This window comes from Rhamphochromis sp. 'chilingali' (assembly GCF_963969265.1).
Source record: "Rhamphochromis sp. 'chilingali' genome assembly, chromosome: 7".
Lineage (NCBI taxonomy): Eukaryota > Metazoa > Chordata > Actinopteri > Cichliformes > Cichlidae > Rhamphochromis > Rhamphochromis sp. 'chilingali'.
In genome coordinates, this window is record NC_137934.1 from 2301248 (window position 1) to 2372910 (window position 71663).

Below are 71663 nucleotides of genomic sequence, written 5' to 3' on the forward strand. Positions count from 1 at the left end.
AAGCCACACAGTAACCCTGGCGGAATGCTAATGATACAGTGACCGCCAGGCTGAACATCTGTGCGAGATGAAATGCCCCAGAAGTGCCTCCCGTGGAGGTGTGAGGAGGTTAAGGCAGTCAGACGGCGGCCTGTGAGCAAACTATCACATTTGTCACACCTCTGTCTGCTTTTGTTTAGACTGCGAAGAGTAAGCACCAAATCATCACATTTAAAGAGAAGAAAAACAAGAAAAAAGAAGCAGAATTGACCTAATCAAACCATCTCTTCGTCTCTTATTACATTACCTGGGTCGTGAAAGGGCACCAGGGCAAAGTTATACAAAGGTCTCTTCGGTCTGCTCAGGGATGTCTCCAAAATCTTGGATGCGCCCTCTATCACTTGGACCAAGTCGTCGTACATGGAGCCGGTCACATCAAAGACGAACGCCAGGGTGGATGCGCCCTCCGGGATGTCCTCCTTTACGGCCCCCGTGTTTGCGTCTTGCCCTGCGGCCAGCGCCACTGAGAGGACGAGCGGAAGCCACATCAGTGATCCAGGAGTCTTCTCTGTCATTGTTTCACGATATTTTGTTTTCGCCATTGGGAAACTCAGAGTGAGTCTCGAGATAGAGGCAGAGACATCTGGCTCTCACCAAAAAGTTTTGAAAATTTATAAGAGTTGATCAAATTCCCAGCATCAGCGAAAGAAACACGGGAATCTCCCGGTGCAGCTTTCGAGCGCCTACTTTTTGGTTCTCCTGCAGTCTGTTGTTTCCTCTCAACGCTCAAGCTTAACTTCTGTTCCCAGCAGCTGTGGCAGCCCCTGTTCCCTCAGATCTGCAGAGTCAGAGCCCCTGTTCAGCTCTGTCATACAAAGACCACCTCTCAGCTGGCCAGAAAGTCTCCAAGGCGCAGACTACTTCCCATGCACAATAGCAGCGCTATGATTGGACAAGATGTTTTGGGTGAGTTCCTTTACTTCAGCAACGACACAAAAGTACCACAGTACGATTATTTCTTAAAAGCTGTCGTTATAATTCATTTTTGACAGATTCTTTTTAAATACCGGTGTAAGCTTTGACGCCGGGGCATGAACTGGACATGCCTGGGACGCTCACCTAAAGTGAAACGAGCTGAAATAAATGAAGGTCTGCAGTATTGGGGATTTTGAGCACTACTGCCATCTAGCGACTGCAACTTGGCTTTTACACAAATTTTGTGTTAACCCAGTTGTGTTAAAGGTTTTTAATAAAAGGCCCATTTAATTTAAAAAAAAATAGTAATAATAATAATTTAAAAAAAAAACCCTCATTGTCAGTATCAAAACTGAAGATCGTTTTGCATGGAAAGAAAATCAAATGTTTATCAGAAGTTTTTATTGTGACATTAACGGCAGAAAAATGACTGCAAAAGTAATTTTAATTTGCTCTTATTTAAGATGAGAAGAACTTTATTTATCCCGAGGGAAATTCTTTTGTCATAAACATGCTCAATGCAGCAAGAGGAAAAGTTAGTGCAGAAAAAATAAAATAGCATAATTATCAGCGCGAGTAATTATGACAAGTGACATGTTAGAATCAGAATCAGAAAGGGTTTTATTGCCAAATGTTGAGCAGGTTTACAACATTAGGAAATTGCTGCGGTGCTTCAGTGCAAACATACTGTCATAAATTACGCTAAAATAGACATGAAAATAAAAATAAGAATAAGAATTAAAAGTGCAATGAATAAAAGAGTAGCAGCATGTAATGGGGGAATGAAAAAAACATTCAACATACAGATGAGTAATAATATTGCACAATCTGTGGGAATAAAATGCATTCATATTAATCCTATAGGATTAATATAATAAAGTCACCTACAGAGTGATGAAGAGTTGTACAGTCTCATAGCCACTGGTAGGAAGGATTTCCTGTGGCGGTCAGTTCTGCATTTAGAGGCGATGAGTCTTTGTGCTCCGATGGCTCCTGGGATGAGAGGGATGGTCTATGATGCTGAGAAGCTATTTTAATATTCTCCTCTCAGACACCTCCACCAGGTTCTCCAGTCGGACACCCGGGACAGAACCAGCCAGCTTGTTCAGCATCAGCTGTCTTCACCCCACTGCCCCAGCACACAGCTGCAAAGAACACAGCACTCTCTACCACAGAGTGATAGAGCATGGTCAGCATTTTCCTACAAACATTGAAAGACCTGAGCCGCCTCAGTAGGAAAAGCTGGCTCTGCCCTTTTTTGAAGACAGCGTCTGTGTCCAGTTTACAGCCAGTGTGTACCCCCAGGTACCGTTAGTCCTCAACTACCTCCATGTCAGCCACTCTGATGAGTTCTTCATGTACATCTGAAAAAACAAGCCAGGACCCTTACTGCAAACTTTAATCAGTTTTGAGTGTTCACCAAGTTATAGTTATTATTATTATTATTATTATGAAGGAAGGCTCAGAGGAGGCTGGAGACAGTTACCATCATGGGCTCATCTGGTCAGGATGAGAATGAACAGTCATCAATCACTTGCAGGTTTCTCGTTTTATTGAATAATCAGCATTAAAGGAAAGACACGCATGAACTGCTAACTCTGAAAGGAAACAAAGTGTGATTTAAGTAAGTCAGTAAGTTAAAATAATGCATGAACTCTGGAGCCTCAAACAGAAACTCATCTCAGCTGCCGCCCCATGTGGGAGTGAAGAAAAAGAGAGCTGTAGGTGAGTGCGGTCCTTATATAACAGGTGACAGGTGAGTGCAATCAAGGGCAAGCCCCACACCCAATCAACGGTGAGGAAAAGAAACAAGGTGCATCTGGTGAGGTGAGTGTGCTGAAAGGTGAGTCTTTACAACACTTATTATTATTATTGGATTAAGATGCCAAACATCAGTTATTTACTTGCATTCTTAAACAGAAAATTAATTACTGAGTTGTCAGATAAGTCATGTAATGAATTTTAAGTTTTAAAAGGTTTTGGCAGATTTCAATAATGTTTGTGTTTTTTATGACAAGTGATCGAATAAATCTCTTAAGCAATAAATATCACACCTGTTTTCTTTCTAACATGTCAAATGTGTTTTGATGAATGTTTAGACAGTTTTGATTCATATCGAAATGAAACTAATTCATTTGTTTACTCTTGATGTTGAAGTTCTTGAGACTTTCAGATGGATCAAACTTCAGTTGGTGCACTCATGATATTACTATCTGGAAATAAAGACCTCTGAGAGTCTCCATTACAGGTTTACATTTCTGTTTCACCACTGCGATGCTCATAAGTTTTATTTTAGTTTCTAGCTTCAGTCCCAGGCCAACAACCTTTAAACCATTTTGCCCATTAAGGGCCAGAACTGTGTGAGATATCAGGTGTAAAAGGATCACAATGTCTTTAAAAGTGGAAACTTTTTTATCAATGGCAACAGTAAATGATTACCTTGTTTGGCCACTAGGTGGAGCTAGTCAGCCACAGACGTCCTGCCTTTTTTCTTTCTTTTTGCTTTTTTGTAAATTTAACCAAAAAAGGGGCGGGAGGGGGTGATTAGTACTGTAAACAGTGTCGCTGATTACAAACAACAGAACGTTTATAGCATATATCAAAAATAAATGTAGCTCTTAAAATGATGGGAGACATTAATCGCCTGTCTTTTCCAAGGATAATTTCACGAGGTCTTTAGCGGAGGATGTGGGTGGAAAGTTACACGGAAAAATTCAAATAAGAATCCAAACCTCTCTAACCAAGATTTGCTAAAACCATGTAGGAGGAGAGCAGCTGCCTGTGAGAATTTTGCATGGCAAACAAACAGGGAGGTTAAAGCTATTTGAAAATGCACTGGGTACAGAGAAATGTGTCTGCAAGGCAGTGATTATACAACACATTTCTCTGTATATATAAATCACATCTTAAAGGGGATCGTTAGCACATTCCAATTTCACAGCTTTCTAGCAATATGATCAACCTATCACAAAACAATCTGCAGAAGTAAACGTGTTGGCACACTGTGAATTTACACTCCTTCATTCCCTGGAAACAAGTGTATCTACTATTTAACACACAAGAGCTGTGTTGCAAGCACTGACATGTGCTATGACTTGCTTTTAAGGTAAACACCACATTAGGTTAGCTGATAGGGCCATGACAAACAGCTGAACGTTGTTTAAGTTCTGTAGAAGTCGATGCACTTGTTTCCACAATACAGTCCAGCGAGCAGAAGTTTACATGAACCTTTCTGACCTTGACACTGCAAAAGGGCAAATGTTTAAAAAGGATGTGGCAGTCAGTTAGAAAAGAATGAATCTTAATATTACAGATAAACATAAAACCTTTTAAGTAAAGTATAAGAACAAAAACTGTATTAATGCAAATCAGTGCTTAAAGGTTAAATTAGGTTCTGTACTGGCCATGGAGCAAATCACAGCACACAGACGGACCTCACCAATATACGAAATGACCTCAGACTAACTTATCTCTGTAATAAGGTTGCTGTCCTCATTTAACTTCACCTACGTATACACAGGAAATTCCTCATCACCTGTGGAGATCAGGTATCACCCACTCATCGTTTTTCTTGTGGGGTTCCACTGGGAAGCCGTCTGGGTCCCTCAATTTTCTCCTTATGCATGCTGCCACTTGGCAACCTTATCAGACAGCATGACATTTGTTTCCATAGTTACACAGATGCTACACAGCTATGTGTTTCTATAGAGCCGGATGACGTGGCTGCAAACCTTTTAAAACTTAAGACAAAATTTAAATTATTTTATTGGACCTTAAAATCAAACGAGATCTGTTCGTCCATAAGGTGGGGACACTAGCTGACAGAGTAAGAATTTATCAGAAAGAAAGTCCTGCTCCATCTCTGGAAATGCCAAGACACGACACGTCCCGAACCGTCGTGACTCTGAAAACTTCCATCGTGCATTTCCAGGAAGTTGAGTCTGTTCATTAAACATTGCGTCACTAATCCAGGTGACTTCTTCAAAAATGTTTCGGATGAACAGAATGAACTTCCTGGCATTTCCTTACCTGGATGATTAAACATGCATCAAGTCATTCATGTATGCATTATGCATTCGTTCCCAGTAGACTGGATTACTGCAGTGCCCTTTTTTGCTGGACTTCCCCCAAAAATCCTCATTACTGTGCAGCTTCTCTAGAATTCTGCTGCAGGGTTATGCTAACATGTTAGATACTGAATGCTCCACAGAGAGCCTCCCTTAAAAAAATCAGCAAAGCAAACCTTACTGAGAATTTCAAGAAGCTGTTAAAAGGACGCATTTTTAAGCTGATATTTGCTTCCACTCAACAATAAAACGACCATACAGCCGCACCTACTGAGCTCAACGACATTTAGCAATCAGGTAGATAGAAACCATAGCAGATCTTCTTCATCAGTGTTTACTAATGTATTATTTGTATGTTCCTGTGTGTTTCTATTTCCGCGAGGTTGGTTTGTTATTTAAATGTCTGCTTAATATTTAGGTGACCTTGTTTCTTATGTTTTTATGCCCGTGAAGCTTTTTGAAGCTCTATATGTGATGATGGGCTTTACAAAGAAAACTGAATTGAACTGAACTGTTTCTGTGATTGTTGTTTTAACGGTGACACAGCTGCACAGATTTACTTAATAAACACAACAGTGGAAGTAGGTCAGTTTGTACAACAACTGTCCCGAGCATACAGCCACCACAGCTCTGATCTAAATACAAAGAATTAATGATTTACTTTGTAAACCAGCAGGCATGGAGCCCGTGTTGTCATTGGACCAGTTACACGTCCTGCCTCACAGTCACGTCCCGTCTTTGGTGTGACTCACACCGGTTTTTGAGTTAAACATCACCTTGATAGCAAAAGCTTATTTTATTGTGTTGAACAGGGTTCAGCGCACAAGTGTAGAACATTTAAAAAAAGAAGAAGAAAAAAGCCAGCGGTACATTACAGCAAATACGTTTCTTTTATTGATACCCTCTCATCTTATGATTAAACATCTTCTGAAAACTGAAGCATTCCCTCCTTTGTCAGCCGTTGGTGGAAAAACAATACGTCACTTTCTTTTATCACTGTTTAAAATTTAACAGGACTCATTATGGCAACCAGTTTGTTTGTTTCAGGTTCTGTCAAGCGTTGGAGGTTTGGCAGGAGTACAGACGCCCGAGACAGATTTACCAAACGTGCCAAAGCCAAACAGTTCAATGGACTCCGAGTTAAAGTTGTGCAACTTCCTTTATAGTTTCACAAGAAATCTAAAGCTAACACACGCACTGACTTTATTCTACCGCTTTCAATTACTCTACCGGCACTTTCCAAATGATATAGCAGTGAGACCTGGGAAATGGCCTGTATTTGTATAGCGCTTTACCAGTCCCTAAGGACCCCAAAGCGCTTTTCACATCCAGTCATCCACCCATCCACACACTGGGGATGGCAGCTACATTGTAGCCACCCTGGGGCGCACTGACAGAGGCGAGGCTGCCGGACACTGGCGCCACCGGGCCCTCTGACCACCACCAGTAGGCAACGGGTGAAGTGTCTTGCCCAAGGACACAACGACCGAGACTGTCCAAGCCGGGGCTCGAACCGGCAACCTTCCGATTACAAGGTGAACTCCCAACTCTTGAGCCACGATCGGAAAGGAAGTGAGAAAAGTGCAGTCACCTTGTAGCTGCAGCGTTTTTGTACTGTGCTGTGTTGTTGTTTCCCACGATTATCTACAAAATCTTTTTTAAAATCTTGCTTTCTGTTTTCAGAATGATGCTGGGAAGAGATTTCTTATGACAAACAATGAGGTATGACTGGTTTGTAAATCTGCATACATGCAGGTAAGTGGAGAGTGCACACAATACCAATGTCACGTTTTCCTGGCTGAGAGCAGGCCTTTGGGGCATTACAAGACACAATGTTCTTCTATTACGAACAGTAAACAACTCCTCTTTTTACCACGAGCAGTCCTGCAAAATTAGAGTTTGTCGTCTTTTTACTTTAATAAATTTAAAACTGTAATAAATATTTTAACTACTACTTAAACTAAGATCACTGAACAAACTGAACAAATGTGAGCTTGTTGATTATATATTGGATGAAACAGAGTGTATAAAAGCAAGATACAGTCATGATGTTAACAGTAACACATGGAGTCCTTGTTAGTAACTTTCAAACTTCTGCTGAGCACTGAGGTAACGACAGGAAGTAAAAAAGCACAGTGCCAAGGCACGGTACAGTTTCTCTCTGATAACTAATACCTGCCTGCACTGCTAGAAGGTGCTAGAATGGATGACTATGATTGCATCAGTCAAAGCGAGTAAACGTTAGTTTAGATAATACTTTGGAAAAATTCAGCGCGCACAAACCAGCTGAGCCACTGTCTCTGCGCATGCTTGTGTCTGAATGCAGGCTGCCGGGACAAGTGTGACTTTAGCACACAAACATGTTCCGCATGACACATGCGCTCCATCATTCCAGTAAGCCAACCAGAAAGTCCGCCCTGAGGCCTGGTGCTCTGTCGCCCGACAGACCTAATCCCCGGGCTTACTCCCTCTCATCTCACTAAAGTCCCCCCTTTGTAGTGAACACAACTCATTTGGCCAATGAGGCTCACTGGTTTTGCGCGCACACACAACAACATACCCTTTGTAATCCGTCCCTATTCTCTCTTTTATCTCTTTTTCCCACTCTGGGTTCATCCCTTTCATAAACATACACTGTGTGCAGTATAGACATGGGTAACCATGCGAGTATAAGCATTTGGGAGCACAAACAATTGTCCTCATTCCCTCGTTCTAACCGCAGGCTACAGTGTGCAGTGATAAGAATATATCCTCCTCTTTCCTAGTTAGCTATTTTTTTTTAAAATTATAGTCAGTTCAAATCATGAGGAGAGATGAGACGCAATAAAGGAATTTAGCTGAAACGTTACGTTTAAAGGTACGGCAGACTTTACGCATGAGTACAAAAGACACTGATAGTTGTTTTTAAGACAGGCTGCACTGCATTGTTTCATCCGGGAAGTCAGGCAGTGCTGGAACAGACAAACAAGCAAAGAAGAAGTTTCTCCCTCTGTCAGATCTAACTGGATCCCATTTGTTCCCTGTTCAAGAATCTGGGCTCTGGCACTATTTGATCTGCGCATTCTTCCCTTACAAAAACCCCACATTAAAAGCTGGTTGCATAATTAAATGCTCGGCTTTGTTTTTCACAGGCCAGGAACTCAGCGACGCTTCGAGAACAGCGTGCGTACGTGTGTGCGTGCATGTGAATAAATGGGCGTGCCGGAAAGTGAAAGAGAGAGTACAACAACAACAAAAAGAAAGGAGAAAAAAAACAGACAAGGGCGAGAGAAGCGTGAGGAAGGAGCGCGCGAGCCGGGACAAGCTGTAACTTAGTAAGGTCAGGTGACTTCTTATTTACACTGGAAGATGTGCGCGTTTGTCCCAATTCACTGCGGCTCTCGCTGTGTTGTCATGGACACAAGATCGTGCCAATTGAAGACCCCAGAAAGGACCGGAAACAGGCCAAACAAGTTGCGACATTAAAAGAAGCCCTCCAATAATATGAAAAAAAGCGCAGTGGTACAGCTATAAACCTCAGTAGTTTTGCAGCTTTTTGCACAAGCTTGACATCATGAGTCACATTAAACAAAACTTTTTCTTTTTTTCTGTGAACCTCAACCACGTTTGTTGGAACTCGTGTCGTGCTGTTTGGAAACTGTTGCAAGGTGTTTTACCACATGACTAACATGACGGGAGATTTTACAGATTCTTATTGTACGCAAAATCTTTGCACAGCAGTACTGGAGCTGTTAGGAGGATATGAAACTGTGGATGTTAAAAGCTAATGTAACATTTAGGCCTTTGCAGTGTAGATTTGGGTCAGTCATATGACTTGTGGGATCTGAGTAATTGCCAATTCCTCTCTACTTCTCTGATAAATGGACCAGTCGACGGTCATCGTCTGCGCTAATCCGTTTCTGTCCTTTTTTTTTTTTGCTGAGCGTGAATGTTTACAACCTTTTTTGTGGAAGTGAAGACGCGGTGGGACAACAGTAACAAAACGTGTCATCAAAAAGAGGATTAAGTGTAAGCACTGCGTTAGAGACGCGGGGAGGAGGATGTGGGTGAAGAAATGAATGTCTTATGCAATGAAGACACAACGTCCATCATTCTCTTGATCACCAGTTGGTCTTTCCTCCCTTCTTCACGCGTGAACCTGTGCGCCGGTCATAGAAAAGACACAAGCAGGAATATTGTGAGAAAGAAGGCCTCATCTTTTCTCAGACGAGCATTTTCTCAAAACATTTCCCCGAACTTATTTTCTCGAAAGAATGTCTGCTATAACCGCAAAACGACTTTCTGACAATAAAGTCTTTCACGGCCCACGTATGCTTGACAGAAGGCGTCAATATTTGTGTCAGGCGTGCAGTGTTTTGTGCGAAGAGGGACGTTTTGTCTTCGCGCAGGGATGCGTCAGTCAAGAAGCAGAAAGTCTCACTTCCCATAGCCTTGAGGAAGCGGAATTGTGGATGTTTGCCTTATAAGAACACGGGACAAAATGCTCAGACTGCGTGTTTGAAACGCAGAAAAACACAAAACACGGACTGACGTGCAGCAACTGCACATCTTTTAGAGGCTTTGAGAAAAATCCAGATTTTAATGATCCAGTCATGTGAGTTTTCACTACATAGTTTCCTACTTCCTCTGAACAGAAGGATCCTCTGTGCTAAACAAAATGATGGTGACAGTTCATCGCGTCTCCCATTTTGCTGGTATTTGCATCAGTATTGTTATTTTTCAATGCCTCACCTATTATAACACACATGCACTGGGATCTTGGTCCCATAATTGCTTCACATCCAGCCTTTAGGCTGTCTTTAATGCATGTTCAACTACAGAGGAACTGGATCATTTCTAGGCAAAAAATACACAACTCATAATCACACACACAAACTCAGGACACATCTTCACCACTACATGCTGTTTTAAAAACAAATTTATGTTCCAGCCCTGCCTTCCTCTGTGGCACCAACAAAACTCACGTGGACAGGCTTCAGATTACTAATATAATTCACCATGGAAACACAAACACACCAAGTGAAGGCTTCTGAGGCAGATTTATCTGTGGGCAGAGGTGGTCACAAGGTCACTGCAGGTTTTCCTGTATGAGAGAAAGTGTGTGTGTGTGTTTGCTGTACGCGTGGTGTGAAGCAGGTGACCTTTTCTTGTTGCTTTCTAAATGAAGACATTTATTTAAGATATGTAATAGTCTGCAAAGCGCTGACAACAAAGCCACCTCGGTGACCTTGGTAATCAGTGAAAGACAAGCAGGCACTACAGAAATGTCTGAGCGTGTCGCACGTGTCCGAGGTTGTAAGACATGTGACACGAGAAACACTGAAGGTGTATTATGCCCATTTACATTTTGGGTATGTCTCCTCATTATAACACCATTATGGGTCAGGACATATTTGCCTTCCCCAAGGACATGATGTTTTCACAGTTTATCTGACTGCAGGATTATGCAAAACCATGACAATCTTCATGAAAGTCAGCTGAGAGGTGCAGCATGGACACAGGAAAAATCCACCGAATCATTCATTCGATTGAAGTTGAAGTTTTCTCAAATGAGGTATGAAAGACTCGAGCCCCCTCACAACCCTATATTGGATAAGTGGTTAAGGAAATGGATGGATTAAGGCGCCAGCCACACAGGCCTGGATACTGGTTGCTAAAATCCTGGCAACTCATAATCTTTGTAACCTCTAACAACCAACAAACAGCTGCGATTCAAATTTTTATTTCCTCGGTTTGGCATGAAGGAATATTTTCCCCAGTAAACAGTGAAGACCAAGGAGTCTCTGTGTGACTGGACTTAATTAAAATATGATGGTACCTGGACTCAGGACCCTGTTTTTTTTTTTTTTTGTTTTTTTTTTGGAAAGCACAACTAATTTTGCAGACGGCATTAGGAGGCTCTACGATAAGCAAACCTGCCAAGGGAGCTGCCTGCTGCAGTGCTGGCCAATGAAAATAATGCAATTTTAAGGCCTTTTTGTATCGGCTTAACTATTCAGACCCAGAAAAACATCTGTCTTTTATGTACAGTCTGTGCAAAACACACACTAACTGCATCGTTACTTCTGTGTGTACATCAAACTGAGCTATTATTACTACCTTATCTGTCAACAGCAGTTGCTTGAGTTGGCTGCTATAGTAACCGCTAACCAGGTTTGCAGTACATTTTGCAGCTTTGACCAAACAAACGTTTCTAACAGTCTAGATCTTTATCTTCTCCTCGCAGTGGAGCATTTCCTGCAGGCAATATTTTTACAGTGAAAGATATTTCGAGATGTTAATTATTTATTTGCTTATGAATAAATAAATAAATAATTAAGCTAACACTTATCTACTTAAATGTATATTATCTTTATTGTATAGTATCTGTATGTCATAGCTGTTTCCATTCCAGCTTTAAAGGTGAGCCGCTGTCTTAACATTTGAATGTGTGCAGTGCAGATTGTGTATCCACATGCTGGGTGAGGGCACAAGGCAGGAGCTTACCTGTCTCAATGTGAAATCCCTATCTCTTTATGTTTGTGTCATGTAATTTGCACAAATACCTAGTTTATTGGGTTAAATATTATTAAAACAGCCCACCCTGTACAGGAGGAGAGCTAGTGTAGTCAGAAGGAAAACTTCAGTTTTAGTTCAGTGAATGCAAGTGGTGACTTTATTTCTTCGATACTAACTAAAGTGGTCACAAAGGAAAAGCTAATGCTATTTAGTAAAACCCCCTATTATTGAACTAAAGAAGGCAACGACCTCAGGCGAAAAACTCGTCCTCAACCTTAAAGTGTTTTTATTTACAGTGTAATTTATTTAGCATGAAAAGAGCAAGGTCACACCTTTAGGAAGGATTCTAGGAAGTGGGTGACTGGAGTTTTGGGCAAAACACAAAGTCGTGGACAAAATACAAACGCTGTTCTTCACTTCTAATATGTGCGAATATGTGACATTGGCAACAATAAACAAAGAGCTGGGTCATAGTGTGGCACTGAAAGAGCTACATTACTAACACACCCGCACAAAGGGTCAGAGCTGATGTTAGGAAATGTAATGTTGAAATGTTTTGACAGAGGTTAAACTGGAAGCGGCAGCTTTTGTTTAGAAAGTGTTACAATTAAAACTTTTACATTATAATAATATTTTTTAGTAGTTATTTAAGCCAAAATGCTGTGATTATTCTCACCATGTTTTCAGTGTTGCTTTTTGTTGCTGTTGTATTTTCCATTTATTGCGTATTTATTACTCATTGGTTGGTTCATCTCTGCAGACTGTATAATGCATCGCGCCTGGGCAATAATAAAGATATCCCTTACACTTGATCCTTGATTACAATATTTGTATTATTATTTATTTTCACATTTAATGCTATCCACAGCAACTGTGATGAGTCAGTTCCCGACGTAAATATTATGGTCTGCCCTGGCAGAACGCGCCTGCTTGCATCTGCTGCTGGCGCCATAACAAAACAAATCACGTGCAGCAATGATAAAACATAACAACAAGGAAGGTGACAAGTAAATTTCCCACTACATGAGAACATTCTTTCCATGCGTAAGACAAACGCAAACACACCACCGCCACCGGCGCCTCTTGTTGTGTGTGGGCCGGATGAATTACATGAAAGATCAACGGTACTTTTTACCTATAAATAGTCAGGAACTGGCTTCCAAGAAAATGCTGAAAGCTCGAGATGATAAAGCTCTAAATGCAGACTGTGTCTCTACTTTAACGTACACATTAGTGGATGCCAGAAAGAGAAGGAGGAGCACACAGCCATGCATTAGCACCGCAGTCTCGCTCCATTACTTTACCCATTCGAGCCCGCGCTCTGTATGTGCCATGGCCTCTCTTGTTACAGCTCTCCTCAGCTGGATATGTAATTCAATATGATACTTGCTCAGTTAATCCCCCATTTATATTAACAGATAAGACCGTGAAAGAAGTAGATTACAAGCACTTACTGCAAAAACCCATTTGACATCTGAGTCTCATTCATCCTGTCAGTTAACGTGAAACTCAACATTTTCCTGAAACATCTGCACAAAACACCGAGATGAAGACTTTCACATTCCGAGACATAATCTAACCTAGATTTGCTGTCTCACTTTAGTTGGTTTTGAACTCGTGTTTGAACTCTTTGTCCGACGTTAATCGGCGCAGAATCTAATCCATTTATTTATTGGTTCTTTAAGCTGCTCGGCTCGCAGATACATGGTTCAATCTGAAGTGCAACAGCACTTAAAACCACTTTATGAATGCAATTAGGTTGTAAAATGTAACCGTGCAAACAAGGCTTGAGCTTTTATTGCACCGGGTGCGCTGGATGCTTTGTGGACTCATGAGTGCCTTTCAGCAAATAATAAAGTACTGCAGGTACTGCGAGACGGGAAGTTTGAGCTGCCAAATAAACTCCGGTTATAACTGGATATATTACTGGGGTCAAAATGATGTAAGATCTCATGACTGGAAGCAGACTGGTTAATAGTTGATTGATTACAAAGATTATCACTGATAGCCTGCGGCCACTGTGCGTGTCTATGTGTGTACTCGGATGTGTCTGCGTTTTTTCAATGTTTGCCCACATGCCACGGCGCCTTTCGCCACTCATTGAAGTTTGACCGATGACATTTGTAGGTCGCGTTTTATGTCCGCCTGCTTTAGGGCTAATTGGCCCAATAGGTCTAACACAGAGACGTCTTATTGCAGCATCAGCAGCTCTGCTTTAAGCCCCCAGATTGATGGTGGTGGGGGGGTTGACCTACTGCCTTAAGCAGCGGAAAATTCCCTTTCCTCAAGTGTGAACAGAATGATGATTAACTGCGTGCACGGTGCAATCCAGGTTCCCTCAATCGTCATAGTTATTCAGATTCATTTTCTGCTGAAGGTAAACATCTCTGTGTTGCTACTTAAGCAGTTGATTTGTATGGAAATGTTTGAAGGGAACAAGATTAGAAAGTACTGATAAATGATGCTGAAGGGAGCGAGAAGGCTCTAAGGCGAAGGTGCTTTTCAAACGTTCACCTTGGCCTCAGAAACACCCCACCACTGGCATCACTGCTCTAATGTGTATCATCCTCAAAGGGGATATGCTGCTAACTAGCTCATTATGTAAACCACGGTGTGATGAGCTGACCACTGGTATGCAACTAATTGGCTTTTGCTGGCAGCTTCTCACTGTCAGTGTGGGTGAGACGTGTTAAGAAGAAAGACTCATTTCTTATGATTTTAGAAGCTTTTGAGGACTGCTGTATTTTCTAATGCATAATGGAGCTGTCATGTTTATATATTTGTGTGCTCACCTCACTCTGCTGTGTGTCCTTAAATAACAACAAAACCCGGATGAAACTACTGTGCATGTAGGAAGAACTGCAGCCTTGTTTCGTGAATTTCATAATAAATAGACATTAAAGCCAGATTTTCTTCTCTTTTTTTGGCTCCTCCAGTATTGACTACGGGTTTTCATGTGGCTCCAGTACTGATGTTTGTTGTAAAATTCCCTGAATCATAGCATACTTGCTCCGAGCTCTGTTTTTTTATTTATTTTAATAAAATAGCGATGTTTTATGAGTTCAGCTGAGATAATCCCATTTTAACAGTCATGAGGAATAGACATGAGAGACGGCACCCGATTAAAAATACTGGCTAGAGGAATACAGAGTAGAAAGGATGACTGAGGTTATTTATGTGTTTCAAAGAAATGAAGATCTAAGTGTCTGTGCTCTGGGCATGAGCTTTGTTCACAGAGAGAGGGGAGGGTTTTTTTTATTATTATTTTTAAAAAGGGAGGAACAGAGGGGAAAAGAGCAGGCAGTGTTTGGAATGATCTAAAACAAACTGTCACATGTGAGTCTACAGATTTGCATGGTTTTAAACTGCTGCCATATAAGCTCACAGGAGCCTTACAAGCATCCAAATGTTGACTCAGTCATTTATGTAACATTCAAATTGCTTCTGCCACAGCTGCACCGATCGAACCTCAGAGCTTGATGTGATTTTCTCCCAAGTCACCGACTATTTGAAGGGATCCACTGACTGATGGTTTTGAGTAGTTGGTTTCATGACCTCTTGGCTTAAAAACAAAGCACACAAAAAAGGTGAGCAGAAGCACCTTTTCATGCATTTTTCCACTTTGCCTTGCCCATCTCTATTGGCTGTAGGATATCTTTTGATTGGACGGTTGCTGGTTCAATCCCCAGCTGCTCCAGTCTCCATTCCAACTATCCTTGAGCAAGATGCCAAGTTGCTCTCTGATAGACAGGTATGTTTTGTGTGACTCCAGAGAGAAATAAGAGTGATTTCTCCCACAAAATCCTCCTTGTGGATGTTTGTTTTTGTATGTGGTTCTAATTTCACAAGACTGACTCACTTCCTTGTGTGGGAAATGTTGGAAGTGGAAAAGTGAGAGTCATGTTACTACACTGAAGCATGTGAGTGGTTTTGTATATATCCATGGGTCAAAAAGCCTGAGACTCCTCCCCCTTTAAACAGCGGCTCAGTTCAGTGGTTAAAAATAAAAGAAGTCGTTTACTACAACAATACTTTGTGTGTCATAGTCAACAATCCGTTTAATAAGTAAGAGCTGGATGGTGACTATGAGCTTCTGTTAATTATGAAGAAGTAGTTTCATGAGAGGCAGAAGAGACACTCACTGATTCACTTGCCACTGTTTCAACATAGAGGTCAAAGGGCAGGAGACGATGCCGCTCAGGTTGAAGGTTCATGACCGCTGTAATATAGCTAACATACCACAGTCATACATAAGTGTCTAAGACCCAGACCAAGGAAACACTCCTATCTGTCGGTGTAAAGATGTTTAACTGCACAGTTAATGTAAGAAAAACTGTAATTACAATAGTACATCTACTTTTTTTCTAGGTGGCAAAGAAATGCTAGTGTAGAAATGAGCTTAAATTGTAACATAGAGGTTAAATTCTTACATTTTAACAAATAAATGTGTAAAATTACAGAAATAGTTCTGGTAGCTTCTTGCCCAGAAAGTCTTTTGTTAATTCGCCTTTAAAATTTGCACAGTAGTGAAAAAAACAAGACTTTTCTCTCATTAAATTACTTTTACTTATTTACCTTGGTGTAGCTTGAATGGCCATCGGGGAGGTTTTTATCAGCAGGACAAGTTATAAAACGGCCTCCTTCACATTTTCCTGATGCAAACCATCCTCAGCTGCAGCAAAGCAAAACCTACCTGCAACGTCGGCATCACAAACTGAGGGGTTTGTTCTTTCATTTGGAGAAAGCGCAACATATCCAGCAAGCATTGGAAAACCTGCACGGAAATAATGCACTGGATTTAATTTCATTACACTGAGTGTCTCCTTTGAGAGAACAACACTGCTTTAAAAAAAGAAAACCAAAATATCTGCGTTAACACAAGATTACAGGGCGGAGTTTTAGGAAGTGAATACAGGTGATTCTCAACACAGAAGGACACAGAATGCACACAACCAAATCTAACCTTTGACCCACTGAAAACCCAGGGGTTTTTTTGCCAGTATCTTCAGCCCGTCATCAAATGTACACTGTAGAGTTTTGCAGTTTATCTACCTTATCAGAGGACTGCGTGACTCCAGCTCACGTGGCACTGTTCTCCTTTTCCCGTGCCCAGAGGGTGAAGGGTTAGGATGTCGTTAGAAACAAAACTCTACATTTTGCACAGTTTAGTGACTCTGAAAGGCACACTCACGTTTGATGCTCCAACTACAATTTACCACAATGACAGGAGAACTGAAGCACATTAAATCCGGGGGAATGATATAGTCGGTATCCTAAGAAAAATAGAGAGCTCGCCATAATAAATGAGTCCGCATCATATTTTGCAAAATAAGACAGCTGCAAATGGTTGGTAAGACCACAGCAGGCACGAAGCGGTTTGCTTTCAAAAGAAGTTTTCATGTGGGGAAGTTTCCAAACACTGCAGAGCCTCTCTAAACTCCTGACAGGACTTCATCCTCCTGCTTGTATTCAACTTCATACACGCAAGGATCAGACACGTGTTACAGCCGGGCTCAGATACCTAAAATATTCATAGTGTCCTTGTCAGAACACATTTATGCAGCTCCAGTGAACAAATCTCTGTAGAAAGAACGGGCGCCAAGATGACTCAGTGAAGTAAGGGCTGCGTCCGTTGTGCTGGCATTGTAAAACAGGCAATAAATACTTAAAATTATTATTTTGGACTTGGTTCAATAATTAATGTCAAACGTCAGAGATAAAACCCATCTTCACGACAAAGTAAAATCTTTTTTTTATAAATGCCATATACACAAGACAAAGTAACACAAAATAAGAAATACTATTAGTAACAAGTACTGTGCAAAAGAGAAGCGCAGTGACATATGGAGATTAGCTGAGAGGAATTATACAGCACAGAGATGCAGCTTTATCTGCTTTACAGTGAACAATGACAGATAACCACATAAATACATTTGGATTACATAATGTCATCATTGTTTCACTTGTACGCTTGCTTGCTACAGTAAAGCAACCACAGAAGGACCTTTCATGAAAGTGGAATATATAGGATACCATCATTTTTTAAACGAACACATTTGCAGCTGGTGTAATTACTGTCATGTAAAAAGGCTTTTGCAGGACTCTTTGCTGTCCTGTGAAAAACTACGTGCAGCCCGTGATTCAATAACTGTTCGCGACCACATTTTGCAGCAATAACTTGAAGTAATCATTTTCTATGTGGCCTTATCGGTCTGTCACATTATTGCGGAGGACTCTTGGCCCGCTTTACTTTACAACGTTCCTCTCTTATGTACAGCTCTCTAGGTCTCGCCGCAGCATTTCAATGAAGTTGAAATCTGCACTTTGACATCTTGGTTCCCCCCCTCCCACATCATTAGATTTGCTGCTGTGCTTGAGATCATTGTCCCGGTGCATGATCCAATTCAGGCCAAGCTTTAGCTGTCAGACAGATGGCTTCACATGAGACTCTAACATACTTTGGTAAACAGAGGAGTTCATGGTCAGTGACTGCAAGGTGCTCCAGTCCTGTGACTGCAAAGCAAACTCAGATCATCACTCCTCCATCTTCCCTTTTCAACCTCTTCTCTCTAAAAAAAAACCCAAACACCTCATACTTGTTCAGGTTTATCTAATTTTGATGTCCTGAACTTGAACTTTTAACATGCTAACTGAGGCCTGCAGCCAAGAGATGTAGCTCTTAGCTGTTTTTGCTATTTCTGAACAGCTGTGCTAATATACACTTGAATGCTCCAGACCAGCAAGCTGCCAGAACGTCTGCTTTTATAGAGATGTCACTCGTGCTGAGGATCGGTTAATCAATGGTTTAATTAGCAGCATCCGGCTGCAACCTAAAACCTTTATTCTTAATTGGAAGCTGTAAGGGTGCCCTTAGTTTTTCACAGGACGCTCTGCAGTGCTCATAAGATGTTCTTTTATCTGTATTTCTTGTCTGCCCCTGAGGCTGCACTACTAACAACTGGGATTTTAAGCTTTCCATCTGGTTAACATTTCATGCTTTGTTTGGGTTGATGTTGTAGCTTTTATCATTTATAATTTAACGTTGATTTGATTCTGCTCATTCCAATAAAAGGCATTATAATAATAAAGTCCTGTGGACACTTAAAATATAAGTCACACTGCAAACTAACACTTCAGAAATGACTACAGCTTTTGTACACAACTAAGCTAAAACAGAATATTTGAAATACAAAGTTTTGGGCTGTTTTTCTTAATATCGGGGATGTTTTGGAAATGTATCCCTCTGGCTACTCAGTTCTCTTCTTTCAAGCCGACTGCTAAAAACACCTCCTTAAGAAACTAACTGATTGTTTGGATTGTGTGGCTGCTTTCCAGCTATAATCGTTGTGTGTGTGTGTCTGAAGCTCCAGGCACTGTGTTGCCTGCCAAGAGCTCTTCATTCCCTATTCCACACGGGCATGAAAGTGATTTTGCAAACAGAAAGCTTATAGTGAGCACATCATGTGTCTTAATGCATGCTCAATCATCCAGGCAAGGAAATCCCAAAAAGTTGATTGTGTTTGTCTGGATGTAGCGTTCTCAGTGGGAGAAACTGAAAACTGGCCATAGGTGTGAATGGTTGACTGTCTCTCTTTGTTAGGGTGGAGTTCAAACATTTATGCTACTTTAACTTTGATCGTCATGTTTAAATGTTCATACAAGTGTTTTAACAGTGACAGGGAGAAATGTATCACTGATGCATGAAGGTCAGGTTGTTCTGTTAGGTCCTTGGTGCTTTGCTTTTGGAATTGCTTGGTTTCCTTAGCTGTCTGTGGAGAAGCTTCCTCTGCAGTCCAGAGACACATCACTGCAAAAACATTCAGAGGTCAAATATTAAACAGGCTCCATCTTTGTCATTCACTCATTTATTTTCTTGAACATTAGCCAGCAATAACTTATCTCACCTTGTCAGGAATGTTAACCTACATGGATGGAAGTACCGCGTGTTGTGGTAATAATACCAGCACAAGAGCTGTTATGAATAGACTATGCTGTGTTGATACCTTATATGTGATGGCTAAACTCTGACTGCGGCTCTTATCGCTGCGGTTACCAACATATGCTCTTGTGCTGCAGACAAATAGACATGCTCACAGTGCAGATACTGACTGACTGACTGACACGTGGCTATGGAAGTGATTCCTATCCTCTAATCTAATTACTGACGCACTGAGTTTGTACTAAGCTCCATTCAGTCACAGCAGGTGAATGGGCTCTTCTACAATGACGTCCTTGCAGTAGCAGCCACGGTTTAGTTTGGATGTTCCTTTTTAATGGACATCACTTGTGGCAATTGTTAGAGCTTGCTGTCATGACTCATAGGATCAGTATATTAGTAATAGCAAGTAAATTTTGGCAGGTGCATTCAAAAGACAGAGAAGATAAAAGACTATCCTATTCAAACAGGACACTATAAGGCCAATTTAATCTCGTTTCACTGTAGATATTTTACTACTTTCTCTATTTTGCTGATATGAATGGATGAAAGAGGTTTAGATAAACGTAGGAAAAACCACAGGCGAATTAATAAAATGAACACATTTCCATGATGATCATACGAGGAGTGGTATATACTGTAAGGTGATTCAATTTTGAGGAAATTTTATTAACAAAGGTCATCATCTCCATAGCAACCACACTCTGAAAAGTTGCTTAGAAATACCTTAAACGCAACAGTTAATTATAATCGAGGAATGAGCCTTTTTAAAAGAGTTTTTAGGACTAGTTATTAAAGAAATATTAAAATGTTTCATGAATAAATTAATAACGAATAAATAAAATAAAAATAAATAAAACCGTCTTTCTCAGTGTGTTTCTAATAATCCACCGCGCTTCGCTACAACCTGGATTTCATCATTTTCACAGTGGGCGTTAAGGACCGCCCACTCTCGGTGACGCGGGGGGCGGAGTGGCGGTTCTCGGGAGCGCGCGTTCTCATTTTAGCGCTGCTCGGCCATTCTGGCACAGAGACAGTCGAAGTTTGACTGTGTGTCGACGGTCCTTTACTGAGGAAGAAAAGACCTACCGTTAGCTCCACACGCCGTGCCTGTAGCCGCGTTGCGTCTTTTCTCCAGCTCGACTCCACCAAGTCTGAATTCGCATTAAATATGTCTCATATCATTTGTTATCAAACGCCTCAGGTAAGACTGTTCTCTCTCTTAAAAATAATTCAGAGATGAACTGATGTTGCTTGATGGCTTCGACGTGTAGTCAGCTGTTAACGCGTGGTGAAGCCGTTGTATGGGTTATTGGGCACTAGCACGGCCGTAAAACGACTCTTAGATGTGTATTTTGGAGCTTAAGATAAATGGCAATTTTCGCATTTATCGGGTTTGTGCGACAACCGCTGAAAATGCCGCGCAATGCTCCCTCGTAGCGGAGAGTCGCGGACAATTTACCCCGGCCGCAGCTTTCAGGTTGGCGTTACTGATGACTACAATAAGCTAACACTGACCGGTAACATAAGAGTATTGTTATTTTAGATGTAATTACTGAATAAAACACAGTGTCTGAATTTATTGTTGGTGTAGCTGCCCCGTGGTTACCGAGCTAGGAAGCGGTTGCTAGCTTAAAAAAAGGCTAACATGCGCTTCCCTCGGATCCATCTCTCCGTGACTTCCTAGCTCATTCCGTTCATTCCACCTGCATGCCCATGCCTAGGTCGCGTAAATGCAGAGGTATTTGTATAGTCTTCCTTTGTAGTCTTTGGAGGAAAAAAAATCGATTTAACCTAATCTGGTACTTTAGGGCGGGTGGGGGGGGTCCCTTTCCCGACTCAGTTTCCGGTGGCGGGATTGTATTTAGTGGCTATATGACTTCTGGATCATCGCCAGACATCATGGCCCTGGTGGTGGTTTCCTCTCGCTAGAGTGAAGGAGAGAGGGGGGTTATTGAATGGCACTGCATAATAGCGATGAGACAAACATACGTACTTTAAATCAAGTTGCAAGATTTACCCTTCGAGAAATGGTAGGTAGTTAGGGTGGGACACGCTGTCCTTTACTGACCCTTCATGTAGTTTAGCCACATTCTGTGGGCTGTGACCAGTCTTGCCACAGTACTGATGCCCCGTTTTTGCCACTGGGGCTTATTGATTACCCTTGATCATTTGGTATTCATTGGCTGCATGCTGCCTAACGCCATGGTAGTATTTGACCTACTGTGCTGTTAATCGGTTTCTGAAGCTAACAGTCACGTGGAAAATTCCCTAGTAACACACTGATTTAATGAAAGGGCTAAAAATAAACATTTAACGGGTTCCTTAATGTATGTCCAGTATGTGCTAAATGGAGTGTGTGCGTATATATGCAGTCTGATCAGTTGTGCTCACAGGCATTAGTGCTTTTATTTGCAGACGTGCTATTTTAATGAGATGGCCAGTAGTTGACTTGGGGGAGGGGGTTGGTTTGCTCCTTACATGCATTTGACGGCCTCCTCACCTTGTAGCTTATTGGAATGGATTTCAACTACAGACATGTTCCAGCGTAGGAAGGACTGTGTTTTAATAAGCTACAGAGGCAGCTGGGTGTATAGTGCTTTTTGTTATTGTTGTTCACCCTTATTAGATTCCCTTTGCGACGTGTTACAGGCGGTAAATTTCCACACGGTGAAAACTGGGTGTAATATTAAGCAGTGCCTCTTTTCACCACAAGAGGGCTGCCTAACAAGCATTAATTGTTCAGCTTTCCTACCAGCATTCTTTGTGCCTGTTTAATCAGATGGAAAAACGGAGAGAGGATCCATTCAGAGCTGTCCTCTGTGACAAAGTTGGGAACAGTGTCACTCTTTCTCTTCCAGGCTATTGTTCTCCCTCCTTTGTTTAGTGGCTTTCAAGCCTGCCTGTACAACGGCATTTGAAGCTCATCAACCATGCGCCCCGACCCCCCCCCTTCTTATTTTACTGCTTGCTCAGTGTCTGATGTGATACAAGTTTTGATCATGACTTGTGCTCACACAAGTGCCCCAAAGGACAGCCACAGGCAACAATTTCATACATATTCTGTTAAGCCTGAGACAATAAACATTTACTGGTTCCCAGAATAACTGTGTCAGTGGTTTAAAATTATCCAAATACACCAGGTCCTTGTGTCAGGAAAGCTGGGTTTAAGATGGAAACTCTGTTAAAGAACTATCTGGAAAGTTGAAGGTGTGGCTTTTGGCTGCCAGAGTTTCGCGTAAAGTGCTTGGTGGGAAAAAGGGAAGTGAAACGAGTCAATATGCCAGTGTGGTGGACCCAGGCCTGTGGAGGAGTTCACAGCATTTGTTCCTTCTCAGGGAGTCTTCTGCCAGATGTTGCGTAACGACTCAAAAATAGGTCAGCGTGCCCTCCGTCCACACGCAGACGGGCTGAATTATAGCTTTCTGTGCCAGTCTCGCTGTGTGTGCTGTTCATTGCTTTGTAAAAAGCCTATTTTCTAGAATGTGCCACCGAGCTTTGCTTTTTTCAGTGGCACACATTATTGGCAGGTTCACATATTTGCCAATGAGCTCTTTCCCAAAAACAAAACAGTTGCGCAACATGGCACATCTTGATGCTTTCTGGCTTTAATTTTTATACTGCACGCAAGTAGCATCACTCCAGCACTTGCAAAAAAATAAAGCCAGTAGTGACTGACAAGTAGTGTAATGCTTTTTCAGGAAAATGCATTACTTTTTAATCTTTTTTATTATTATTTTTTTAATCATGATCATTTTGTCCCTCAGACTTGAATTGTCCCAATTTATTCACGTCCCTTTGTGGGTTGCAGTGGAGGTAAAGAAACTGTTGGATACAGCCTGAAGCACAGTAATCCCTTCTTAGAATAGATCCTCCTTCCATTACTTTCTTATAAAACTGCTAACAGTATGGTTATGAGTTTAGTAGGTCACTGGATTTGAGTACTTTTACTTTGTTGATCTGGCTCAGTACATGTGTGTACTTGCTCTGCGAGTGTGATTGTAAATGATATCGGATAGAAGTTTAAGATTGATTTATGTATTCATACCGTTTTTATTGATCCTTTTCTAATGTTGCAGTAAAAACAAACATGCACTTTATTCAAAGTTAGCTGGAAAATAAATGTTTTTAAAAAGCAGAGTACAAATGAATAGTTTTCTCTCCTTTTTGTTCCTTTATTACAAATGTGTCATTCACACGTGACCTTGGCTTGGAAAGAATGTGTTTGTTTCCTCTGAACTATCTGACAGCGGATAACATGGTTGTTATTTCAGCAGCGGCTTACAAAGACCATGCTGTTTGTCTGCCTCATTGTCAGTCTGGTCTTTTGCTGTTTCTTTATCGGGTTAGCAGTGAAGTCAAACGTAGAACAGCTGTATTTACTTCTGTTAAAATCTTTTTGTTAAACTGGGATAATCGTGTGTTTCGGGGTCAGTTTAGGTATCCCTCTGCTTTACTTTTTGGTGAAGTCTAAATTTGTTTTTTAGTATTGGATCGAAATGTCTGAGGGGGAGGATCTTTACTAGGTCAGTGGGTTTTGGTCAGTGGTTGTTGATCAATGGTCATGAGAATTTGCATAATTATGATTACGGAACTGACCTCCCAGCCCATTGTTCCTTCAGTGGGCTGGTTTCAGTCATTATTATTACTGCATTTCGTTGCCCTGTACCTGTGCATGTGCAATGACAATAAAGTTGAATTCTATTCTATTCTATTCTATTATGCAAATGTACTGTTTATAAGATTTGGGGAAACCTGCAGTCAGCTGAGACTGAAGACGTCACTTGGATGAGTGACAAAACGTTTCTCCCACAAAACGCTACGTCCAGATGAACAGAATCAACTTTTGGAGATTTACTAGGTGTGATTTGTAGGTGGGGTTGTGCACTAGGGTTACATGTATATGATGCATTTGCTGTACAGTGTCCTTGGGTGTTCTGAGGGGCGCTATTTTTAAATTTAAAAAAAATTATTATTATTATTATCATATGAAGCTTCACATGTCACAAGTCGTTTCCTCCTGCATTTTTCTTATAGGTCAGTGCCTGATTATAAAGGTTCCTATAGGGAGGAGCTAGCCGAGTAGGCCTGTCATGTAACATAGAGCTGATGGAGCCTTGCCTCGGAGAGAAGGGGAGATGAAGCTGAAGACATGAGATGGATTAAATGGTCTTGCTTGGCCTTATCAGCAGGTGTGGAGATTTAGAGCCAAATGGAGTGTTGCAAGGGAGGAGTATATGGTGCTTGGCTACCAGTGCTGCAGGCTCCATGCTTTACAGCAGGGGTAGGCAACTCCAGGCCTCGAGTGCCGGTGTCCTGCAGGTTTTAGATGTGTCCTTGATCCAACATGCTGATTTAAATGGCTAAATTACCTCCTCGACATGTCTTGAAGTTCTCCAGAGGCCTGGTAATGAACTAATCATGTGATTCAGGTGTGTTGACCCAGGGTGAGATCTAAAACCTGCAGGATACCGGCACTCGAGGCCTGGAGTTGGGGACCCCTGCTTTACAGGATATTGGGATAACAGTTTCTTAAACGTGATGGGATTGACTGGTCTGATTTATCTTTTATTGAATTTTGTAAGCAGTCTTGTGACTATTGAGGAAAACTGAGCTCTGCTGCGTGATTGTTTGTTTCCAAAGAGAAGGGACTGCAGCGCTCACTTTCTTACCACGTGGAACTGACTCATGCTCACATTGCCTGAATGCCAAGAACATGCAGCATCCATTTAAAAACCAAGCAAGAACGTAACTCCCTGTTTTCCTTCTCCTTTTTTTCCCCCATGCAGGTTATAATGTGCAACAAACACAGAATAAGTACTACTCTATAGCCAACGGGATACCAAGGACTCGATTGCAGTCGCTTCAAGCCTGATAGTTTGTCCTTGTGGCTGCTTCCCCTCTCCATTCTGCTCAGTGGTCAGCTGGCATTTCTTCTGACAACTTCCCATCCCTCTCCCTGGGTGAAGAAGACTTGGTTCTCACAGGGATCTTAGTCTGCTTTGCCTGGTGCCTACGTTTGTTTCCTGTTCTGCTCTCAGCAGTGGTGCTTCCCTGGATTTGAATTATTCTCTATTAGGTAAGACAACCACTAATGCAAGGATTATAATTGACAGTGCACGTTGCAGACGCCTAATCCTAATCCGGTGTAGTCGTCAATGAAATAAGCCAGCGTTTACGATCCTGCATACCTGAAAGCATGTCTCACACTGCAGAAGATATTCATTAGTGCTTGACTAAATGCATATATTTTTTGTTCTCTTTTCTTTCTTTTTTTTTTCCTTAGATAATTTGTCAAAATTTTTCCAAGATGATTCAAAACGGTTATTTGATCTTTGAGGATGAAAGTTTCCTGGACTCTACCGTGGCCAAAATGAATGCCCTGAGGAAAAACGGGCAGTTCTGTGACGTTAGGCTGCAGGTATGCTTTATTGCAGAAACACTTGCATGGTCCATTGCACATTCTCAGAAAAGCCACCGAGTTATTCTGTGAACTTCTATGAGCTGAGGTGGAGCAGGGTGTGCTCTAGAGGACAAATGACCACTTACTCCACTGATTAACCTTTAAATACATGTTGTAAAAAAAAAAAAAAAACTCAATTGCTTTTCATTTTAACTTTATTAGTTTTACCCACTGTGATCTTTTATGCATTTCCCCCCCGATCCTGATTGAGTGACCCTTCTTTCTCTTTATTGCCCAGGTGTGTGGTCACGAACTCATGGCCCACCGTGCAGTTCTGGCTTGCTGCAGTCCCTACCTGTTTGAGATCTTTAACAGTGACATTGAGTCTCATGGAGTCTCACATGTCACTTTTGAGGACTTGGACCCAGAGGCTGTGGAGATCTTGCTAAACTACGCCTATACTGCCCAGTCAGTAGCAACTCTGACCTTTGACCCTTACGCCCATCTCTTTATGATTCTTAACCTTTGGTTGATAACGACTATGCATTTTCTGTGTGATAGACTCAAGGCAGACAAGGAGCTGGTCAAGGAAGTTTACTCTGCAGCCAAAAGGTTCAAAATGGAGCGAGTCAAACAGGTATGTTTTTTCCTCATCGGCCCCATTCGTCACAATTTTCTCCCCCATCATCCTTAAAGGTTATTTCCTCAGTTAATCCCAGTGTGTTCCGCTCACTTCAGATTTGTGGCGACTACCTGCTGTCTAAATTGGATTCCCAGAATGCCATCTCCTTTCGAAACTTTGCCAGCTCTATGGGAGATGCTAGATTTTTGTCCCAGGTAGATGCCTTCATCCAAGACCATCTACTGGAAGTGTCTGAACAGGAGGACTTCCTTAAACTTCCCCGCCTTAAGGTACTGGCATAAAGGATCACACATGTAGTTAAATATTTAAGTATTTATTGACTGTTTAAGTGCATTTGAGCCATTCTGTAATGAAGAAGTGATACATTGTAAGCCTCCGTTAACAGTCTTATGTCTCTGTAGCTACAGTTAGTGTTTAGTGAAATAACTCAGGATTAAGCTTTACATTTATACCTTTCTGACTCTAACGCAAGATTAACGATACTTACAGTATGAACGTGCGCCCTTTAATCATTACACTCAAATCCTGTTGAGTGTGGGGGACGTGAAGCACAGCAGGCTAACATGAGGCTTTTGTTCACACTGGACTGAATTAACCCCGTGGTTGAGTCAAAGTGAGCCTCTCCAGTTTTGTAAGGCTGGAATATAAACCTGCATGTGATTTCCTTTATTGTAGGATTGCATTATGCTGAGAGAAGAGCTGAAATTGGCATTTTAAACAAACTAATGGCAAAATGCTAATCATTCAGTAAGATGAGGTTCCCAGCTACCCAGTAAAGCTCGTGGTATTCATTTTCTGTTACGTGCTCACTTCATTTCTGCCGTGCACGCCTCCTGTTTCACCTCCTCACTCTGTGTTTACAGTTGGAGGTAATGCTAGAAGACAACCTCACCCTGCCCAGCAATGGCAAGCTCTACTCGAAGGTTCTCAACTGGGTGCAGCGTAGCCTGTGGGAGAACGGTGACCATCTGGAACGACTGATGGAGGAGGTCAGTATCCGGGTGTGCCGTCTCGGCTCATACTAATCTGCATTCTTGCCTTCCCCCTTCCCCTCCCTCTTAACTCCTCCTGTTTTTGACATTAAGAAGTCATTAGGAGGCTGAAGTAGAAATGGCATGCCATTTTCATGCTGTTCTATCAGCATTGTTCTTTTTTTGTTCCCTCTGATTTGTTGGAGTGTTTGCAGTAAGAAACTCTGTACCCCTGAACCCTACTACAAATTAGAGGTGAGCCCAAAAGAGCTGCTGTCTGCTCTTGTCTTTATATTTTTGGTTTGTTTGTTTTTTCCAATATTCTCTTTTGGGTATGTGGTTGGATTACATGCAACCCCATCTGAGTATTACGGTGCTCCTCTCCTCCTATGAACACACACACACTCAAAGGTCTGACCCTTGATTCTGATTTTTCACTTTTTGCTATCTGAACAGGTGCACGTTTGTTGCTGCAGCACTAACAGGCACTCCTCCCCGTTGATTTATATCTCCTGTAGGTTTATTAGCAGCAGCAGGAGACCAGACTGAGGAGCCAGGACTGAGCCACCAGGGTAATGAGTCAGAGAAAAGGGAGGGAGGAGAGGAGCACAACTGCCCCTCAGCAGCTTCTCTTTGCAGCCAAACAACACTGTGTCCCCATCTGTCCATGGCATACATGCACATGAATCCCATTTCCACATTTATCAGAACACATGGTTCATCATCTCCCTCGCAAGCGATACATGCAATTGAATACCCCGTTACTGCACATAAATTCATGTTAAACTTTTCTAAAATACACACACATCAATCCTTTGCCTTTTATTTTATTTTTATATGCCCTAAAGATGGGCAGCTGAGTGACTCCAGCAGCTCCGACAGAATACATCTGACTGCTCGCGTCTCCTGGTGGATTTAATCTGTTATGTCCCAGCAAAGTTGTTTTACCTGCACTGTTGTTAGGCATCTGGATTTGCCTGCTCGTTGTGGCTGCTGTCACAGTAACAACTTCAACTAGAGGCTGAATTTTGAAGCAGCTGATGTGGGAAGTGTGCCACACGCAGCTCCTCTTCTTCATTCTTCACAGAAGATCTTTCCAGATGGAGCTTCGCATTTTATTATTTCTTTTTTTTTTACCAACTCCCTCTGTTCATAGATGGAAATTAAGGAGATGCTCTGTCACATTCGGCCGATATCTTCTTGCGCTTGAACGCCTAACACACTCTGTGCAGTGCTGGTGGTATGTGTGTCTTTAAAGGAAGCCTTTCTATTCAAACAGCAGAAGATCCAGGTCTCTGTCCCTCCCCCCTCTCCTCTTTACAGCACTGCCTCTCCTCCCCCCCCCCCCTTTTTTTTTTCCCCCCTCCCCCCTTATAAGGGGCTCTCAGTGTGTTGCCATGGAGACAGCCACATGGGTGTGTTGTTCCTGTTTGTCTTTCAGGTGCAAACGCTGTACTACTCACCTGACCATAAGCTGGTGGATGGAGGGCTGGTGATTGAGGGGCACAGTGAGGTGTTTGGTGGCGAGGAGGACCACCTTCAGTTTGTGCAGGTACTCAACAGCTTGTGCCTGGCTTCACCGCCTCTACCACACTTTGCTTGGCAGCGTGCGGCATACAGCTTGTGCCTGACCATGCATCAAAGAACTACATGGTCCCTTTCTGGCTAAAAGTCTATATGGCTCATTTGTACCATAATTTAGCCACAATGTAAGAGCTAATGTAACGTAGAACATGACCAATGATGCCGGCCTGGCAGTGCTGTTGAGCATATGTTAAAAGCTCTCTGTGTTTATTAAGCTAATCTCAGCCAGCTGAGCGTGGACAGTTGCTGTTTCAGGTTTTTATCGGCCTCCTTTAAATTGTGTGGTGGTCTGACACTGCTGTAGTAGCTGCTGTAGCTGGCTTCAGATATGGGGAGGTGAGATTTTGGTACTTGCTCCGGCAAGATCATGCTACGTCTACGTTAGAGCAGCTGGATCAAAGAGTAGGCTGGGATGGAATTGGTTGGCGTTGGCCACTGTTGGGGCCTGTGGTGCAAGCTTGGTTTCTGTAGCTGCAATATACTCTTGCAGAAGAAACCTGTACGGGAGAGCGACCAGCGACAGATGAGCTGCAGCTCTTCAGGAAGCCTGTCTCCCTCCAACCAAGCAGCAAACGCCCCAAAGCAGACCGCCAGGAGAGAGTGGAAATACATCGCCTCTGAGAAGACCGCAAGTAAGTCCATTAACTGTGCGATCAGAACTTGCCTTTGGGTGGAATAAACGCCACATGCTGTACATGAAAAGCAAACTTTTTGTTGCCTAACCATCTCTAATCTTACTCCTAGGCAACAACTACTTGTGTCTGGCTGTGCTGGACGGTGTGCTGTGTGTGATCTTCTTGCACGGTCGCAACAGCCCTCAGACATCTCCCTCTGCCACTCCCTGCTTGATGAAGAGCCTCAGCTTCGAGGCCCAGCCAGAAGAGCTCGAAGAGCAACCGCTCTCACCCATGCATTATGCTCGCTCCGGCCTGGGCACCGCAGCCTTGAATGGAAAATTCATTGCAGCAGGTTGGCAAATCATCCATTAGCCTTACTGCTTTCTCTGTCGGTGGGGTGTGTATTTGTAGGTTATAGTGCAGCACGGACAGACGTACACACATTGTTCTCACTGGACATGTAGGTTTTGCACTGATTAATATTTTGAGTTTATATAAGGGAGTTATTGACTGTGGTGCCTCTTTGTGTTCCTGCAGGGGGCTACAACAGAGAGGAGTGTCTGAGGACTGTCGAGTGTTACGACCCCAAGGAGGACCGCTGGACTTTCATCGCACCCATGCGGACTCCGAGGGCTCGTTTCCAGATGGCCGTGCTCATGGTAGAGTTTTAGCATTTATCTTATCTCAGGTTCATTTGTTCTGGATTACAGAGACATTTTAATATCCGCCCGGGAGCGTAGCTGCACCTGTTCAAACAGGATTAGTTGTCCTGTTTAAGTATTTCTCTACTCCTCGTGTTCAAATATGTTTGTTACATTTCTGTTAGTTGGCACTTGATGTTGCAAAAATTGGAAGTGTGAAAGGGTCTAATGACCTCTTGCAGGGTCAGCTTTACGTGATTGGAGGTTCAAACGGACATTCTGATGAGCTGAGCTGTGGGGAGAAATACGATCCTCGCACTGATGAGTGGACTCAAGTACCAGAGCTGAGGACGAATCGCTGCAACGCAGGTCGGTCCACTGTGCATGCATGTAACTTTTTTTCCATGTCTAGAAAAAAAGTGTCTGAAGTCTTCAACTCGTCGCTTTCATCTCTCTTAAAGGCGTCTGCTCCTTGAACAACAAACTCTATGTTGTGGGAGGGTCGGATCCCTGCGGGCAGAAGGGTCTGAAGAACTGTGACGCTTTTGACCCTGTGGCCAAAACCTGGACCAACTGTGCCTCCCTCAACATCAGTGTGTATCCACAGTGGATTTTGACTTTTTTGCAGCCTGAGGTGAGATGAAAAGCTGTATTCATTAAGCGAATATGATTTCAGGGAGGCACCAGGCAGCAGTGTGCGAGTTGGACGGCTTCATGTACGCGATCGGAGGGGCAGAGTCGTGGAATTGCCTGAACACCGTGGAGCGCTACAACCCCGAGAACAACACCTGGACTCTGATAGCTCCCATGAATGTGGCTCGCAGAGGGGCCGCCGTCGCCGTTCATGCAGGTGAGTCCACAGATACGAAAAGCTAGATCTGCCTTTCAGACTGATCCGTTCTCGGTCAGACTTCCCTGATGTTGGCATCTCTGGCTCTCGATAGGCAAACTGTTTGTTGTCGGCGGCTTCGACGGCACCCACGCTCTTCGCTGTGTGGAGATGTACGACCCCGCCCGCAACGATTGGAAGATGCTGGGCAGCATGACATCGTCTCGCAGCAATGCGGGCGTGGCCATGCTGGGCGACACAATCTACGCCGTGGGCGGCTTCGACGGAAACGAGTTCCTTAACACGGTGGAGGTATACAACCCCGAGATGGACGAGTGGTACGACTGCGCCAAAGCCCCGTCTCCCCTCTCTGACTGAAGAGGGAAGACCGGGAGGAGGGAGAGCAGGGGATTGGAGTTTCAGTGCTTCACCTATTTTTATTTTCCCCCCAAACTAACAGGCTTAGTGACGTAATCGTGTTTCGTGATGATCTGTGTGTATGAGCGGATACGTGTGGGGGTGGGGGGACGGGCGAGGGGTCTTCAGTGAAGATCGACTTATATGTAGGGGAGGTGGGGGGGTTGTTGCCCAAAGCAACATGACGCCTTTGCATATTGCATACAATGGTTTTTGTGCTGTATATATTTAGTTTCTTCCTCATTTCTGTCATATGCCAACACATTTAGTGCTTCTTTTTCCCCCCTTACATTTCAAAGGTTTGTCACCTTTGAGGTTTTCACAGAAACATTCGACTTTTGGTTACTTAAAAGGTGGCTGTATGGAGTGGTTTTGTTTTCATTTAAGAATATTTCTGTTGGGGGAAATGTAAGTTTGCTCACACATTTAAAGGTCAGTAGTTTGAAGCCTTACTCAAAAGTGCGAGTAGATAAACACCTATCATGGCTTTTTGTGTCATTTTAAACCAGCTGGATTGCTTTTTGGATCTTAAATGATGGCCTTTTTTTATATTTTTTTTATACACTGCTGATTTACCAGTTTAAAAATAAAAAAAAAAATAGTAGTAGCAGAGAGCTTCAGTCATTGACTCTAACCAGTGCCAGATTTAGTTGCATTCACGTGCACACACACGCACAAACCATGCTTCTGCTAACTACATTTTTGTTTTTGTGACTTAAGAAATTGATGTATGTAGACATGCAGTTTACTAAAAATCTTTTCTTTTTTTTCCCGTCTTGGGTTTAAAGTGTCAGGCATTGGCAGATTCTTCTGGAAGGATTGTTAGAGCAAGAAAATGACCACATTTGTAACATTTCTTAATAAATCATTTAAACCAGATTCTTTTGGCGTGATGTGTCATAATTTGAGATGAATCATCAGTTTGCAAATTCTGACATTAATCAAGTAATTAACAAAGTATCGCTCGATAACAGACTGTATCGTTTTTAAGTCGTGACTCAGCAGGTGACCCTAACTTTTGCTGCCACCTCATCTTCCTCTAGTTCTGCTCCTGAGTAATTGCTGTGTCCTGTTCACTGCTAAGCTTTCACTGCCACCATTTTCCACAGTGACTACCACACTAAGCCAGTTTTTTTTTTTTTTTTTTTTTCCCCTCCCAAGTGTCTTTTAGTGGAGATTATGCTAAGCTGGCTAACAGACATCAGCAGGAAGGGATGACGACAGTCATTCTGGATAGTGGAAGTGTTGAAAGAGGACTGCCTGACCTCGTATCACTGCCTGCCTGCTGGAGCTGGTTTAATCCCTGCCCTGCACTCAATTCACAACTTGGTCACTGGTAACTTGTATGGTGGGGTAAATGGGCTAGTATAAGTATGTGTGGCTGTACACTTTTCTCTTGCATTGTAAAGTGGGATCATGACTAAAGAGCTGAGAGCATCGACATGTGTTGAAGCATTTTAAACTCTTACCTGATCATTTACAATTATAACTTTGATAGTTTTTCTTCCAGTCATTTTCTAATTACAACGTCACAGCGAGGTCCCTCGACAGCTACAAGTTTAAAAGAAAGGCTCTGTACATTTTTCTAAATGACTAAGCTGAGACAGGAAGTTGGGGTCCTCATTACCTGTCCTTTCACCATCTTCCACCTCTCCCTGCATGGTGTCTGATGCTTCAGCCTCTGCTGGTGTATTCTAAGCCTGTCTGCTGGCATCACAGGCATATAATCCCCTTAGTCACCCTTCACACACACGCATGACCACGCTCGGGCTGACGATCACAGCAGCGCTCTGCACATGCGAACGCTACCTCGGGAAAGAAAACGTGACGCGTCTCTTTAGTGATTCAAAACCAAGCAACAGTAAAAAAAAAAAAGTTCTTTACTTGACAATTTAGCCAACAATAAGTTTAGATGTCAAAATGGGCTCTTAAAAAATGCACTGAACAATCTCAGCATTCATAAGAAAAATAGTGTTTTATGGATGTAACCTGAGCCTCGTGGTGAAAACGGTCCTTTTCTGTTCACTGACCTGCTGGTTTATCATGAAAGGGTTTTTGTCCTGATCTACATTAAAGAATTATGTTCAGGCGTCAGCTTCATACTGAATGAGAGCGACATCGATGTGAGTTAAACAACGTCAACAGATTAAGCTCTGTAAGAAGCTGTCAGGTAATCAGAAATGATTTAAAAACAAACCTAAATAAATGCAGGCCTTTAAATAACAAATGGTACATGTTTTATTTTTATTAAAAAAATATTTCAAGTAAAAATGTTTTGTCATTTAACTAATCACTCTAAACAAAATAATATGCTTTTTTAAAATAGATTTAAATATTTATAAACTAAATTTCACCTTAACTCACCAAAACTCATTCAGGACACAAGTGCAAAGCTATTAGAGAATAATGAAATCTGTACTTGCTGAATTATACAAACCAGCTGTTACAGCATTAAACAAACTTTCGGAAAACAGCGTTATCTCTGTAACATGAGCTTTATGGATGGAGAACAAAGGCAGAAACGGGCACAGCACGAGCAGATGCGCCTTTAACTCGACAGCTTTGAGTTCAAGTTAAGAATCTGTCACGTCGAGGAATCCGTTTGGTTGATGAGCAACGGTCCTGACGGTGCTACGTGGGGAACGTCGTGTATTGACCTGCAGCTTGAACACAGTGTTCCAAGACCTCTTGAAGCTCCATTAACTTGGTCCCTCCCACCCTGAGCTTCTCCCTGGGAATACGAGAAAACAGAGAAAGACATGAGTACAGAGAAGGGAGTGGCATCCACCTCTCTCACACAGCTTTGCCTGTATGGTTTAATTAGATCCACTAATAGAGCCACTAAAGCGGACTTTATAATCCAGAGGCAGATATTAACCCTTCAACTACACTTTCCTGTCGTTCGGCTTTTACACAAAGTACACGGAGACTGAAAGGCTGGGATGGAAAACAGATCGATGAGTGAATTTTGAGTTATAAGATAAGCGTTCAGTGTTGTGAAACTGGAGGATGTGCAGAACATCCACCAGGATCAGGTGACCCTGAATCCTCCCTTAGTTATGCTGCAACAGGTGTAGGCTACTGGGGGAGTCCCATGATGCACTGGGTGTTTCTTCTTCACTCACTATGTGTCAACAGACCTCTCTGCACTGAATCATACTTGTTATTAACCTCTGTATCTCTTCCACAGCATGTCTTTCTTCTCTCACACCAACCAATCACAGCAGATGGCCCCGCCCCTCCCTGAGCCTGGTTCTGCTGGAGGTTTCTTCCTGTTAAAAGGGAGTTTTTCCTTCCCACTGTCGCCAAAGTGCTTGCTCATAGGGGTGATATGATTGATGGGTTTTTTTCTGTATGTATTATTGTAGGGTCGACCTTACAATATAAAGCGCCTGTATAAATAAAATTGAATTGAACATTTCAACAGAAAGGTGTCAAACGTACGGCACTTTGGTCACAGGAATGCACTCTCCACCAGTACACAGTGTTTAAGATGGGCTAAGCTTTACAAAAGGAACCTTGTGTGTGACACTTTTTCTCTCAGGAGAGATGCCATCCATCCCACTCTGGATGGAGCAGCTCTCATTTCTAGAAATCTGGCCAAATTTATTAAAACCCCCAAAATGTGACTATCCAGAGCTGGGAGCAGAAAGCAGAGTTGCAGTCTTCAATGCCTCTCTGCAGCTTCCCTCCTCCTGTTATCCCCTAAACCCATCCCCTTAGAGACTGCGTCAGCTCTCAAAAAGACAAAAAAAACAAACTAAAAACCAGCAACAAACAACTTAAACATAAAACCCTGAGAACCCCGCTCCAGAAATGTCTCTTAGTGTGCGACAAGGAGTTGAGAGCGGACAACGATCTAATCTCCAAAAAGCCTGTGGCTAATGAAATGTTTTAAGCCTGATCGTGTCAATGGGAATGGAGGTCAAGTTGAGATCTGGAAGATCGCAGCACTTTTCAAGAAAACTGCTCACAGGACAGCAAGAAAGGAAAACCTGTTTCACTTAAAAAGACCTGGAAGCACAGTCGGGCATGGCGCTGCACCGTTCTTATCTGCGGCATAAATATGACCTTCATGGAAGAGTCATTGGGAAAAGTCTGTTCCTGTGACCTCCCCATAAAAGTCTGCAAATGAGCATCGAAACAAGCCTGTGGACTGATGAACTAAACAACAGGAGTCTCTAAGGGCCCTGAGTAAAGACGTTGCAGCAAGTGGCACAGGGAACATTTCAGTGGTGAGATGAAGAATGGTTTGTAGGTAAACAACGACAGTTAAACACTTCTGATCACAACACTACGGATGATCCTACCAAACCTGATAATTCACAAGGTGTTGTCTCTAGAAACAAAAGCTAAAGGTTTAGACACGTCCTCGCCGTCCACCAGCAGAATGTTTCATCATCATCAGGTGACTTCTTCAGTCTCAGCTGACTGCAGGTTTCCAACCTTATAAACAGGACATTTGCACACTGACTGACACCAGCACCACTGAATGAACAATGGGCTCTGAGGTCAGTTCCTTGATTATTAATATGCAAATTGTCATGATCATTGATCAGCAACCATTGATCAAAGACCACTGATCAATGGCCATGAGTACCATTCACATTGCTCCTTCAGTGGGTTAGTTTCAGTCTTTGCACTGCAGCCCTCCACCCCCCAAAAAACCCCTAAATAACCCGAAGGCACTCAAAACCTTTAAAAGCTGACAGTCACCTAACAGAGTGGTGCCGTGCACACACCACGAGGTGCCCCAACGTTTGCTTAAGGCTCTTTTTCCTATTTGTAATTTTGAAACTGTGAAAGTTGAAGTTAGAAATAATCAACACGTCGTCTTGAATTGATGCCTGAAAATGAAACCGAACATGGCACCGTGTGGATGAATCCAGACTTTTCTACGCTAACAGTTTGATCACTGAACTTTGGATGTGCTGATCGCACTCGCCACTCACAACAGACAATCCTGCTTCTGTGTACACGGCAGCTTCCAGAAGCTCTGGATTTCACTGGCAGCTATTTAAGCACATTTCCCTCAGCTGAGCTAATTTTTTTTGGTAACACTGCTACAGTACAGCACATCCAGGCAGTTGCAAACGCACATAACGAGGGTTCGGCATGCACAGACATGCAAACTGGCTGCTGAAATCTTGGCAACAGCTGCTTAGCAGCGGAGACGCTGAGGGAGCTTGTTGCTCGTTGGCCTTTTTTCTTTGTTTTCACTAGATGATTGTGCAACTGCAGGAAGGAGAGGAATCTGCTGACTGCTATCCATCCACTTCCCGTCCCTCACCCCAGGGTGCAGCTGTGTGTTTTTGGAGCCTGTGGAAATGGGTACAGGCTGCTCCCAGGATGTGCTGATTGGTGGCAACTGGGCTGGTTTTGCATTCCAGAGCGCGCCATGGACAGACAAGCTTCCCTCAAAGTGTTTCCACTGACAAACTACTGCGACACGTTTGTCACATCGACAGTGTGTACACAGGGAAGGGCTGCTGTGTTACATAACAGCCTACATGTGTTTGACAGGTAGTTAATGCATGTCCCCGGGAGACACTAATGATTTGCACTCAACTGAAAATAGGACCACGTGATGATGTGATGTTCTAAAGCAGAGCATCATGTGATTAGCAGGAGCAGAAAGCCTCCGATTGTATTCCATCCCCTCTGATGGCGCTAAGAACATTTAGGATCTTGCATCTGAGCAAAAAGCATCACAACAGTAACAATAAAGACGAAAATGGTTGCATTTATATCCATGTTTCCCTTTTCCCCTCACCGGTCCTGCCAACAAGCACAGAGAAATCTTTCTTTGTCACTGTGATGCGGACAAAGAATTCTAATTACTGATCAATAAGAAGATTTTTTAAAGTGTCCGATGAACATAAAGAGCAAGCGAAGGCGGTGCGTTCAAATTAATGCAACACATGAAAACAAAGATTCATATTTCACTAACATCAGGCACGAGAGGGCGAAATAAAAGCTTCTATTACTGAAGGAGACCGATCTGCCTTATCAGACACACAGCAGCACTCGAGTATAATGAACAGAAAGTTAACTAATGGAACGCCCGAGGCTTTCTTGTGCTGAACGATGTGCTGTTCCCCACAGGCTTACGAAACGGCAGAGCGGCGTTTCCCTCTGGATGCTCCGTGTGACCGAGTTACATAAAACTAATGTGTAAATTTCATGACATGAGACGACGCCAGAAGGAGCCACCGCTAAATCTGTCGAGTGAGTCAGCGTATTATGCCAGAAACGATATGAAAGTTAAACATGGACGTGGCTAATGCGTGAACAAGCACTCTGTGATAACAGAGTCATTCGATTATCAGCTGCGGTAACCAACAGCCACGCTGCTCTGCACTAAAAGCCATCGGGCATCAACCTGACGGCACGTCTGCGAGTGAAAAATAATCCAGGTGTGGTGTCATCATCAGACCGATGACTCCATGAAAACAAAACAGATGTTTTCAAACAAGAGCAGAAGCAGGGCTGTGTGGATTTGAATATTTCTTGGAGCTGAGTGGATTTCAACAGAAGGCAAACTGAGCTGAGTCGCAGGACATCACATTCATTCAGTAACAGGACTGGAAGTTACAATCCCTGATAATTGGAGAAGGTCTTCAGGTATTGCTGTTATGAGGAAATGCAGCCCAGAAACGTTACCAGCGAGACACATCGTCGTGTGCCTCAACTTCACAGGGTGTTTCGGTCTTTCACCCAAAATAATCTGCCATTTTTACCTTCCTTGGTTAGCTTTAGGGATTAGAGATCTGATCTAGATTATCATATTAAAATGTGGGACACATCGTCAGTAGCGGACCTTGGATTCATCGGGTGTTTCGGCCATTATCGCCAGACACCCTCATCCAAGGAGGCCCTGCCAGGGTTGATCAGGCCCCAGAGTGCGTCACTGGTTTGTGTTAAGGCCCTGAGACAGCTGCATCGGTCAACTAGCACTCAAATGCTTCCTCAATTGCATCCTCCCACGCTACCAGCAGCTCAAAATCTGCCAAACATTTGCCTCTTTGTTCAAAATCTAGATGTCTTTCAGAAGCACATGTGACTGCCCACAAGCTCTGTGCTCGATTTGCACAATATCCTTTCTTACTAAACACACAATGGCATTCCTATATCACATAACAGAAAGCAGTACCCTTATTCCTGGTGCTTCTGTGCCAGTGCAGAGTAACAGACCTATCACTGATTATTTTCAAATGTGTTTTATAGTGTTATAAAAAGTATGTTATCGAGAACGATAAGCAACACAGAACACGTTTTATTTAACCTGACACAGTAAAATCTTATCAGCTGAAACCAGCGCCTCCCAAGGCCTTATATAACTCGTGACATAATACCACTGCACTCAACAAAGAAATCAAATATTTAACACTGCGCTCGCTAAGTGAAGTCCTAGATTGGTTCACGGCGAATGTAACAAATAAAACATTTAGGATCAAAACAAAGAGCCTGTCAGTGACGATCTGTGGCAACAAAAGCCAGAACGATGCGACTGCCAAGTGCCTGCAGAGCTCTTCTGGGAAGTGACACGGCACAAGCTGCCTTTAAACACTAAATAAAACATCTGACTTCACATGATTATTCCAGGCAAGAAAGTCACTGAAATACAGGAAAGTCATCTGATAATGCTCTCAGCTCTGATGACACAATAAGCAAGATCACAAAACGAGCCATTTTTCTCTCTCAACAGGTGATCCAGGAGTTTCCTTTCTCACTGTCCCACTTCCCCTCTGTTTTTCTGTTCCTTCATCTTTCTTTCTCCCTTTCCTATCCCTCAGTCATGTCTGTCCCGTCTGTAACAACTGAAAATAAAATAAAATAAATAATAACAACAAAGGTCGATCAAATGGATCAATACAGTAAGGCCGTGATGATCCACTTGGTAAAGTAAATCCATTGGGTCTCCTTGTTGGCCTTCAGACAACAATTCTGACGGCAAAAAAACCAAACATCAAAAAAACCAAACGAAAAAACCTCGAGTCATCTCGGCCTCAAAAATTTCAGCACTTGTCCCAAAATCTCATCTTGAAAATTGATGATAGTGTCATAAATTGAGTCTCGTGTAAAAGAGATAACAAAGATTGAGGAACATAGCCAGAATCAGACGAATCCTTCAAGTAGCTCGGTGTCCACATCTCCTCAGACCTGACATGGGCTGCCCACATTCAGGTCCAGACCAAAAAGGCTAGGCAGCGCCTGTATCACCTACGACAACTGAGGAAGTTCAGGGTCTCTCCAGAGATCCTCAGGATCTTCTATACAGGCGCTGTGGAGAGCATCCTCACACAGAACATCACATCGTGGTTTGGGAACAGCTGTGTGAAGGACCATAAAGCTCTCCAGAGAGTGATCCGTACAGCAGAACGCTGCTGCAGGATTGCTCTCCCCCCGCTTCAGGACACCTACACCAGGAGATGCCGGACTAGAGCAGTGCAGATACTGAAGGACCCGTCCCATCCAGGCAACAAACTGTTCCAACTTCTGCAATCTGGTAGAAGGTTCCGCATCTTCCGGGCAAGGACAGAGAGACTCAAGAGGAGCTTCTATCCCCAAGCCATCCAGATGATGTACAGAAATCACCTGCTTGCTGCATACATGCTACTACTGCACATTCACCTAATGTATATATTATATATAATGTTCTCCCTCTCTCGCTCTCCGATCTCAGGACTCTGGCCTTCTAAAGGTTCCTAGAGCCAGAAAATCTGAGAGCGTGCTTTTTCTTTTCATGCCCGTTTCTATGGAACAACCTCCCTCAAGATATTAGGCAGGCATGCTGTGTGGAGGTTTTTAAAACTAAGTTGAAGACACATTTGTTCACCCTATCTTACGTCTTAATTCTATGGCTTTTAGTTTTTAAATTTTTACTGTTTTTTACTTGTATTGCCGTGTATCGCTTTTATTTTATTTATCTCTGTAGTTTCAAATAGTTGTACAGCACTGTTTGAAAGTGCTTTATAAATAAAGTTATTATTATTATTATTCAGGGCTCTAGAGTGCGACCAATTTGGTCGCAAATGCGACCAAATTTTTCAGTGGTGCTACTAAAAAAAAAAATATTTGGTTGCACCTGTGCGACCAAATGTTCGGGTAGCAAAAAAAAAAAATCTGCAACCTTCCCTGTGGTCAACAACAGACACACATTTTGCCCCTATCGTGGACTAAACCAATCAGAGATAGTAAGGGGCGGGACCTCTCTGATTGGCCGTGGTCCAGTTGAAAGTGCAGGTGGAAGTGGGAGGTGAGTAGTTTGAATAAAGCGATATCAATTCATTAAATCCTGAATCGACTTTTAAATATTACTGTGTTTTGCCAGAAACGCCAGATTCTCAGATTAAAGCTCACAAAACCATTTCAACAACAACCAAACAGCAGATGAGAGCAGGTACACGGACTCCACACAAAGACGTAAACACAGACCCGACGCATCAGAATCAGCTTTGTCTTTCTCGGCTTTCTCACCCGACGGCCCGCAGACGGACACGCTGTCGGAGCTCAGCGATTCTGATGCGTCCGGTCCGCGCTGTGTTTACGTCTTTTTGCGCTGATTCTGAGCTGCAGGTTTTGTCTCTCCAACCAAAATCCACCGAGCCAGCAGCAAAAGAAGCAGCAAACTGCGCTTCACATTTGATCAATGTCGTCATGAATTTTGCTGTTTTGCTTCCACGACTATTAAAATCACACTTCATGCACAGCTAGCTCTCTCTCTCTCTCTCTCTCTGTACTTCAAGAACAGTTTCTCGTCTCCAATCTCTGTTTTCTGTATTATTCATTCGCTTATTACCCACCAGTCTACCGTTGTTTACAGGCTGTGGCTGCTGTCTTTTTCTTTTCTTTTTCACTTAAATGACCTCGGACAAGAAAGCCTATTTTTTCTGTTGTTCAATACTGAAGAAATTTAAACTTTATATGCAGAACATTGTAGAATATTTTTAAGGTTATCTGCTATAAAAAGCCAGACCAGGAAAATCTCCTTCATGTTTTTCTGTGTTTTATTCTCAGTTACTTTCACACAAAGGCATCTGCTGTGATGTTCACAATTCTGAAGAAGTCAGTGCTGATAAATGATCAGAATTATAATATTTCTGACTGTCTGAGGCTAAGTTGAATCGAATCGGGACTTTGAAAACCGGAATCGAATGGATTATAGAAATCAGTGATGATACGCAGCCCTAGTGAGCAGCCTAGGCCCGACAGAAGTGGATGTAGCTGTAATAGGAAAAGAACTATTGCTAACTTTTCTGTTAAGTTAAGGCCTGATCCTTCTGAAATTCATAGCCAGTGCTCTGACACGGTGTCATCAATCTTTGAATGCTGAAAAAGCACAGTGTATCCAGAAAAACACTTTATATTATATAAATTATTATAACATTTGTGTGCGCCTAACTTTTTAAAGTTAGGCGTACCGGTACGCCCATGGCAAAAAGTTAGTCTAGAGCCCTGTTATTATTATTATTATTATTATCTATATGAGGGGTGGGGAACTCCAGGACTCGGTGCCGGTGTCCTGCAGCTTTTAGACGTGTCCTTGATCCAACACAGCTGATTTAAATGGCTAAATGACCCCCCCATGTCTTGCAGTTCTCTAGAGGCCTGTTAATGAACTAATCATCTCATTCAGGTGTGCTGACCCAGGGTGAGATCCTGCAGGACACCGGCCCTCCCCTGATCCATAAATGTTCAATAGACTGAAGACAAACAAAACCAATCCTAATAACAGTGACGGCTGGAGTGATGTCACGATCTGAGAAACCTTTTGAGAGTCAGGCAGCAGTGTTAAACAAATAACTGACGGTTGAATACGTAAAACTGTGGCTTGTTTCCATGGTAGCTGACATCACAATGGACTGACGGGTGTAGTGATTCTGCTTGTTTCTGTGGCTGAGTTTTCACGTAAGATTAAAGTCTGTTTATTAAAACTTTAAAAATACAAGCAGAAGTTGAATAAATCCATCTGACATAGTGATAAAATAATGTACGTGTGTATAAGACACCTCACAGCTTAAACACTCTCAACCACGTTGAAGGTTACAAGCAGACAAAAACGGTCCAAAATCTGTGACGTAATGATGACATTTATATCCTATAATATGTTCCCTTTATAACAGTTTATGATGGGCATTTAAGATTGATGAGATAATCTCAGAGAAAGCGTAAATGTAAAGCTCATGTGTCACGTTACACGATATAAAAGGAGGGCAGAGGTTGCTCTGTGCGTAGTCCTGAACTTAGCCCTTTGCTCAGCACTTCATCAGGCTCCTTGAAAGTCCAACCTACTTCAAATTTACATCTCAACAGATAACAGTGAGATAGAGCTCAGGTTAAAATAAGCTCTTGAATCCAAAGGCAGCTTAATGAGGTGACACAAAACTCAATTCACTTGTGACCCTTCTTTTACTCTATGAGACTGCACAGGAGCACTGCTACATCTCCAAGATTCAAATGAAGCCGCCGGGTTACTAAACACTGATCTCCTGTTAAGGCTTCACCCTGTGAGACGCGTGTAGTTATGGCTCTGCAACTGACAAGGACACGCTAACTGCACCGATAAGCTAGCAGCTTAGTGGTTGCTAAGGTATGGCTAACAGATTTTTCCCCAAGGAAATATATTAACAATGAGTTGCACGACTGTTTGGAAATGTTGGCATGACACAGTCATTGTAACAGCTACTCGCCTGGACACGCTGCAACAAAGAGCGCAAGAATTTCGAGAACATGCTTGAATACAATACCTGGTAAGAAGAAAGTTATAGCTAATGGCACGCATCACTGAGTATGTGCGCAGCCACGTCACGCTTTTACCAAGCTCCAAAGCAGCCATTTACATTTAACAATAAAAATACAGTTATGTTATGTAGATGAATATTCCCTACCTGTAGTCCGGCTGTGAAAAACAGTCGAGCAGGCTTTTGGCGGTTAACCTGGAATTCTCAGTTACTATCTGAAACAGAAAGCAGTTTATCTGAGCTAAAAGAAAACAGCACATTAAGAAGCGCTTAGCATGGCAAAGTCCAGTGCATCTAATTGTGTACCAATAATTGTCATATGCCACTGACATTGTTGGAGTTGATGATGCTGAGCAGTGTCTGGACTTCTTCTAAGCCGGGAGCTGATAACAAGACACTGAAAACAGAAAAACACAATGTTAGAACTGATCTCTGTTACAAGAAAGTCCCACTGGGATCGATACGTTTCAGTTTTGATTAGCCAGCTCAGGGTTGGGGCCCTGGAGTCTGTCCTCTAACACAGAGGCAGCAGCGCTGTCACAATTTAGTGTCACGAGTTAACCGTCCATGCGTTCACATGGCTGTGAAAGGAAACCACAGCACACACCCCTATTTCACGACGGCAGCCTATAAAGCACACACAGCAGTGAGTCCCTGGACCTGTACAGCGCGTTACATGATTTCAACAAAGTAATATCTGAATAAAGGCTAAATATCAAAAGGAAAAACAAACGCTCGGGTTCATGAACCATCACAAAAAGCCCCCCAGAAACACTGTGTGCGCAACCCAAAGGCCCAGCGCTCGTCTCTGACAGGTTTGAACTGATTTTATGGCCAAAGGGAGACGACCACCAAATATTTGGAGGATGGTTTTAACCGGTGTGTAATGTTCTTCTGCGATTGCACGAATTTGCTCAGATTAAAACTGTGCCAGACAAAATGAGTTTGCAGTTCCATGTATTATCCGCGCATTCATCCACAACCGTGCATCTGCATAAAATGCAAACCCGCACTGTCATTAAGTGCATTATTCTGACGCACACGGGGATAATGCAGAGCGAGAAACAAGAAGACAGCAAGGAACGGCAGCAGAGCAACGAGGGTGGAAGGATAGGAAATAGGAGAAAATGATAGGAAATGACAGTGTCCTAAATTATCCATATCTAGTGTCTGCAGAATGAGAAAAATGAAAAAGAGGAAGACGGCGCGATAGCGTGCATGGAATGACTCATAGCTCTGCTCAAACACATGAAAATGAGCCCGGCTGTCTCCTAGGCAACCATGTTCGTGCAGCCCAATACACACATGCATGCGTACGGACTGGCGCAGATTTACACACAAACACGCAGATTCCTGCTAATAATAATCCACAGGAATGCAAATCCTGCAGTGATTCATATTTATAATATTTGTCATGCTGGCAGACATCAAGTTTAAGATTGTTTAATCGTGACCTGACTCGACATGCTTCACACTAATGTGGAAATGCATTCACAGCAATATCACTCAGTGTGACAGAAGTTCCCATTTTTGTTTCCAGCTTTTCTCTGGACTGAAAGCACTCGTGTTATTCGGCCATTATGCATATTCTGGTATGTCCTTCTTAGATGTTTACAGACAGTATCCCATCTGATGAATTCACTGTGTGTTTACTTTACTATCTATTTAAAGTGGCTCTTATTAGCCTCGCACACGCCCACGGGTACGCACGGACGCCGCAGCTGCAAACTCGAGAGAAAGCAGGATTATCGGAGTGTTCGAAAAGGACGCCGCTGTGGCACAACGTGTCAGGAGGCTTTTGTACAATGTTATCTGCAGCTTCACCAGATCATATATTAGACGTGATGTAATATCTGGTAACGAAGTCCCGCCATTCAAAAACAATAAAAACAGACGAGCTCGGAGGGTTAAATGGTTTGAGGGGCTTTCAGGATATCGCACTGTGAGAAGTTTCATATACTTTAAAACAGCAGATTGTTTTATGTCACCACAAACACCGCGTCACTACCAGAGCAAAAGCTTTTCTACACTGTTTTTGTATCTGACACCAGGCTGAACATCAGGAGACACCTCGACCTTTGGATGGCAGCGGTTTATTGTTACCTTCCCTCAAAGAGACCCAAATGTCACACTGCATGCTGTCCGGGAAATAGATAACAAATAATTGTCACTTTTTGTGTCCCACGCACAGAAGCGAGGTGGGATTAACGAGGTTGACACCGAGCTACGAGTCACAACTCTGGGAAACGGAAGCGGTCAAATGGAAATCGGCGATTCTTAACTTTGTTATGTCCACAAGCTCTTCCTACTGCACAGCGTGAAATGTCTTCCGTGAAAAAGCGCTGTTGTTGAATTTTCCGAGTGGAACCGAGTGAATGGAAAACAAATTAAAAGCACGTGACTGCAGCCGCATCGCTGCAGACGACTGTGATGATTCGTGTTATGTAAACGTGAGAACAAACTAAAGACTGACTCGGGTCGTTCCCAGTGCGATAAGAACACGCTTCTTACATGTGAACATACCACACGCTGACAATGCAGGCACAAGAAGTGCATTCTAGACATTTTTCTTAGAGTTCGTACCAGAAACTTCCCGCTACACTGAAGCACAGGCTGCTGCGTCATGGGAAAGGCGATAAGGCAAAGCTACAAGGTCACGGAGATTACAGCCTGCGCTACGGTGCCGAATGAAGCCCGAGAGCAATGACAGCATAAAACACATGCGCACAGGAAGGAGAGGGGTGGCCGTTTAAAGGACTTCTTCGAAAAGCTACTTGTTGAGGCAAAGGTGAGACACACCTGTGAAAACATGAGGAAAGCGTGACAGGTTAAGCAAGATCACACTCCTCTGTGCAGGTTACCGAAAGACACGGATCCAGATGTACCTGTAAGATTTGTGAAACGGTGACTGTGACGCACACACCTAAAATCTAAAGAAGCAACAGGAAGGGGCCTCCAGCGGTATTTTTTTAACTGACGTGACATACCTGCTGAAAGCTTGGAGCAGCTGCGAGACCATGGAGGACAGTTTGTGCAAGCAGGCCAAGGCATCCTGTGGTGGTGGAGCAGCTCCCTCTGGCTGAAGGCACTGCCTGGTGTGAGGGTCAAAGCCCAGAGCTTTGAACACCTCCAAGCTAAAACAAAACAGAAAGCAAAAGATTTCAGGGGGTCGGCAGAACGGAAAGAAAAACAAGACACACTTCAAAATAAACTCCAAAGTGTGTTTTTGTCCTGGCAAAATCACACTTTTTGTAATTCCTCCACAATTGGAACCACTTGGCTCTCACACTATCATCATAGTACGGTGCTGCTGCAGAATACGCTAACTTCTGAACTGATGGTGACATAGTTATTTAAATAAATCCAAGCATATGTGCTAGTAAGTAATCCTAATATGGCACCTGCAGTATAATCCCAACACTCCAATAACAAACATGCCCACCTTAGTTGACACACGTGAGACCAGATCCTCTCAAAGACGGCCCACACTTCCTGGTGAGAGTCTCCGTTATCGTCATCGTCATTCATGACAACGTCGCAGGCGGGAGATTCTCCCCCCGTAGGAGGATTTGGCTGAGAAACAATACGAAAAATACGTTTCAAACAAAAAAACTCAAATTGCTATGTTTAATAAGAAAATGGGTAATGCTTAGCTCGTTATCAGACTTTAAAAATACTTCCCTTACAATATACGTGACACAAACAGACACAACCACGATACAACATACACAAAAACCCATTAAGTCTTCAAATGCGCTCGAGCTGACCTGAGGTCGTAGCTTGTTCAAAATGTCGTCCAGTACAGCGACTGCTCGTGGAACGCGCTTTGAACTTCTCGAAAAAGCGTTCACAAGCTCTTTGGCATCTTGAACGACCTCTGAGATGGCTTCACGCTCCACCGTTTCACCTGAGAAAACACGCACGCATGCATGCAGTCTGCCCATCAGCTGACTGCACATAAAGGTTAATCTCACCTAACTAAAATGTGCTAAATGAATGAAGCTAAATGAACTCTGTTTTACGTCACGTAACAAAAACTGAACTATTATGAAAGTGAGCTCTGCTGCAGAGCTGCTGTGTTCCTGTTATAGTCAGGTGGAAACCTATAGACGCGCAGACTGACAGGGAGCTTGCATGTGCACATACTGTGCAAGAAAACATACATCCACACATAGAAGAAGGTTTACAGCACGTCAACATTTTACACAATAAACACATTATTTTCTATAAATATGAAGGTCAGAGTCAGAGACTCCGCTGCCCTCTCTGCAGAGCAGAGCGTCGCCTCCATCCTCAAAGACCCCACACACCCCCAACACGGACTGTTCACACTTCTGCCCTCCAGACGAAGGTTTAGGAGTGTGAAACCCAGAACGTCCGGACTCAACAGCTCCTTCTTCCCCCCTGCTGTCAGACTCCTGAACAGCTGACCTACCTCAACTGCAATTTGCATGTCAGACACTTTGCACATTAAGCTCCGTGTACATCCATCTACATCAACATCTCCACACTTGTCTTCCCTGACTTATTTTGTACTCATTTATTTATCTTCCATTATTTTTTATCTTTATTTATCTTGTTCTTTTAAAAATCCTTTACCTAACTTGGCATTTGTGTATGGACAGCAAAGGAAACAAACAAAGTAAATTCTTTACAGCAACAGCTACACATCTATCAGGACGCTTATCCTTCCATTTCCAGCTGTAGCCCTAACAGTGAGAATATTGTTACCTTACAGATGTGTATGAAGACAGTCTGTCCTCACAAACACAGCTGTTTTTAAAAAACAAAGATCTAATCACCATAATGCTTTCCCTAAACCTGACCACAACCCAATTGTAACCCTGACACTAAAACCACATTTTGGGGACCAGGATTTTGGCCTCCATAACAGCTGTTGGTCCCCCCAAGTATACTAAACTTCCACAAAGATATGAACACACACACACACACACACACACACACACACACACACACACACACACACACACACACACTTCTTAGGGGATACCAGAAAATCACATGCAGTACTTTTCCACTCCCAGATTTGTTCTTAGCCTCAGATACAGTCCATCCAGCCTTCACTTCCTCCTTCTGCTCGCCCTTCTCTCAGCTTCCTGGCACAGAGCCAGGCTGCGTGGTACCAAGAAATCAAGCATGTGAACCAAGGATACACAAACACGCACAAAAACACACAGCAAGGACAAAACCACACTGTTTAATCTATTAACATTCTTGCCTGGATTAAAAATTATTGGGCAGCTAAACACAGGTGGACACAGAGCATGAGAAACAGAGACACACACACACACACACACACAGACACACACACACATTCAGCACTGTGAGAATACACAAAGGGGATCCAGCAGTAAGACCCAGAAGTGCTGCAGTGGGCGACTCAGCATCTTTCTGACCCACATTTCCGTCTCCTACTTTAGCAAATGACCTGATTCTGCACGCAGTTCTTTAGGGTTCTAGCACAGTGCAGGGCGGACAACATCACACCCCCACGGTGGACGGCTTACATTCGAGGGATGACTCAGTATTTCACCACCGCTCTCTACCAAGGTGCAGGGAAAGCACCGTTTTCTATACAAATAATGCCGAGTATCGGAAATTGGACATTTCATCGCCTAACAATGTAACTTTTTGCATAACTGATGAGCTAATAATCAGCTCGTCAGTTTCAAACATTGCTTATATGGCAAACTGACTATCAGAAGCTTCAGTTTATAACATTGAAATGACTACAGAGCTACAATAATTATATAGTATTTGCCTTTATACACATTAAATTCTGCTGTTTACTCTCAGGGGAATATGGACACAAGCTCCTAGGAAACTGTCGTCATCATGTTTTCATCTAGAATGTCTGATTCTATCAAGCCTGCGAGATCCAAGAAACAGACGTGATGTCCTTCACAACAATGCTGCCTGTTAAATCTTCAAATCACCACACAAGACTCCAAAATAAGGCTAATAACAGACTCACTATTCGTAACCACTGAGTATATAAGAGTATATTTTCACCTATATTTGTGCTTACCGGAGTTGAAAAATTTGATGAGCTTTAAAACAGTTTGCTCCTTCCTCCGATGGGTGAGGTGGCCAAAAACAGCAATCCAGTGCTTTTTTATACACTGTAAGACATCCTGAAGTGTCCACGGTGGCTTTAAATAAACGATCTGTTAATGCAAAGAATGATATCATGAACCAATTACTTACATTACAGTTTTATTTACAGAATGAACGTGTCACTTATGAGGAGCTCATCAATCACCGTACCCATATCTAAAGTAACTTCTTATATTATAACAGCATATTGATACAACCTAACATTTAACTAATGAACCTGTGTTTTTAGTGTCAGTGATGTGAAATTCCCCATATTTATTTATTTTACCTCAAGCCAGAGGTCATCATAAGCAGCCTTCATCTCCACTTGCAAAACGTCAGACAGCACCTCCCTCAGACAGTCTTCTAATGCAGAAATGCATCCGCTGAGGTCCCTTAGTGTCCTCTCCTCGTCTCCTTCACTGAGCTGCTTGCTTTCTGTGATCAGTTACATACAAGTATTTTATATGTTTGAGTGATTTTAGGCAGTAGATACAGAGCACATACGAGTAAATGACTAGAAATGAACATCTGTAATACTAACTCTGTGTACTTCTTGTGTACAGTTAATATAAGAAGGGAGGGAAGGAAAACAGGAAGTGCATGTGTTGCGGGGGATTCCTAGTACATAGATAGTATGTGCCATTAACTACTGCATGATGATGAAGCAACACATTAACCTCCAGCTCACCTTTGTGTAGGACTCCCACATAAAAGCCCGCTTTCTTTTGACCATGTGGCTGAACCGGTGGGCACCTCGTGCTCAGCGTTGGTGATAAGACCTGAGGGTTATTGCTCGGTGGCACAGAAGCCTGAATGCCTCCAGTGATCTGAAGGCCATGTCTGGATCTCCCAACCTCTGCCTCCAAGTCAGTCTTGCAGAGTGCCTTCACCCCACTCAGGAGGGCTTTACTGCACAGATTCTTATCATTGCTGAAGATGACAGAATAGAAGCATGTTTTTAATCAGGGGGCAGTGATAAGGCATTAAGACTATTTATTTTCACAGACATCCACACTCATTATCAATTCACTGTGCAACACTGAAGCGCTGTCTGCCCGCTAATTTGATTTAGCAAAACAATCGATGACTACAGCAGGAAACAGCGCCGTGAAATAGGTCAAAATGATGAAAACAAAACAAAATAGCTGCGTCATAAAATCGGAGCCAATAAGTTGCTAAACTAAACTCACATTCCCGTGCTCAGCACATCTATTCTTTGCCAATAGCTGTCTGGCCCTCGCTTTCTTTCTCTCATCCCAACTGGAACTATCTGGCTGGACCCACTCACAGTCACATGCATGTGCATTATCAGCAGAGGACACACTCTGCAGCAGCAGCAGTTTACTGTAGGGGGGGAGGAGGGATAACTCACGTGCATAAGGTGAGAGCACACTCTGGGAACAGCCTCTGGTACTGCAGGCAGCACTGCAGCACTCTGTCATCGTTATTCTCAGCAGTCAGACCATCTGCATACAAGGGGAGACAGACAGGAAGAGAGAGAGGGACAGAAGGACAAGACATGACGCTGTTAAACACCAGGAGGACTCAACAATGAAAACACAAGATGGAGAATTCATGCCTGTTTTAAAAGAGATACTGAAGGCGTAGAGGCTCCAAAATAAACCCAAAATATTTCTTCCTCATCTCCTTTGTCAGATCTTGTTTAAAATGTAACAAAATATCGACACAGCAATGAATGCACGGATACAATGTGCCCTTGAGATATTTACAATGTATATTATGGTGACTAATTTCTTGAGAAAGAGTTCAGCATTAGTGCCACCTAGTGTCTGTGCAGAGGAGTCAAGCAATGACAAAATACAGTCCCGACCAAAAGTTTCAGACCACTTGAAAAATGGCAAAAAAATCATATTTTGCATGGTTGGATGTTAACAAGGTTCCAAGTGGAGTTTCATCATGCAACAAGAAGAAGTTAGGGCACCTCCTCCACTGTGGCACGTGGAAAACATCTCAGGTGGGATCTGCTTGTCATGCTGGTAACATTGGAACGGTTACGTTCCTTTGTAATGGATAGAAGGTTTTCATGTGCTCGCTGTTGTTGAGGGTGACGGTGACATTTATTTATTTATCAAGTCAACAATTCACCCAACAGCCTATCAGGCAGCTCTCACATGGGCTAATGGATGTGTAATAGAGACAAAGTTTCCACTCACTGCTGCTCTCTGCGGCCTGCTGCATAGATTGGCCCCACAGCCGAGGTTCCCGGCTCTTCAAACACTTGTAAATGTAAGAGATGGCTGGAGTCGCCAGGTGGGCCACGGAGCCTGACAGGCCTCTTCCCATTTTTAGGGAGTCCATCTCCTGAAGCACCACCCAGGGGATGACGATAATGGGGAAGCCCAGGCCTAACAGAACATGAAGTAAACACAGAGCAAGCAGACAGTACTGATTAGTTTATCCATAAAAATACAATCTGACAATGTGGAAGCGATCATAACGTTTTTTTAAATTAAAATTTTCTCTTCAGTTCTCTTGCAACTGTATTGATCCTGGAATGAAATCATTCTTTTGGAGCAGATGCGTGATCATAGAGTCTAAAAACTAAATTATGTTATGTTAGGGAAAGCAAAAATGCAATACGCTGTTCTATGGAGACAATTTTCAAGATAAAAGGCTAAATACACTGCTTGAAGATAACGTAAGCATTTAACTCATGACTGAAAAAATCTTAACAACATGAAATATTATAAATCATTCTACAAAACACCGTTAGTATTAGTTACTGCTTTAATAGCAAATTATAGCGTGAAACACCTCCGAGGCCATGACAGCGGATCTTTTTCACATAATCCAGGTGACTGAGGAGAATGTTTGTGTCGAGAACAAGGATTAGGTCCTGCTGAGACGAGTTTCTGCCTGTGAAGAAAAAAAACATTGGATTGAATCAAGTAATTTCTTGGTTATTTTTAAATGATCAAAACAATAAATAAAATAACACAAAAAATAATATTACTTTCCACATAATTGTTTTGTGGAAACTCGATTTCAGAAACTACTTAAGACTAACTTGAGCTGAGCATCTCAGTTGTCTTATCAGTTATCCATTTTGTTAGATTAATAACTAAATCCATAAGTCAGATGTTAAAATATATAAATCAGATGCTTATATCGTAATCTTTATGTGTCACACAAGGATTAATTAAAAAAAGTCAAACCATGGATCAAGTTACGAGTGGGTTAGATGTGTTAAATTGCTTCTGCCACAAGTTGAAAGTTTGGGCTTTTATTTCAGTTTTGTCACTTACAGATGTTTGAATTAGTGAGTTGAAAGTTGACATACTTAATTGAAATTTTGAAACAATAACCAAAAACTCCTCAAAGTGTGATTTAAAATTTAACACATGATGAGTGTACAAAATTGGGACGTCTTTAGGAAAGAGACGACGCTTACGTACCTGCAGGTCCTTCTTCGGGACAATCTATGTCCATAGCGGTGAGTTCCCCGTAGCTCTTCAGGACATTCACCTCCAATCTCTTCTCAGAGCGGGCAAGATGAAGCTCTTCAACCACCTGTATCTGTGGAAAAGCCATCCATTTAAAAACAAACATCTATCCTTCAGTTCTTTCTTAGTGTTTTAAATGAGTGATCCCAAAAGGCTGATTCTGTTCATGTGGACAATATGAACTGAAACCAGCCCACTGAACGATTGTTCATTCGGTGGGCTGGTTTATTGTGGAAATGTACTGTTGATAAGGTTGGGAAAACCTGCAGTCGGCTGAGACTGAAGAAGTCACTTGGATGACTCCCACTGAAGACGCTAGGTCCAGATGACTGAGCATGGATCAACATTAAATGAGTGATGTTACCTGGTCAGTGTTGGTATCAGGTGTCTGCGGGAGCTGCCCATACCCAGAAGGCCTGCCATCAAATTTTAACCTTGGTTTAAGATCTGAGCAACTTTGGGTTCGTTGCATAGCTAGAATTAATCGTTAAGAACTTCCGGTTCTTAACGACAGGCTTTGTTTTGTTTTGTCCCTGTATGGTTTAAACGAGGCTAATCTTCTTATAATAGTGGAGACTGCTTTTAAATATGGAAACGGGGGTAGTCACAAGAAGTAAGAGAGTCACAACTCCGACAGATGAGGAAACAGAAAAGCCACGTGGATTGGAGCTACTCTCCTGACCCAAGGTTAGCCACGGAGGGCATGGATACAGCTGAGCCCACCCTCCTGAATATCCTGAAAGAGCTACGCGACTTCAGAAAAGACAACAACCAACAACAGGCGGATATTAAACGTGAGTTAAGAGGAGTTGATGCTAGAGTGGAAGAGGCAGAGGGACGAATGAAGAGACTGAGACGGCGCTACAGGCGGCATCGTCATTAAATAAGAGACGGGACGTCAAGCTAGCCTAGAAGCAGCGCGCAGAGACAACCTTTGGATATATGGAATATGTGAAGATTAAGAAAGGGCCGACATAATTACATGTTTGGACAATTAATTGAAAAACACGCTGGGCTTTCCCAGTGACCAGACAGCACATTGCGCTTTGACCGCGAAAAGCCCCGATCCATTGTGAAGTTTGGGGACTCCCATACGAAAGGGTACGATTTTTGCGGACCACGACTACCCTAATGAGGTCTTCAAAAGACGCAACGAATATCACCGCGCGAAAACCCCACAGCAACCCGACAGCAGGAAGAGATTCAGTTGCCGTCCGCTTGGCGCACGGCGCACGGTCACCAAGCCGGAGTGACGCCTGATCATACGCAAGAAAGCCAACGCATCCGCTGCAGAGAAGCTTCGGATGTTCAGGAGAGATACTGACGACTGAAGAGTTCAGATTGTTTTACAAATCTGATATTACATCATGGTTATGGTCACATTACTTAGTAGAGTCGTTAACTCGGCTTCTTACTTCTCTTTTCTCTCTCTCTATTTGTAATAACTGTGGAGTTTTTAAAAAATATATAACTATGTTCAAAAATTAGATCCTGAGTCAGGATGTTAGACACAAACTTGTTAGGGTGTAGAAGGCTCGTTTCTTCTTGGAAGGACTATTTTTGTTTTTATTGTATTTTTCCTAATCTCTGTTTTTATTCAATGTTTGAGTTCATTATTTTTTCTGAGGGAGAGAAACTGTCCATGCACAAGTTTAAAGAAAAGCATTTAGCACATTTTCACCATACGATCATGCAGGACATCAAGATGGTCTCATTTAATGTAAAAGGGGCTCAAGTCTGGTTAAAGAAGTAAGATATTATCGAAAATAAAACGTGCAGCATCAGAACGTGAGAAGCTGAAAAGAATGGGTTACAAAAGGGCATACTACTCGTCTTCTAAAAATGGACTGATGAGGGTAGTTGTGATATTAACATCACAAAAAGTACAATTTGAGTACATTTCTGAGGCCTATTAAGAAGGGAGGCATATAGTAATCTCAGGGAAGATCAACAGTGTAGTGATAAGCATTTGTAATGTCTGCTCCTCTTCTTATATATAGAGCCACTTGCACAATGGTTAAGACAGAGAGAAAGTATTAAAGGTATTCATATAAGTGGAGAAGACCACGAAGTGGCCCTATATGCAGATGATGGTGTATTTATATCTGAGCCTAATAAAACATTCTAATGGTTCTCGATAATGTGCCAGGATTTGCTTTGGAATTGATGATGACTGAACTTTACCACGGGACACTGATGTGAAATTTACCTTTGAGCTGCTTTCCGAGGCACTGTGTTTGGCTGAAGTGGAAGACTTCTTTAAGATGGAGGCAGAAGACGTGTTTGCATCATCTTTATAGAAACTTCTTTGGGGCTTTAACTCCTTTTTTTCATGCTTTTGACACATCTCTATAGCAGAGGTGGAGGAGGTAGGTTTGCTGGTCTTGATATACCTGCTGTGATTTCCAGTCCTCGGTGGGTCCTCAGTTCTGCAGTTCCTCTTCTGCACATCCTGCCTTGGTTCTTTCACTTCAGCAGAAACTAAACTGGGACCCACTCGAGGCTTGTTTAATTTGGACTGGCTCCTCTGGGAAGACTTTTCATCGAACCCACCTTTAGACTTCGTTTCTGTTCTCTGAGGGACTGCACCTGCACTGAGTTTTGAGTATCCTCTTTCCACAATGTCGCTTCCAGTGACAGTTTTATCTTTCCCTGAAACATAATTCTTTGCTTTACTGGAGCAATGATCCCCATGGAATGCCACAAAGTCTGGTTTGGATTTTGCATATTGTCTGTCCTTATTAATGGGTTTCTGCTCTGTTGCTTGTGTTTTTGCCAGTCTGTAGACAGGTTTTTTGATCTGCCGGGTGCTTTGGGAGTCATCTTTAACAGAAGAAGAAACGGATTTTTCCTTGTCCTTTTTACAGCTAGATTTTGAAGAATAAAAAGAAACGATGCTGTAAGAACTTTTTTTTTTAATAATATAAAAACACGATTAATTTCCAGTTAAAAAAATGCAGAAATAAATAAATGGTTATGTAAATTCCATCAAACCTTTTCTGACTCTTTAAAACTTCTTTCCTCTTGGCGGTTTTGTAACTGTTGCTTGCATATTGTCCTCTGGATATCTGATAACATAAAAAACATGAAACATTTTGTGAAATGCAACAATTAAGGCAGACTACAGCTGAAATAAAAGCAATAAAAGAAATTTTTATTTTTTCTTGATATTTTTTACATGAGGGACTTCTTGTTTTTAGGAAAACTTTGTAATATTCCAGTGCCCTGTCACTCCTATTCTGAACGTTTTTGTCATGATAGTGCTTAGTTATGCTGCACATGTCGAAACCAATTTTGTCTCCAAACTGCTCAACCTGAGCCGTTTCTCTGATATACTCTTCCCAATTCAAATCAAATCACTTTTATTGTCACATCACATGTGCAGGTACATTGGTACAGCACATGCGAGTGAAATTCTTGTGTGCGAGCTTCACAAGCAACAGAGTTGTGCAAAATACAATAACATAAACAGGCAAAATATACGAATGGCTAAATCTGAAACTAATAAATATATGTACAATATATAATAGTATATGCAAAAAAAAATTTTTCTGGATGTGTATACTAAATGTTTTTCTACGTGTGTGTGTGTGTGTGTGTGTGTGTGTGTGTGTGTGTGTGTGTGTGTGTGTATACACATATTTTACAAATTAAATAGAGTCAACAATAAATAAAATATATAAAAATATACAGAGTTGAGACATGTGCAAAACAGTGGCATTAATGTACAGTATGTAGTGCATAATGTTGAAGTTCCAATTCTTATCCCTTCCGATGAAAATCTTAGGAACCTTTAACTCTGGCACCTCCAGCCACGCCTCCTGTCTTGTCCTAGTGCCACTGGGAATTGGGATGCAGTTTTCGTCGCCCTAAACCAAACCCAAACACCCACTATCTTCATGCTGCCTCCCCTCACCAGCTGGAAGCTTCAGGGCCAAAGTTGGAACAACAAATTCTCCCAGATTACAAGACGGCTCTGCCTCATCATCTTACTTCTTCAAGGTCACCTGCGTCGACTTCAGGATTGTTGACTTTTTCTTAAAAAGAGGTGAAAGGGCACTCTCTCTTTCTCGAGTTGAATACATGCTCCACACACATGTTCTCAAACTGCTCTCCCATCAGGAGCTCAGTCTGGGTGAAGTTATTTTTTCTCCCCTCCTTAATGCCTTCATTTCATCTCGCCTTGACTTTTGTAATAGTCTTTACTCTGGCGTCAGTCTGTCATCAGGGTTAGATCAAATGCTCCTAGCTGTCCCAAGGTCCAGATTAAAGCACAGAGGAGATCGAGCCTTTGCTGTGACTGCTCCTGAACTGTGGAACAAACTGCCCCTCACATCAGGACCTCCCCAACATTGGACACTTTCAAAACCCTTTGAAAACCCACTTTTATGGCTTCCTTGGCTTTTAAATCAAAATGAGTTTGGACTACTTTTATTTATCTTATTTCTTACTCAAACTTACTCTCTCTGCACTCTCTCTTCACCTCTCTTGTGCGTTATCCCTCGATTTGGATGGTTAACCCAGGCATGTAAACTCATCCAGCGTCACTCTTACATCCCTCTCACTAACACACACGTATTGTGGAAAATATATTTTTATACAACAGGGCTTTTATTAGTGACATATTAACCTAGAAGCTATTGAACGTGCAAAGCTTAGGGCCTTAGAAGAAACGTTCTGCTTGTAACTTACATACGTGCCTGCTCAGCAAAGGTTAGTACAGTATGTACTCAGGATGTGCCACAGATGAGTATGAAGAGAGCAGCACAGCGGGAAACACCTGAAGTGTAAGACAGCTGAGACAGCTCTTTAAGTCTTACAGAAGCTTGTCAATAAAGGAAGTGTATCTAAGTGCAACTGATGCATGTTAGGATATATGCTTATGAAGGGGCTGAACCCTGATATATAAAAACAGTATGCTGTGTGCTACCTAGTTGAGATCTATGCAGAGGATGACACTGTATACATCTCCCACGCGTGTGTTCAATAAATCATTGTTGTGACTGGACAGTATTCATGTCATGTAGCAGCAAAGTCAACTACAGTACACAAACGCTGTAACCTTACCCTCTCGTCTTCTTCACTTGAGGACGAAGACGACTTCTTGTGCTTTCTCTTTCTGGCCTTTTTAGGCATTTTCCTGGGAAGGCAATGTTAAAGAGGAAATAACGTTTCCGGTTAATATAAACACAAAAATCAAGCTTGATTTAAAGCAACACGTCACCCTGACATAAAACGAAACTAAACTAAAAGACGCATTTTACTCTCTTAAACGCGTCCTAATACTATAAAATATTGCCGCGTTAAGCCGAGTGTTAAACTCGTAACTCACAGCAGTCTAAAGTTAAATGTTACCGTTAGCTCGTTAAATCTCGTACACGAAGAAGAAGCAGCAGCAAACTGCAGCCGTACACGCTACATGTCGTCGTTACTGTCTGAAGAGGTCGCTTTCGTTGTTTCAGGGACATAAAGTAAGTCAAATATGAGCAAACGTCACATTCCTACACAGCTCAGTTTCCCTACCCCAGAGCCGACTGTTTTCCAAAACATCCGCAGCGCTTCCGGCTTTTCTTCTTCTACTGCGAACATTTTTTCTCAGTTGCTACGTGACTGCCACAGACTGGACGGGAGAGCTGCGCGTGCGTTTGTTGCTCCTGGAGCGTTTGGTGAAAAGATTAATGCCATGCTCCACAAATTGGCTGTTTGGAGGCCTCTCATAAACGACCTAATGTTTTATGTGTCTTTCTTTTTCTTTTTTTATTGAAAAAGCTCTCATCTCTGCCCCTGGGTCTGACCCTCTGTCTCCATCCCCTGCTCTGTTGTTTTTGACTAGTTTGAGCTTGTGACTCTTTTTTATTTAGAGGATGTGGTTGGCCATCTGAGACCAAATGATCCTGCCCCTCCACGATTTTTTTAAGGAGATGTTGCCTAGCATAGGGCAGGGTTTTGTCAAACACCAGTTTAATATCCGAAGTTGTCCCTGCTAATTTTTAGCATGCAGTACAACCTCTGCTCAAGAAACCTGCCCTGGACCACACTGTATTGGCTAACTACAGGCCTATCTCCAAGCTGCCTTTTCTGTCTAAAATTATAGAGAAAATGTATATTCCTAATTGATTGGTTGTTTCGATGAGAATGGTATCTTGGAGATTTAGTGATAGCTTCGTTACCTATGATTCTTGTAATCATGTTGTTCTTGTCCTCCTTGGCCTAGCAGCTGCTTTTGCCACTGTAGACCACAACATTTTACTGTCTCGTTTACACCATCTTGCAGGCATTCGTGGTACTACTTTGAATTGGTTTGAGTCTTATTTGTCTGACATAACTTTTAGTGTTAACTTTTTAAGGGTATGAGTAATTTTCTGCTGCTCTTCAGGGCTCAATTTTAGGGCCCCTGGATTTCCCTTGTATTTACAGCTTTTGGGAGCCATGCATAGAAGGGATGGAATAGCCTTCCACTGGTATGCCGACAACTGCCAGATTTATCTGCCTCTGAAGCAGAAAGATGCTTTATCTGTTAAACTGCTTTTGGCATTTCTAGAGGATATAAATGGTAAATGGCCTGTATTTATATAGCGCTTTTCTAGTCCCTAAGGACCCCAAAGCGCTTTACATATCCAGTCATCCACCCATTCATGCACACATTCACACACTGGAATAAAAACTTGAATGGCCCTAATTTTTAAAAAATGTAAACCAAGCAAAACAGAGGTGATTGTGTTTGGTCCTAGTGGACCTTGTGATTCCTTGTGCTTAAATGGTCTTGCCCCACCTTACCTCTCTGAGCTTCTTCATCCTTACTGAATGCCTAGGTTTCTCGGGTCAGCTGACAAGCTGCTTCTGGAGGTACCCAGGTTCAAGAGGAAGCTCAGACGGGACAGGGCCTTCTCTATTGCTGCTCCTAACCTCTGGAATAACCTGCCCTGCACACTAGAGAGGCCCCTTCATTGTCCATTTTTAAAACAAGTCTTAAACCCACTTCATTCCTTGGCTTATAACGCTGTTTGACCCTTATTTTACTGCTTTAATTTAATCTAATGTGCTGATATTATTGTTTTAATTTAATTTAATGCGCTTCCCATTTTTTGTTTGTCATGTCAAGTGTACGTACGGCACTTTGTTTTCAGCTGGGAGTTGTAGCTAATGCTAATAGCAAGTTCATTTAGCGAATGTAAAATTTAAAAAAAGACCTGTTCCTGAAGTATCTTTATGACTCTATAATTGTACCCTTATTGTCATTAATCCAGTCCTTCTGGTCCCTTAAATATATTTATAAACTGAGATGTTATATTTCTTTCATTTTCTGCTGCTCTCTTGGCTAGACCTCTTTAAAAACACATTTTAATGTCAATGAGACTTTGCACCTGGTTTGTTAGGCTGCATTTCTGTAGCCAACAGTCAGTGTTGGGGAGTAACAGAATACATGTATCGCCGTTACGTATTTAAAATACAAAATATGAGTAACTGTATTCCGTTACAGTTACCGTTTAAAAGGGTGGTATTCAGAATACAGTTACTTTGTTGAAATAAATGGATTACACTGCGGTACTTTCCTGTTTCATGTTGTCGCGGGTCAGGACTGTTTGGGTAGCGATTCATGGATGGGGTTAAATTTTACTACTGTAAATGCTTTAATTAAGTACATTAAATTTATAAATACAATAAATTTATTGTTGGTCATATCATATTTTTATTATATTACTAATGTGTGATGGACACCAGTCTTGTGAAGCAATCACTAGCCAATCTTAACAATTACTGTTGACAGGGTTGGGAAGGTTACTTTTAAAATGTATTCCATTACAGAATACATGCCCCAAAATGTATTGGACCAAGTGCATGTGGCACCAGGACACCCTAGGCCGCTGGTTGATGATCGATTTTGTAATCATATCATCAGATTGAGTCCAAATGGACCATGTTCAGAACCTCCATTGCTGAAGCTGCTGCATTGAGCTGTGGCCACAAGGTAGTTGGTGTCTGTTGTGGTGACCTCTGAACCAGATGTTGAACACCAGAGGTGAAGGGAACCATCACTCTGAAGAAGGAGTCCTATCAGGCTTGGTTAGCCTGTGGGACTTTGGAGGCAGCAGATAGGTAACAACAGGCCAACCAGAACGCGGATCGGGCAGTAGCTAAGGCAGAACCTCGGGTGTGGGAGGAGTTTGGAGAGGCCACGGAAAAAGACTCTCTTGGCAAGCTATCATATCCTCTCTCTAGATCCACAAAGACGGTGCAACTCCATGTGACCTTCTCTATGCTTCTCTATCACTGAAAAAATAAAGTACACCTTTTGATTCTAAGTTTAAAAACTTGCTTCCACTCAACACTTTGTCTTCTACTGTGGTTTATCACAGGAGCGCCCCCATGTCAGGGACACCCTATTTGGGTTTTGTACAGCTTGAGCAGAGAGAGGAAGGTCTGTGTTCAGCTAAGACATATTTCACTTCTGCATTGTCATTTAAGTATCAGTGTGTTTTAATAACAGAATATTACGATTAATTTTCTTAACATCAGTCTTTTTGCATTGAGAGTTGTTTTTAGTCCCAGCTCTGTCACTGTTTTCTTGTGGAAACAAAGCGTGAGGTTGTGGTGCAACAGCACACGAGCCTGTAAGGATGGAGGGACGAATGAGGCTTGATTTGTAAAATATTTTTTTATTCTTTATCTGGTAGTTCATCTGTTTGAACAGCAGGTGGCAGTGCTACATAAAATAATACATGAGATTCAAACACACAGCAGCTCATGTGCTCAATCTGCTTCTAAATGCATTACAGCTGAGGGCTGCTCCAGACCAACAAGTTTATCTGCAATAACACAGCATTACATATTAGTCAATTTCTATTTTAAAATCTGTAAAATAATAAGTAACTCAAGATCAAAAGGTTTTTTTAAAATCATTAAGTTTGAATTTGACCGAGATATTTTCCAACAGAACCTGAAGAGGATTTGCACCAGATTATTATCATATATTTACAACTGTAGTTCATAATATGTTAGACATTGCAGGAAAGCCATCATGCTAAGAAACTACATAAGGAAAACAGAGGGGTTCAAGATCCATTGAAGACATGGAGAGAGCAGCCGTCAATGCCATTAGGCATAAAATCTGTAATATTAATAATAATAATAATAATAAAAAATAATAATGATGATGATGATGGAGACTATATCTGACAATAACATATACTTCAGTGCGATATGTTGCTTTGTAGCAATCCCATCAACTATTATTCAAATGAGTTGTTTTAGGTACAAAAAAAATTCTAGTTATGAACGCAATATTCAAACTTGCAACAGAGGCTTTTCATGGTGCAGTATGACTGTTGTATTCAAGAAAAAGACTCTGTCTTTGTTCCTGGGCGTTTGTAATGAACTGTCTCTGGCCTGCTGGACCATAGTTGGAGAAACATTGCTGCTGAAGAGTCAGCGACCAGCATCAGATCAGCTGTAAGCAGTGCCAGCTGCAGGAATAATCTCTGACCACTTCTGTAGTCTTGGACATAAACGATAACAACATGGAATTGCGACTGTAATGGCTAAATGCACAGGGATTCAGGAGATGACGGTGTTTCGATTAGATCAGTGACATGTTAAATACGTGAAGATTAGCTTTGAAACTGGAAACGGTTCCTCTGTTTTGTAGTCCCATGGAGGCAGGTGATTTTGAAGGGGTTTAGTTGGGATAAAATGTGTTTATGTGGTACGATGAATGTCAGATTCACGAGACTTCATCGTCAGAGGGCTTCTTATGGCACAGATTCCGTTAGTGTTAAAAAAACTTCTGACTTCTTTGTGAACATTAAAGGGAAATGGTAAATGGCCTGCATTTGTATAGCGCTTTTCTAGTCCTTAAGGACCCCAAAGCGCTTTACACTACATTCAGTCATCCACCCATTCACACACACATTCACACACTGGCGATAGCAAGCTACATTGTAGCCACAGCTGCCCTGGGGCGCACTGACAGAGGAAAAATGACTCTTACACAAATGGAAACATGTCTAATGTTTCCGTGTCACACTTGTTCTACCTGTTGCTAGCTTTCTGTATCTCTGCCTTTCTCTTTCTCTCACTCTGTTCAAACACGTATGGCTTCTGACATCGAGTAGCTTTAAGCAGCCGGTGAATGCCTCTGTGGTGTGTGAGAATGTGCATCATGCACACGCGTGTGATGTTTGAGTATGTGTCGGTGAGAGGTTTTACACCGCTAATGGTTTCTTCAGAAACACGAGCTGGGTGTTTTATATAAATGTTATTTTTAGATGTAGATAAAAGGAAACTGCTGCTGAAATTGATTTGACACTTTCTGTAAAACCACTTCAGCTGTTTAGGTTGTCTGAGATAAGTGTGAGCATATATAATGATATGGACAGTGTGGCTTCACACACCACATTACTCATTCACTTTCTCTCACCATCATCAATCTGTATCTACTTGGACATTTGGAAAGACATTCCTTGAAACCTTCAAATGAAAAACTGGGAAGAAATATTGATCTTTCATTGAAATGATCAAACACATTATACATATTAGTAGCTGAGCTTTGAATTTGTAACGAGTAGTTTTAAGTAATGAGCCATTTAAGTGACATTCAAAAAGAAGAAATGCTAAAAAAGAAACTTACAAAAAAACAATGCTAGCTCAGATTTCTGCAGTGTTTGGATTTCTTTGATTTTAAAGATAAATCACATGAAAATAAATGAAATATCTTTTAGTGTTTTTCTTTTCGTTTTACTAAAAGAAGCAAATGTCTATAAATACATCACCATAAAATGGTTAATAAGCCAAGACATTACACCAACCTACAGTATGTATGCCTTTCCGTACGACACAGAATGAGAAGCCTGCTTTATACAGCAGGGTCAAAAACAGTCCTGCCAGTACTTACTAAATATTTATACAAGTCCATTTCATCTAAATCAAAAGCTAGGTGATTCTTTCTGCTTTTCATTGCCAGCAGAGATGACTCCTCGGCTGGGTTACGCTCTCATATAAACAAACAGGGCTTTCAACTCTCTGTCTTCAGCATCTTGACTTGGCCTCGGTCCTAGAAAACCCCACTTGGCTCCGTGGTTTCTGTCAGAAAGTGGTGACTAACACACTGACTGGCTGTGTGACAGACACCTACCTCAACACATTCTTTAATTCTTGCTCCCATTAATAAAGGCGCTTTTATTAGTTCAGTAATTAGCCTTGGAGAGCATTCCCAGACTATAAAGGAAAGGTTGTTTTTCATAGTAGTAATGGTAAAGTGTTAATAGGCCTAAAACTATACCCTGCCATGCAAACCATTAGGCCATAAATGCTTTCTCTTACTTCACTGCAGCACCTCTCCTCATGTCAGATGGATCCAGTTTGAGGTTTTTTTAAATGTAATTTTCAGTTTTGTTTTTTTAGGACGAGGATGATGATTATATAAAAAGATGTTTATGAAAAGGGAGAAAAGTATTGATGATAAAGGTATATCAGTGATACGGGAGAGACCAGGAATTTATTCAGATAATTAAACTCTGCCTTTACCACCTGTGCTACTTTGTCACCTAATCCACCCGCCTCTCTCCTCACCAGCACTTGTCCACTAAGCATTTGACAGATCGTCTATATGTCCTTATCGCCTTCTTGCATTCCTTAGTCTTAGTTTTGGACTTTTGGACTTTCATTCTGCTCCTTTTGCTTTGTTTGCATGCCTGATATTTGCAACCATGTAACAGAACATTAAAGTAAACTTTCAGAATCAGAATCAGAATCAGAATACTTTATTGATCCCTGGGGGAAATTATTTGGCCTGTTTATTATGTTTCTGCCCTCATAACAAGGCAGTACTATCAGAGCACTGATGACAACAGCAAGATTATCTTGGTGTTCTTGTTTCTTGTTTTTGTTTCACAGCAGAATAAAAGTGGTCGTCAAAAAGACTCTAAGAACAGTGGTGATGATGATGATGGTGATGATGAAAATAAAGATCATTATGTTGGAAGTGAAGCTGATAAAATTAAGCACAACCATGAGTGAAGCAACAACAATAATGACGATAACTCCGCACCTGAACCTACAAACACGTGCAAGAATATTAAAAAGGGATAAAAATGATTAAATATACTTATGTGCATATCTAATGTTTTAAAGCAATAAACGTTTCAATGATAATAAAAATGTAATTAAACTGATTGGATGCTTGCTTGGATTAGAATTAACGTGTTTCAGTGTGATGAGAGTGATGCACAATATCAAGCTGAATACCAAGTGGAATCAACCACTTTCTTCTTCTTCTTCTTGTCGTCATAATTTTAACTTTCCAGGAGAAACACGTTAAAAAAGACCCCGCTCTGGTCTCTCCACAGTGCTGGCCTGAAGTAAACCTGACCACTGACGCCTACAGCACTAACAGCTGGTGCGTGTGATGACGCTGAGGGTTGCTGGTCAATTTTATGAAAACAAATGATGCAAAAACTGTCAAATTAAATAGAAAAAATCGTAATGAAAGTGAAGAAGCGCGCATGCCACTGGCCTGATCATCGGAAGAAGCAGCGGCGATAGTAATTATTGCCGCTTGTGCACGACGTTGCCGAGGATGATGACGGTATTTAGGATAATGAGGATGAAGAACGTTATAACTCCACGTGGCCGCACTTGTACCGGTGGTGGGAGTGTCCGCGGAGGCGCTCCACTCCCTACTCGCGCGCAGGCACGAGCGGCGCTCGGATGTTTTCATTCTGAATTTATAAGTCAGAGAGAGGAGGACGCCTTCGAAACAAGAGGAAACGAGAGGGAAAAAATCTTTTTGTTGTTGTTGTGTATGTTTTTGTATTAGCTTCCGGTGTAATGTCAGTTCGTCGGGCCGGTTTGGTGCTGCTTTGCGCGATGTTGGCGGTGACTTGTGCTCGCAGGAGTTCGCCGGAGCAGGAGGATGTTCAGGAGAAAACGAACAGCGCCAGATGCACATCCAGGTGCCTCACTCTGCACATGACCCAGCTAACCGCTGCTTTCAGACACCTCCAGGTACGGACAAGCATTTTGCCCCAAATCCTTTGTTTTAGTGTGTTTTTCACCTGAGGGTCACCTTCCGCACGAGCACCGGTGTCATAGCCTACAAAACGCACGAGAAACCGTTGAAATAAACAGAGAAACATTTAATCCGGTCGGCTTGATGTGAAAACCCAGTCCAGTTGGTCTAATATGAGATAACGTACAAAAGTAAAATTATATATGTACTATGTTGAATGTTTACAATTACTGCTTGTTTTTGTTTATTTGTTTGTTTGTTTGTTTTGGAGGGGGGGGTCCACCGCAGCGCTACCAGTCTTAATCAATATCGAGGTTTTGTTTGTGGTCACTTTACAATAACACAGTTTTATTATTTTGTCAAATATGTCACTTTATATATTCACATAAGCTCAGTCTAAACATTTTTCATTGGAACATATTGAACCAGTCCGTGCATTTGTTAATTATGCCTAAAAGAATAAGGTGTGAACTTAAAATGTAAAATTATAACATGGACAGAATGATTTTTGCAGGTGATTTCCAGATGTAGTCTTAGCCACAAGTACTAATTTCACTCAGTGTGTCAGTTAGGACAGATCGTGATATTTGACTGTCTTGCTGTAGAAAATACACAATGCAGCCATTTCTAACGTGCACTTTACAAGTTGTTAATAAATGTTGCCCTCCTGTCTTTTTCCCTCAGTGCTGTGTTGTTACAATGATTTTTGGATAAGCTAGGCCAAAAGAGAAAGGTGCAGTGCAGAGTAAAGCAGCTGAGTGCTGCACTATTAAGCAAAAACAACAACAACCTTGTGATCTACACTTGAACTGTTGTTCTCCACGTGGTTTTCATCAGGAAGTTCTGACCAAATGATGTTGATGTTGCTCAGATTGAAGTCGGCCCGTGTCAATACTCTAGTGGGGCAAAGGTAGGCCGAAAAAAACTTTGGTTATTGGTTTTTAATAGTTCACAAAATGGCTCATCTTGCAGGGATTGCTGTGCTGTGTACTGGGGCCTTTGTAGTGAGGAATGTGAGATTAACAGGGACATTAGGACGTTACCAAGTTCGAAAAGCCACTTATCGTTAACGGCTTCAACATGTGCATGCTGTGTAGTGGGTGGGAAAGTCATTAACCACAGAGTTCAGCCCCAATGGCTCTGAGGTGTGCAGACAAAAGTGTGTATGTGTGTGTGTGTGTGTGTGTGTGGGGGGGGTTGCATATGCTCACATATAAAACCGAGGTTTGGTCTGGTCCTTGTCCATCCAGAAAAGACCCTCGCCACCTGTGCATTGAGTAATGAGGGTGGCCTCTGGATGACTTTACCGTTTAGATGTTTGCATTTGTGTGTGTGTGTGTGTGTGTGTGTGTGTGTGTGTGTGTGTGTGTGTGTGTGTGTGTGTGGGTGTTCTAGACCAGAGGTGTGAGAAAGGGAACATTTGGTTTAAACTTTATGAACCAGTGTGCAAGAATCAAATGTGCAAATTCAGTGATTCAAATGAAACCAGGTGATTTTTCAGCACCAGTTTCTGAGTCGGGTGTTTGTGTCTTTTGCTTTGGTTTTATTACTTTCCCTAGTTTCATGAATTGTGTCAGGTTGTTTCTGATTTCTGTTCAGTTCATTTTTTCTGATATTATTGAAGCCTAGTTGTGCTGGTGCTCCAAGCTGTTTATATTTGATCCATTGTGTTTTGTAGCTTTGCATTTTTGTGGAATTCTGTTTAACTTTGATGTTGGATTTATTGTTTTTTGGACTTTAATCCCCTCAATAAATCACTCGCCTTTTATTCATTGACGTCTGACTCTTAGCATTTTGCATTTGGGTCCTCACGTCTTAATAATTCCAACATATCACAAAACAGCAAAACATAGACCTGGTAGACATATTCCTCCCTGAATTTGAGGATTTCCAGTCTTTTCTCCTTATTCTACCAGTACAATGGTTGTTAGCTTGCTGCAAAGAGAAGAAAAGGGTTTTCTGAGGGTGTAGGTCTCAGTCTGTGGGTTCCAGGCGTCTCCTCTGCCCTTCAAAAAGCTTTCATACCTGTCACTGGCTCCCTCACTGTTATTGGCCTCAAGGTTAGCCACCAAGCTCTTGGGGGGGGGGGGGGGGGGGGGGCTCTTTGTCTCCTTTGTTACCAGCTGTCTGCCCAGCCTCGTTGTTGTCAGGCTCCTGCTCGGCCACCTGAATGGTTCTGGCTCTTGGAATCATTTTGTCCGGCTGCACAAAATTTGGTTCTTATAACTGATTAAAATAAAAATCTTTGGCTTTTTTAAATCATTTGAGGATGTTAGCTTGAGCTGTAGAAGACTTTGGTGTATACCAAAAGTATTAACCAGTTAGTTAAAATAATAATAATAAAGATTGTTGTTTAGGGCTGCCACGATTAGTCGACTAGTCACGATTACGTCGACTATCAAAATCGTCGACGACTGATTTAATAGTCGACGCGTCGTTTGAAGCTTTGTAAGATCACAAAAGACGCAGGAATAAGTAGCAGGATTTAAGAGTGTAATAACGGACTGAAACAGAAGATGGCAGCACTGCATGTACAAGGATGCCAGCTGCCGTTAAACCCCGAAGAAGAAGAAGCTGTGTCCCAGAATTCATAGCGCAGCCCAGCACAGTTTCCAACAATGGCGGCAGCTAGTTAGTTTTAATATTACTCTTATTATTCTTTCTGGGTCACAAAATAAACGTTTAGGCGAGAATGTAGCTGTGTAAACCTCAAATATCTGCTCAGTTTATCAAGACACCGCATATTTTCAAAAGCGCTCCGACGTTTTCGGAGACGTCTGTTACCCACTAGCTCGTTAGCTAGCCGGGGGCAAGGTCACTAGAGCCGTGAGAACACCGGACTCCCCGCAAATCGTTTTCAAACCCACCGCCGTCTTTCGCTACTCAGGTTAAACATATATATAAGTCACTTAGATAACTTAAAAATGTTATTGTTTGGCTTTTTTCAGTATTTTATTTGTTCCTGAGTAAATCGGTTTGGCTGAGATTAAAGTTATAGTTTTTACACAGCTGAATAAACGTCAAGCAGACAGCTGATTATCAGAAGTGTGAGATGCTCCAGAATTTACTCCTGTGTCCTGTTATATTTTAGATAGCAAGGAGTTTATTAAACTCCACCGAAACAATCTGCAAATTTCATTAAAATTTAATAAACTATCATCTTGTCTTTATTTTTAGTTAGCACAGACCTTAAACACTTAAAGCTGTAAGCTAATGATAGTTATATAAGAGCAGATGCTGCTGGTGCAATCAGCTGTACTTTTTACGTCCAATGGATGATGATCTGATTAATCGAGTAATCGCAAAAATAATCAGTGACTATTCGACTATCAAAATAATCGTTTGTGGCAGCCCTATTGTTGTTGTTCGTTTCTGTTTCTAACATCTTTACAGTGAGGATTGACATTTTTTTCTATTTTGACACATTTTGTAGAGTCTGTTTGATTAAAAATAAATGTGAGATTAATCAATAATGCACTGATTTTATTGATTGATTCTTGATTTATTTATACACCAACACCAACTGGCTGTTATCTCCACATCCACCTTGCTAACTGAGCTTGCTAGCATCAACTTATAATTTAGCACGTTATACATTCGTCTAAATGCGGTCATCTCTGGCTCCAAAAAACCCAGACGACACAAACTACATCCATCTTTTATATACAGACTGTGATTAGAAGAAATCGGAGAGGAAAAGGACGCAGAGCCTCAGAGGTTTTAAAAAGAGTCTGTGTGTTTAAACCAAAATAAAAAGCACATCAAAATTCTGAGGAAACAAGGAAACAAATTTTCTTCTCAGCCACATCCTGGAGAGTTGCATCACTCCTCGAAACTATTATAGGACAGCTTAGAGAGCACACGGATTGATTGATGGGTAGGAGTATGTTAGAGCATTCATTCCCTCTAGAAAAAAGAAAAAAGCCTTTAGATAACAGTTCCAGCAACTACGACATCAGTAAAGACAAACCGAGCTTTACTCATCCTCCTCAGTCACCACACTCAGACACAAACACACACATTGCTTCCTCTGGCTTCATGTGGGTGAACTTTGTGTTTTTGGCTCTTTCTCAGTGTGTGTGTGTGTGTGTGGCTAGTGTGTAGCCACTAGAATTTGAGTCACCAGTTTTCTATTTACACCTCTCTTTATGCTGCGTCTCTGGGTTTTCCACTACTTTCCCTTGTATGGCGTAATAGTGTAATTATAGCTCTTTCGTGTGTGAGAGAGCACACTTAAATATATATATAAACATGTTGGTATGTTGTCATATTCCCAGATTCCTCCTTGATGTAAGCTCCTAAAATAAGCGAAAAACTCCCGTCTTGCCCGAAGAGGTGAATTATTTTACACATACGTAGTAGCTCAGATTAGCCTGTGTTCTTAGACGCTCACATGCTGTGGCGCTGATGGGATAAGGGCCGGCGGTAGGTTAAACGAGCTCCCTGTGCATCCTTGTCTAAGTGTGCGCATGCGTGCATCTGTCCCGACTACGCTGCGGTAGGTAACTCTAATCGGCCCAAAGGTCGGTCAGCCAACCAGTCACGCTCTGAAAAAGACCAGAGACAACGGTCAGGTCAGGTTGCACGGAGACAGACGAGGAGATAAGGGCAGGTGGGCAGACTCGGTCAAGCGTGAAGATGGGCAGAGGGATGGAAAGACAGGAGAGCAGGCAAGCAGGTGTGACAGACGCAGGTGAAGACAGACAACTCGGTGAACTGATACGTAGGCTATAGAAGTAGACTGACATGCAGCGAGACAGGCATCCGGGTGAGCGACGGCAGGAAACAAAGGCTTGTTTGATTCGCCTCAAAGATAAAGCCAGTGCAGCTTTGTGACTGCCCTGTCATTTGATCAGTGCATAGATGGTGATAAAGTTGTGGCAGTGTAAGAGCGACTCTCACCTGAAACCAGGACAAGAAATTCCAAAACAGTAAATCACAGCTGGAATGGCAAGGCTCTGAGGGCATGGCTTTGTTGCAGCTTTGGAAAGAAAGACTCTTTTGCCACATCTAGACTGTCGTGATATTTTATATGTGCTACTTAAATCCTTTTTTCCCCCCTTGTTACTCCTTTCCATTGATAAGGAGATAAATGTCACACGTACGTCTGGGACAAACAAAGAGCAAATACTGGCTTGGGTATGGCCTCACCTTGCAAGGCAACTGGAGTCTTGTGAGATTCACAAGATCACTTTTTAAAGACCATCCCCAGCTTGCCCGGCTTTGAAACTACGAGTTTACTACTCAGTAAGGTTGTAAATATCTGAAGAATCAACAGGTGGCACGCTGCCACAGTGCTCGACTGCAACTTTGCTTTTCCTGCTGGATGCTCTCCGTGGTTCATTAATCGAATTGGCTGTAATAGATCGTAACAGATGGATAGTTCTTCCAATAACCTGCCTTCTAAGGTGTGTTTCAGTGTTAGGAACAATAACTTTCTAAAGTCTCCACAGAAACACACATGCACACCGTTATACTCCAAGTTCTTTTTTGCACATTGTGCACATTGTTGCACTTTGTTTTTTTTGTTGCAATTTTTGCACATTGCACTTTATGTTGTCCTGTGTTGATGGTCTGTTATATGTAGCACCATGTACTGTAACACTGCACATGGTTGGAATGACAATAAAGCCACTTGACTAGGGCTGCCACAAACAATTATTTTGATAGTTGACTAGTTGGCGATTATTTTTGCGATTAGTCGATTAATCAGATGCGGATGCTGCGATGGTGCCTAGGCCTAACACGATGGGACCACGTCATGAACAC

General features: G+C 42.2%; 4 protein-coding genes across 9 annotated transcripts in view; 2 read left to right on the top strand and 2 right to left on the bottom strand.

Moving 5' to 3' along the window:
• The window catches only part of hmcn1 (hemicentin 1), a 90479-nt gene extending 89395 nt beyond the window's left edge, over positions 1 to 1084 (bottom strand). For all 3 annotated transcript variants that reach the window (XM_080886978.1, XM_080886979.1, XM_080886977.1), the window contains exon 1: positions 287 to 1084. In XM_080886978.1, the coding sequence (XP_080743104.1) occupies positions 287 to 581 (295 nt within the window). In that variant the 5' untranslated portion in view covers positions 582 to 1084. The remainder of the gene's footprint in view (positions 1 to 286) is intronic.
• A 19388-nt stretch (positions 1085 to 20472) lies between these two features.
• Positions 20473 to 32439, top strand: ivns1abpa (influenza virus NS1A binding protein a). The gene is made up of 15 exons (XM_080887694.1): positions 20473 to 20659; positions 25245 to 25534; positions 25742 to 25876; positions 26157 to 26326; positions 26420 to 26495; positions 26597 to 26770; positions 27365 to 27490; positions 28914 to 29024; positions 29547 to 29688; positions 29801 to 30025; positions 30211 to 30332; positions 30557 to 30683; positions 30776 to 30907; positions 30991 to 31164; positions 31259 to 32439. The coding sequence occupies exons 3-15, from the start codon at positions 25766 to 25768 to the stop codon at positions 31519 to 31521; spliced, it is 1953 nt and encodes a 650-aa protein (XP_080743820.1). The 5' UTR covers positions 20473 to 20659; positions 25245 to 25534; positions 25742 to 25765; the 3' UTR covers positions 31522 to 32439.
• A 1061-nt stretch (positions 32440 to 33500) lies between these two features.
• Positions 33501 to 58424, bottom strand: swt1 (SWT1 RNA endoribonuclease homolog). Of its 2 annotated transcripts, none has more exons than XM_080887835.1 (17): positions 58267 to 58424; positions 57956 to 58028; positions 55883 to 55956; positions 55098 to 55755; positions 52841 to 52961; positions 52200 to 52301; positions 51599 to 51790; positions 50797 to 50890; positions 50113 to 50354; positions 49711 to 49859; positions 49354 to 49492; positions 47072 to 47211; positions 46747 to 46877; positions 46292 to 46438; positions 43635 to 43701; positions 43452 to 43519; positions 33501 to 34291 (listed from the first exon to the last, which is right to left on the bottom strand). In XM_080887835.1, exons 2-17 carry the CDS (start codon positions 58022 to 58024, stop codon positions 34192 to 34194), a joined length of 2493 nt encoding a protein of 830 aa, XP_080743961.1. In that variant the 5' UTR covers positions 58025 to 58028; positions 58267 to 58424; the 3' UTR covers positions 33501 to 34191. The 2 variants fall into 2 exon arrangements, with proteins under 2 accessions (XP_080743961.1, XP_080743960.1); XM_080887834.1 differs by having other exon boundaries at positions 33502 to 34291; positions 58244 to 58424.
• Positions 58425 to 65523: 7099 nt separating this feature from the next.
• The window catches only part of anos1b (anosmin 1b), a 54181-nt gene continuing 48041 nt past the window's right edge, over positions 65524 to 71663 (top strand). For 2 of the 3 annotated variants that reach the window (XM_080886535.1, XM_080886536.1), the window contains exon 1: positions 65524 to 65890. In XM_080886535.1, the coding sequence (XP_080742661.1) occupies positions 65714 to 65890 (177 nt within the window). In that variant the 5' untranslated portion in view covers positions 65524 to 65713. The remainder of the gene's footprint in view (positions 65891 to 71663) is intronic. The other variant, XM_080886534.1, reaches the window with a different exon arrangement.

Bases quoted from the DNA above. Each gene is read 5' to 3' on its own strand.
- ivns1abpa (XM_080887694.1), top strand. From the start codon at position 25,766: ATGATTCAAAACGGTTATTTGATCTTTGAGGATGAAAGTTTCCTGGAC. The intron at 26,771-27,364 runs GTACTGGCATAA...CTGTGTTTACAG, and splicing joins TTAAACTTCCCCGCCTTAAG to TTGGAGGTAATGCTAGAAGA. The intron at 27,491-28,913 runs GTCAGTATCCGG...TTTGTCTTTCAG, and splicing joins TGGAACGACTGATGGAGGAG to GTGCAAACGCTGTACTACTC.
- swt1 (XM_080887835.1), bottom strand. From the start codon at position 58,024: ATGCCTAAAAAGGCCAGAAAGAGAAAGCACAAGAAGTCGTCTTCGTCC. The intron at 51,791-52,199 runs GTGTTTCACGCT...ATGTTCTGTTAG, and splicing joins CCGCTGTCATGGCCTCGGAG to GCCTGGGCTTCCCCATTATC. The intron at 50,891-51,598 runs GTGAGTGGAAAC...CCTTGTATGCAG, and splicing joins GCAGGCCGCAGAGAGCAGCA to ATGGTCTGACTGCTGAGAAT.